The sequence below is a fragment of the Blennius ocellaris genome (genome assembly GCF_963422515.1).
Source record: "Blennius ocellaris genome assembly, chromosome: 4".
NCBI classification, from domain to species: Eukaryota; Metazoa; Chordata; class Actinopteri; order Blenniiformes; family Blenniidae; genus Blennius; species Blennius ocellaris.
The window spans coordinates 14575537-14647625 of NC_137653.1; the positions used below are offsets into that span (position 1 = coordinate 14575537).

General features: G+C 41.9%; 3 protein-coding genes across 4 annotated transcripts; 1 reads left to right on the top strand and 2 right to left on the bottom strand.

Annotated features, from left to right (window-relative positions):
• The first annotated feature begins 8891 nt into the window (after nt 1-8891).
• LOC308129334 (RNA-binding motif, single-stranded-interacting protein 2-like) lies at nt 8892-35747 on the top strand. 2 transcript variants are annotated; one of them, XM_080495257.1, is made up of 14 exons: nt 8892-9006; nt 22570-22736; nt 27140-27198; nt 28133-28224; nt 31585-31742; nt 31910-31989; nt 32117-32226; nt 32426-32469; nt 32681-32774; nt 32986-33036; nt 33380-33490; nt 33576-33656; nt 34779-34866; nt 35442-35747. In XM_080495257.1, exons 1-13 carry the CDS (start codon nt 8935-8937, stop codon nt 34857-34859), a joined length of 1200 nt encoding a protein of 399 aa, XP_080351383.1. In that variant the 5' UTR covers nt 8892-8934; the 3' UTR covers nt 34860-34866; nt 35442-35747. The 2 variants fall into 2 exon arrangements, with proteins under 2 accessions (XP_080351383.1, XP_080351384.1); XM_080495258.1 differs by having other exon boundaries at nt 8906-9006; nt 22573-22736.
• Nucleotides 35748-41100: 5353 nt separating this feature from the next.
• On the bottom strand, nt 41101-45266 carry faim2b (Fas apoptotic inhibitory molecule 2b; the record flags this gene model as incomplete). The annotated part of the gene is made up of 12 exons (XM_080494614.1): nt 41101-41250; nt 41376-41429; nt 41699-41794; nt 41922-42009; nt 42650-42687; nt 42867-42906; nt 43030-43080; nt 43172-43225; nt 43313-43377; nt 43469-43536; nt 44217-44265; nt 45252-45266. 12 exons carry the CDS (start codon nt 45264-45266, stop codon nt 41101-41103), a joined length of 768 nt encoding a protein of 255 aa, XP_080350740.1.
• A 3845-nt stretch (nt 45267-49111) lies between these two features.
• LOC308128803 (nuclear receptor subfamily 1 group D member 2-like) lies at nt 49112-60136 on the bottom strand. The gene is made up of 8 exons (XM_080494474.1): nt 59618-60136; nt 53563-53874; nt 53372-53460; nt 53114-53258; nt 51060-51655; nt 50775-50960; nt 50463-50673; nt 49112-50345 (listed from the first exon to the last, which is right to left on the bottom strand). Exons 1-8 carry the CDS (start codon nt 59634-59636, stop codon nt 50149-50151), a joined length of 1755 nt encoding a protein of 584 aa, XP_080350600.1. The 5' UTR covers nt 59637-60136; the 3' UTR covers nt 49112-50148.
• Nucleotides 60137-72089: the final 11953 nt, after the last annotated feature.

Here is a 72089-nt window from a genome sequence, read left to right on the forward strand (position 1 = left end):
TTCACAACACTTTCATTTGATGCTTTACTTTTATTTCTTCAGAACAACGTGTTCACCTGATCATATCCTTGCTTGGTAATTCTCTTCAGGTCAGAAGTTGTAAGAGTAAAACCCGTGATACAGTTTGACTCTGTACCCATTAAAAAGTGACCAATATATTTCTGCCTACTGACATTTATCGCAACATGAATACATCATGTTGTTGTAGTTACAACTGTTTGCCATTTTCATTTCCCATTTAGTGATGTACTTTTCTTTTTTGTTTAGCACTAGACCCACATTAGATTGTCCTCCCATTCACCATCTCTCATCTCAGTTTAGATCGAGGGAGAAAGGCAGTGTACAGTCCACACAGGGCAAACACAGAGAGACACAGAAACACACTCATGACAAATTTAGCAAGATTGATTTGGATAACACACTTTTGATTGTGGGAGGAAACCAGTCCTTCCAAAGACAACCAATATACACAAGGGGAGAACATGGAAACTCCACACACATGTTCCCCCAAACCCAGAATCAAACCACCAATAATAATGTCAGTTTTTGTCAGTTTCATATGGTAAATATTAAACAAGTACTTAGTCCAATACCAACACTCAACAAAGTATCAGTAAGTGAGCTTAAATACATTTAATCTCTATAACCTGAAATATTAATAGCACTATGTAACAGTGGAGTATCTTCTTCACCTCCTCTGATGGGAAAACTGACTGAGTCATTCGTCTCCTGAAGAGATTGATTTTTTGGGGGTTTTTTTTAACGTCATTGTGTAGAAAACCATTGGATCTTGACTATAACAGACCCGCTGGTTATTACTCTCCTGCTAAAGGATCTCTCTCTCTACTCTGCTGGTGAGTTTCTTTCCAGGGCAATTTTATTGTTGGAGTAAGTGAAAACACCATTCATCTGGACTGTGTCACGACTGGAGCAAGTATTTCATGCGTCATTCTTTCATCCACAAGCTACGGCCCACGATGCACCTCCGCCCAGTTTACTGCAGCTGTGATGGAAGCCAGGTTGAAGCCCAAAGCGGAGAAAGAGGTCAATGCTAGTTCTCACACTGTGGTACACATACATGACTTTTTCCTTTTTCTTTTTTTTTTTGATATAGCAACTCTGAAATGATTAAAGACTCAATGGCGTTATCTGGTATTTTCACACAACCACAACTTGAAAACTTTCCTTCATGCAACCATAGGTGTCTGCACACACACATCAATCTCTGAAACACATCATGGTGAGGGCCTACATCATCACTCATCTTCTACTCACCCCTTCTTCCTCCCCTCGCTGGTGCTCTCACACTTCCCTCCCTTGCTTCAGAGCCAGATGAATTACCTCATCAATCAAAGTTTCCTAGAATCAAGTTCTGTGTGTGTTAGTGTGTGTGTGTGTGTGTGTGTGTGTGTGTGTGTGTGTGTGTGTGTGTGTGTGTGTGTGTGTGTGTGTGTGTGTGTGTGTGTGTGTGTGTGTGTGTGTGTGTGTGTGTGTGTGTGTGTGTGTGTGTGTGAGAGAGAGAGAGAGAGAGAGAGAGAGAGAGAGAGAGAGAGAGAGAGACCAAAGAGCAGTCTATCCCTCCAGCATGAAAAAAACAAAAAAACAGTAGATGGTAGTCTACTTGCTTGGGCCATTTAATGGGGGTAAACAAATAAAGATATTTCAGGTAATTCTTTGATCAGTCACCTCAAGTAATCTGCCATCTCACTTTGCAAAACAGTTTTAAATATAAAACCTTAATCTAAATGTCAAAAATGTGTGTGGGTGGTCTTGTTTGGAAAGCGGTGAAACATGATTGTATACAAACAGCTTTCAGATCTACAAACAAATAGTTAAAAAAAAAAAATGTCACCTCACTTAGCAAAATCACAAGACATGAAGTTAAACACACATTATAAAGACTTGTGGCTTGTGCCGATAAAGCCTCAATATTTATTTTTTTTTCTACCAGCCTTGCAAGCCTGTTCTAACAATAGTAAAGTCACAAATGTCACGCATTAGATTTTAAAGATCTCGACCCGCCGTTTGTGTTCTCTAACCGAGGAGAGGAAACTTTACAATGCTGTACGCTCTTTGTATTTTGCTCCCCTCCTCAAAAGGAACAATTATGGAGCGGGCAATGCTGATAACACCTCAGGAATTTGCGGCATGCACAAACAGCCCTTCCCCCATCCGCTTGGCGCTCTCACTCCCCTTCCCCCCTATCCTCACCCCTTTCTGTACTTTCCTCCCACTCCATCGCCAGGTTTTCTTTCTCCCGCTTTATTTCAAAATCTACTGCTGAGACGACTTTCAGCCATAGGGTGCATAATTCCCTCCCCGCAAAAAAAGCTTTTAACTCATTATTCAAAAAGTGGGAGGAATAAAAGTTTCCCCACAAGGTTCAGGTGAACTTGAGAGAAGCTGTTGCTCTTTTGTGCCAAAAGATGTATTGCAGACGGTTAATTGTCTGCTAGCATGGTAAGTAGATCCTTATCCATACTTATCAGACTTCATAAAAACTTTACTGGGCCCATTCACTTCTCAGATACTTTAATGATTATAGCATTCGTTTATAAAATTGAAAACTTATATTGTTCATGTGTATCTCAGAAGAAGCAAAGCCAAATCCAAAACAAATGAAAAAAAATTAGCATACTTAATTATGGTGTTTTTTTTATTATGTTGGCTACCATATTCATTCATTTGAAAGCAAAACAGTATCATAATGCAATATTTGTCCATAAAATAAATTACAATTACCCAGACAAGTATGTCTACTGTTGCCAGTATTACCATCACCACCGTCATTACTTAAATACAGAAGCAATGAACACTTAAGAGGAAACAAAGTGGTTCAACTTTGGTTTTTAATCTAAGGATTACACCCATGTCTTGCATGCACGCACGTGTGTGTTTACACTCACACTCACACAAGCATGCGTGTCTGTTTTGTGTATTTACATTTTCCAATGAAAATAATAGAGACACGCTCTCTGTGCACACCGGCTCCTGACATTTATTTGTTTTTTTGTCAGCCAGTCGCCTCGAGCCTCTCCCGACAAAACTTCCTCTTTCACACTCTCCTTCCAAAACACATTCCAACCACAGGGAATGCCTGACTGATTGTCTGATGAGTGCAAGGGTGTGTGTGCGTGTGTGTGTGTGCGTGTGTGCGTGCATGTGTGTGTGTGTGGTCTCTCCAGCAGGCGCGTTAAATAACTATTGTCACGTGAAGCGTTTGCTTGTCGGTGCCTCGGAGAATAGCTCACTTTATTGCTTTTTATTTAGTGCAACACAAATGTGTTTTTCCCTGTCGAGAAGAAACCAGATTTCAAGTGGACATATGTAATTCATTACACTAAGAGTCCAATTAAACCTGGGGCTAACAGTAAATGCCGAGCTACGTTTTTTATGAGTTCACTATATGACATTTTATTGTGCACTATGTGTTGATTATGTCAAAAAAAAAAATCGTTTTATAGAATTCATTATTTCTGACAATAACCAGCTCGGAAAATGCAAACTAATGCCATTGTTGCCGAATGGTTGGTGAATGAAAACTAACATGGATAAACATATATTGAAGTTAGTTTAATTTGAACTAGGCATTGGGTGAGATTACTTTTACAGACCGTGCACAGTTCACTTTATTTGATGGAAAACATGTGTCATGTTCCAAGCAGGTTCAGTAAAAAAAACAGATTTAGATTTAAAAAAAAGTAAGTGCAATTTCACTTAAAAAGGTGTGTTTTTTTTCCACCTTTAATGACCACGTTCGTCCTTTTCCACACAGTTTTTTGACTGGAGCCTTTCCTCTTTTTGTCCGGGTCTAGGTGTTCAAACATGATTTGCTGACGTCCCCCCCCCCCAGATAGCCATTTTGACCTTGAACCCCGACACCAAACCGGGAGTCACAATGGCCGAGACCCTCACCACTCGCACATGAACTCCCTGAACCTTTCCACACCATTCATATCCACTCTCTTCTCTCCCCTTCCTCCTAAACAACAGCCAACTCTTTGATGACAAAGGTTAACCCCCACTCCATTGATGCCATTAGTGTGTGTGTGTGTGTGTGTGTGTGTGTGTGTGTGTGTGTGTGTGTGTGTGTGTGTGTGTGTGTGTGTGTGTGTGTGTGTGTGTGTGTGTGTGTGTGTGTGTGTGTGTGTGTGTGTGGGGCTCGTGAATGCAGGCAAAGGGTGGAATTTCCTCAACATGTGCCGTTGTCCTTGAATAGCTTGTATAGTGGTGGTCGCTGTTGCGATATTGCTGCATTTTAGGCTGACAATGCAAATACAAAGCTTGAAATCAATATAAACTGAGAAATACAAGTCACAAAAAGTGTACCGTTTCACACAGAACGGGACCAGATGGGGTTTTATGGAAAGACCTTTGACCTGTGTTTCGAAGCCTTTGAATGTGAGGGCGCTCTCCCACATCGAAGACTCAATAAATTACAACAACAACAAAAAATTGAATAATGCAAAATCACTTCATGTCTTACCTCATAGGCAAGACACCCTCCCCTACACACATATTACAAATGGATACACAACACCATATGAACACACAAACAAACTATATACCCGACATGTAACGAGTATGAATTCACAGGCTGGGGATGGGGTGTGTGTGTGTGTGTGTGTGTGTGTGTGTGTGTGTGTGTGGGGGGGGGGGGGGTAACTTAGCAACTAGCCTGTTGATGTCCAAACAATGTTCATGTTGTCAGTGTGGTGGGTTGTGCCAGACTGGGGTTCTGCTGAGTGCAACAATGTCACTGGTGTGGTCTTCAGACACTCGGCTGATTCTGATTCACGGTCGAGCCGGTCACAGATCTTGTCCACACAGAAGATATACAGTATACCAAGCTTGCTCAATGGGCAGCATGCAGACACTAAAGGGTCTTCTGTCGTCGAGAATGAATATAGACGTGCCAATTCAGCTCATTTGGCACTTTGAGCTTTATGACATATACCGGTTACAGTGTGTGTGTGATTAAACATGGACCGAGCTTTATATCTTTTCAAACAAACTATAAAGTAGAGTTTGCAAACGTTTAAAAACACACAAAAGGTGTGTTTACAAACCTAATTACTTGAAAGGAAACTGAAGTGTATAACTGCGTTCGCATTCAACAAAACTGCACAGCGAACTTGGACTTTTCAGCTCCGAGTACCTGCAAGGTCATACAAGTACAGCGCACTCATTTGAATAACAGACACACAATTTGGAGGGGAAATCAGGTCTGCCTACTCACAGTAGGAATATCAAAGCACACTCTGAGACTGGGTTTATTTATCTAACAGAAGGTTTTATGTTTCCTTATTATTTATATGGCATGTTTCGTGTTACCTTGGTAAATATGAAAAACAGTCATTTACGCTTTTCTCTTGTATGTATAAAATCCTTCAGATTCATTTAAAAAAAAAGAAGAAGAAAAAATTAGCTAAAGATCAAATATGACCTGTCGCATGACTTACAAGATTTGTAATCGCTACAGAATGAGAGTAAATGCAGCCGGGTGGCTTTGCAGTATCAATGAATCCCTGTCGCTTTGTAGTAACACTGATCGTTTTGAATGCCGCTGCATTTTAGGAATCAGGTTTCAGTTGCCATCTGTGTCGAGACACATCTCCCAGCCAATCGCTGGCAACCGGATAAAGTGAAAAGGTATTTAATTATAGCAGTAGTAGATAAGAAGCCAGAGTCTGTGACTTGGCAGTCACGGGTAAGGAATCAAAGGTAACATCGGGACAGCGCTCGTTCACACTCTGATGACAAATGTTTCAGCTTAGAATCCCACATGTGCATCTGCTGTTTAACTGCCTTCGTCTATGACCTTAAGAGGATACTTACAGGACAGGGTAATGTGGGCACCAGATGCACTTGATTCATTACACCAAACCAGACCACATATCTGGATTATGCAGATGTTTATTTCAGGGCATTTTCAGAGGGAATACGTTACTGTGGGACTGTGCTGTCGACTGGTGTTTCGGTTCGTCAGATTCTACGTGTCCTGTGTGAAATTGCCTCGAGTGATTTTGATCGTCAGGAGAGGCAAACTCTCAGGAAAGAAATGTGTGGATACCATGCAGTGTTGTACATGACACCAAGGAGATCAGCGCTTCATTTGTTTTCCTTTCAACACATGAAAACTGAAAATATAGACTGTTGTTACAGATGTGACTGATCTAAACATAACACATCCGTCTCAGCTCATTTCGCCAGAGGACTTGAATAAAATGTGAGCCGTATCATTTTCGCTGCTCCTCAATTTGCAACACACTCGGCTCAAATTGTGTTTTCAAGTTTCTGACCCTGTCTGAGGGCATTTTAAGGTTCTGAAAATAGGGACAAAAATGTCTCTTACCCTTTTTTTCCAACAGACACATCGATATTGAGAAAGCAGCAGCACACCAAGAAGGATATTTCTCGCTTTCACACATTCGCAGTCATTAAAGATGTATGCAAACAAGGACACATTGAATCTGTGATGCATACATCAGGCTTGTGAATTTAGCCTGAAAAAAAATGATGTCCCTCCTGGGGAAAAAAAATAAATCATACTCAATTGAGGAGAATTTGAAGCCTTACTAGACAAATGGAACAGATGAAACTGATAAAGATGATTTGAATATGCCAATCGAGGGCTGTGACTGTAAGGCCCTGTTTACACTACCACGTTTCACATGACAACACCCTATCCATTAAAAAAAAAAAAAAAGGAGTGCGTTTACACTGCAGCAGCGGACACGAGGACAACGATGTAGTTAGTATGCCGGGCCTTGGGACGGCGCTGTTGCTTGATTTTGTAATGAAACCACACAGACATGTGTGCAGAGAAGAATACGCTATTGACATGAAGAAAATGGAGAGCACCCGACACCCGCATGGACTGATGACGCATCGGATGCTATCAGGGGTGAGTCTAAACTATAAAACGACTGATACGGACGCTCAAACTAGAATACTGACCGCGAGTCGTACCACTGCGGGGCCGCCATGTTTGTTTACAAAGGATGGAATGGGAAGGGAGGCGAGAGTTGCGCACGCGCAGTAACAGGCTACATAGCCTCCAGCAGGTCTCTGCAGGAGGGATGAGCGGCAGTGAAAGAAACTTTCCACCTTGACAGCCGGATTTAAAACTTCGTGGATACAGTGCATCGTGTAAACGAACCCCCCTCAAAAGTGAAGAAAGTTTTGCGGAGAGACTCGTAATCGTTGTCATGTCAACAGGGCCTAAAACAGGAGAAAATACGCTCTGTAAATCTGCATATAGGAGAACTTTAGGGAATTGATTGAGATTCAAACTCTCAACTGGAAGATCTTTGAAGTTGGATGATTGGATGTGTTTGTATTCCAAGCGTATTAAACAAAGTTTAAAGTACTTTGCAATCAATAGAAACAAACAGAACTGGTTACACAAGCATGGACGGCGGCAAAAACAAAGAGGGCACACACGCACACAGGCAAACTTAATATCTGGGGCGTCGCAGATTTTACAAGCTTAAATGCTGCTATCAGTTATTACATTTAACACTTTATAGGCATGCAATTCAATGCTTAAAAAAAAAAGAGAGAAATTTGGATGAGCCATACACATCTTAAAGCTCTTTGATTCATGTACTGCTTCATGCACTACCCAAAACACCACTACTTATTTTCTGTAGTCATGTTTTGAGAAGTGTTTGAAATATACTACTATACTCTGTAAGTTATGGGGGGGGGGGGTATACATACAAACAAATTGTTACTCAAAACATTAAAAATCATAAATTTAAGTTTACATACAAGATATGCTGCCATCCATGTTCTACCTGTGCCTGCAAGCGTTTTCGCTACTGTATATGCAGTAGATCTGCGTCCACCCAGAATCCAAACACACGCTACAATCATTTCATAAATCATAGAGTGTAAACCTCTGCATTAAAGAAATGGGGGGAAAAAATAAACTGTAAGCAACTACAACTCTAGCTCAGACAAATAAAGGACATTTCTTTGTAAAAAAAAAAAAAAAAAAAAACCCTCTAGTAATTGGTTTTCACTCCCCAGATGTTTAATCCTGTTACAAGAAGAAATGGTGAACATGACCCTCTTCCCACTGTGCACCTTTCATTTAATTAAAATGAGCTGGTGATTTTCTTTAACTGGGTTAGTTTCGAAATCTTATATGTTGGATTCCAGGCTTGGGAGCTTCTTCTTTTTTGTGTTTTGACTTTACATGTTTTCCCCAAGGGTTTAAGAGTTTTCTCAGGACAGACCAGTTTCTTCTCAGGCCAAAGACGTGTGTGGGTCAACTGTGTCTTATTGGGCAGTGTCTGGAATTGTCTGTTTCTCTGTATGTATGTAGGTGTATGCAGATTCAGAAGCGGCAGCAGCTTCGGTTCATACAGCAGCAGCTTCAGTTTCAGCAACTTCAGTTGTACAGTTTAAGTTTTTTACAGCAGCAGCAGGAACAGCTTCAGTTTCAGCAGCAGCAACATCGGCTTCTACAGCAGTTATTGCAGCAGCAACGTTTCACTTGCTTCCGTTTCAGCACGTTCAGTCTTACAGCAGCAACAGCTTCAGTTTTAGCAGATTCGGTTACAGCAGCTTCAGTTTCAGCAGCTTCAATTTCAGCCGCTTCAGTCTGTAGAGCAGCTTCAGTCTCTACAGCAGCAGCTTCGGTTTTAGCAGCTTCAGTTTCAGCAGCTTCAGTCTGTAGAGCAGCTGCAGTCTCTACAGCAGCAGTTTCAGTTTCAGCAGCAGCAGCTTCAGTCTGTAGAGCAGCTTCAGTCTCTCCAGCAGCTTCAGTTTCAGCAGCAGCAGCTTCAGTCTCTCCAGCAGCAGCAGCAGCAGCAGCACCACTCGCAGTCAAGCGGCGGGACTCCAGGCTCTCACTTCCCCAGCTGCTGACGTCAGCTGGCAGCCTGGGCTGAGCTCGCCGCTCCGGACATAGCGCCGAGAAAAATGCTGCTCTCCGTACCGCCAAGGGCAGGAATCAACCCATACAACGGCTATACCAGCAGAAACAGCAAAAAGGTAAAGGCTTTCGGGGTACCCGGTCCCCCCCTACCCCACCCCCCCACCCCTCCGCCTCTATTCTCGCCTTGTTCGCCCTGCAGGGCAACGCGCCCGCGTCTGTCGCGACATTAAAAAGAGGGGGGCTTGTGACAGTGAGCTGCAGTGTCCTTGAGAAGCTGAACGGACTGAATTTAACTTCACTCTTCGGGGGGTGATCGTGCAGCGAGCGGGTCGGCCGGGGCTCCGCGCCGCGTCCGGCTGGGTGGTGGTGGTGGTGGAGGAAGAGGAGGAGGAGGGGGGGTCTGGAGCCGCGACCTCTCGGTCCTGTCACGCTGGACGTTTTATTCAGTAGTACTGGTACGTGTGTGTGTGGGAGCTTCAGTGGGGATGTCGATACGACTCTGTTCACTCATTTGAAAAAAAAGAAGAAGAGAAGAAAAAAAAAAAGTCAATGGTGGAGAGAACTTTTGTGGGTGACCGTGCCGCGCCGGGATAGCGCGTCCCAGTCTGGATGTGTGGGAGCGGGGAAGTGGAAAGGGGGGGGTTGGAGGGGGGTGTGGGGGGGGGACACACGGTCCTGAACCTCTCCTGCATCTCGCGCCACGGAGCTGCGGACACTCGTATATCCCTGTTAAATCAGCTCTTTATGGTCTCCACTGCCGCCCAAGTTCGCAAAGTTTTTTTCTTTTCTCTCTCTTTTTTTTTTTTTCTTCCTCATTTCCCATCTGAAAGCGGAATATGCCCCACCCCTCGAAAAATCCCACCAGACCATGATGACTACATTCCCAGAATTATGAATCGCGCTCTCCTGGCTGCTTTCTCTGTTGACACGGTCACTTTACTGACACGAATAAGCGCCTCTGCTTTTCCACAGGACAAAGATGCGATTGTTTAATTTAAGAGGAGTTCAAATAAACCGAGTAATAGACGCTTGTTTGAGAATCAAATTCCCAGGTTTTTTTTTGTTGTTTTTTTTTCGTGAACGTAATTTCCTTTAAAATAGAAAATTAAGTATTTAGTCTTTAAGTCACGATATTGTATTGAATACATCCACGGCATTGATCTTTTTTTTTTTTTGTAGGCAATAATTTCATTCTTTGAACAAATAAAATATACTTCATTAATGCAATTGCATATGTTTGAAAAGCATTTTCAAATAAATAAATGCCTTCAAACATCAGCAATTTTTCCTGTAATTGATCACAATTCAAGGCTTGTAAACAGCAGTTGTGCTCTTCCCACCTGTGTGGACCAGCTGATGGTTAAAAGCTCTTTTAATGGCAGTTTTAATGTTGCGGCTGGCCTTTGAATGGATTCACAGAAGTGAGCTGGTTTCCTCCTTCTCCGTCTGCTGTTGTCTGACTTGTGTCAGCGAGAGCTCTTGAACTCTGAATGGCATTTTGTGTATAGACATTTTGTTTCTCTTTGTGATCCTGGGCACCGGCTGGCTGCTTGTCCTGCTCCAAGTTTATTATCGTGCTCAGCACTGTCTTTGAACTGTGTGCTTTATGCTCACTTAGCTCCAATTTGCTGTTTTATTTATATATATGTATATATATATATATATATATATATATATATATATATATTTTTTTTTTTTTTTTTCATACAACAAAATTGAATAACATCTTTGACGGGTACTTTGATGTAATTTTGGACTGTTTTGGTCCAGTTTCTCACAGTTTCTTCCCAAATCAAGGCTTAAAGTCATAGTTTAAAGTAAAGTAAAGAGTGTGTTGGTTCATAATTTATTATCGTTTTAGGAATTGTGTTAATTTCCACAATGGTAATAACTATTCTTCCTGGAGTCTGTAAAAGTCATCCATTACAAACACTGCATGAGATCTCAAAACACACATTTCTAACAACACTCATTTATAATTATACCGATAAGGAGACTTTAACACAAGAATCAACCTAAACTGGCACAACGCTGTATTCGTAGTCCCAATAAGCATCTATGTCCTCACATCTTTGTTTAATTTAACAGTTCATCCAGCGTGCTACTGTCAGAACTTTAGATTTGTCACGTTTTGTCTCTTCTTTCAAACTGCTTCAAATTAAAGTCAAGTTGCAACTTCACTAAATTCTACTTTCACGTTTATAACTGTTGTTTTGCTTCTTTCAAGTAAAAAACTTCCTTGGTTGAACCTCCTACCATTTCCGTATGTATTCCAGTAATATACCATAGTGGATAAATAGACGGACGCATACAAATAAAACCAAGAGGATTATATTTTTTTTTCTGGGGTGCGGGTGGCATCAAAAACTAAGAAGTCCCTCTCGAATAAGAATATCATATCAGGTATTGTGCAAAATTTTATGAAGAAATCTATAAACGTTCATAATCTTCTATTTCTTATTTGTTCTGGCAGTGTTTTGTATAAGATATTATTGTCTTTTCAATTGAAAATCACAACAAAATTTTGAAGAAGCAGCTGAGAGATTTTCAGAATAATGAGTATATATGGGAACTCTCCAGTGCCTAGAAGATTATTTGCCTATACGGGGAAATTTTTTTACAATTCAGTTGTTTTCACACCCATAACATTGAAATGTAAACTATCATGCTATTTGAAAAACAACAGGTTACATGTTGCATTTGTTTTATTCAATTACAAACAGAAAATCGTCTAATATCGTGAAATATTTTAATATTTTAGGTCAATATTTATGACTGGTAAGCTGAAAGGATAAAACACTCAAGCTTGAGTGTTTGATGATCTGGGTTTGAATCTGGATTGGAAATGGAAAATCATTCAGTGTGGAAAACAGTTGCACTGACGTGTTGTGGCGACCACTGTAAAATTGCAGCTGGATTGACAATGCTATAAGTTTGAACGATTTACAATGAAGCAAAAATGCTTGAAAAATGTCCCTTTCTGTGTATATTTTTTCTGAACTATGTGGAAGATTCGCTGCTTGAATTAATCATGGTGGAAATTCACCATTGTATTGTAATTCTTTATGGATGTGCCTGTACAGACTCTGCTTTCCCTTCATTTATTTCTCGAGGATCAGCCTGTAGTTCTGGCCTGCGGGACTGCAGCGCCTTCATCTTCAGCAGTGTTGTTTATTATGATGGAGTTTTTCAAATTGATATTACACATACTAATTAGCTTATATAAAGTGATGATTTATGCCAGTAATACAGCTGTATTTAGGCTGATGAGGCGAAGCCCGTCCTCAGATCGATAATGGAAAACAAATCATGCAAGTATTCAGATGCTGAAGGTGGAAAAGAGACTTGAAGGTGTCAGAACAAGTTGCTTTACGGTGCCAGTTTTGACTTTTGCGAAGTTGAAGTTCACACTGAGGTCAAGTTCCTGTGCTGTGATTCTTCATATCTCTTCCTCCCACATCCCTCTCATTCTCTCTGTCTTTCCCTGCTCACATTGTGCCATACCTGAGCTTCAGATATACTCAAAGCACAAAGTCTGAGTGCAAAAATGAATCCATCAAGGGGCTGAGAGTGTGTGAAGCGATTACCCAGACTTGACGAATAAGCGGCATTTGGTTTCTGTTGTGCTTAAAGCCGGCTGCTCCTCCCCTGACTCAGCACCTCATTTCCTGTCTCAAATAAACAGAATTAATGTTCTCAAATCGAATTTGGTCGGTTTCCGTGTAAAGCTTCCTGGGTGGAAAAATAACAGGAGGCGGCTCGTGGCTCCTTAAGGTATCGCCGGGCTCAGTCGGGGCTTCATCCAATGGCTTGTTTTGTGCTTGTCATTGGGTTTTTGTTCTCTCCTCGGTGGGAGTCCTTTTGAAGAAATGTCAACTTTCTGCTGCGATTTAAAGCTGTGGGTGCCTCGACACAGACTCTGCAGAGTCAAAGCAGAACTATATATGAAAAGAAATGAAAGAAGCACATTGACTGGAGCATTAACTTGTCACGCTGAAGTAAAGGGCTGCACTTAAAAGGCCATTCATAGGAGAAATAGAAATGAAGCCTCCCAGTGGCTTTAAAAATCTGTGATTTCACCCTTTCGCTTTCAACGGCTCAAGCTCTCACATGTCACCATTTCTGAATTCTTAAATGAACCCATGCTCACTTTTAACCATATTTTGACAACTGTCAGAGTTTGTCTGCTGTACACAGTCAAAGTTGTACCTGTTTAGAATTTGGAGTATCACTTTCAGTCAACGTGAAGCCCTCCGTGGTTGTCCTAGTTTGAATTGACTGTTATTTTATAACTTGCTAGTTAAACAATTTGAAGAAGAAAAAAGGTAAAAAAAAAAAATGTTGCATTCAATAAATGGCCATAAAACCATCCAAGATTACCTTGGATTTGTTAAACATTGACAAAATGTTAAAGATGTTCCACCTACTTATTCATCTCTTGCTTTGTCTGATGACAGTTAACCTAAACCAAACCCACCAGTCAACCTAGCGTCACCTTGTGGCGAGAGGAGAATATGCAAACTTTACATAGACAAGCTTGAAGTCAGATTTACCGTTTCTTATAGCTGTGACGTGATAGAGCTCACCACTACACACTTAGGATTATGGACGCAAGTTGCATTGACATGAAACAATAACATCTAATTAGATATCTATATAACAATTATAAGTAAAACTGAATTCTACAAAATAATGAAACTCTGTTTTTCAGAATTAATGAGATAGTGGTCGTCTCAAAAAAATATAAACTCGGCTGTTTTTCTGAATTATAGCTATAATAAAAAAAAAATTAACAATTGATGTAATGAGTCAACTCAAAATGAATTAACCAGATCATTATCCCCTAATTATGGGGAAAAAAATGTTTTTATCAGGTTGTTTTCTTTATATGTTTAGCCACACATTAAAATAACCATTATCTCATTAATTCAGAAAATCAGCCAGTTTTTTCTATTTTATTATCTTGACAAGGTTGCATGTAGGCTTGTCAGAAAATTTGACCAGCAGCTGCTGGTTGTGGCGCTCTCTAACCACGCTCTGGCCAGTTTGCCATTGTTCAATCAGCTCCACTCTTATCTCACTTACATCTTCCACAGTGCTGCGTGGGGGGGGGGGGGGGGGAGTGCCTCAAGCTTCAGCAGCATTTAATATCTGAAATAATTATAAATGGAGTCGCCTAATGCATACCATGTTTCCTTGAACATTTTTGAAATGACCAATATTGAATTTAGCAAACGTTTGACATGTGTTTGAGTGTTAACCAACAGCCCAACATGATCAGGACCATCTGTTTGCTGGCGTCACCCCAGAGCAGTGAGTAGGTTTAACTAAAATACGTCCATCCATCCATCCATCCATGCATCTCCAGGTCCCTCTGGCCAAAGAAACTTGGCGTGGCTGTGCCAACCATCCAGGCTCAAGTATTCCAGCTCACTAATGACTGTATCAATCATATTTTAATCCAGTTTAGCATGTAGCCTCACTATTGTATGAGCCCTCCAGCTCATTAATACGTCGGAGGGCGGATTTACGTGATGCACCTGAACGCGTCACTAAAAGCTGTCAGGTCCTGCCGTTAAAACCGGACCAACATGTCGGTTCGGACACAAACGTTTTGTTTTATTAATGAAACATTTTAAGGAAATGTATTTCTGAAAACATTGGAAGGGATAAATAAGCTGTGCAGTTGAACAGTTATAACGTCGCTAAGTGTGCCTGCTGTGAGGGGGCGTGGCCTACAAGTCCAACAGTTTCTTCTCGGGGTATGTATAAAAAAGCTTTTTCAGCAGCTGGCTCACATCACGGCCGAACTTTTCTTCTTGTCCTTATGGGTTTTCGGAGTATGCAGGGGCTTTTCCACTTTCAAATAATAATAGGATAATTAACACAACTACTTACTGAAACCAAATCAGGTACAACATTGAGAATTTGTGTTTTGCAGAAAAAACAATGCTTGAAGCACCACTCAGGTAAAACTGTTGAGTGTTTATTTGGTGTAAATAATTAATTTCTGCCTCCCACATCGAATGCTTCACACGGAATTTTCAATTAAAACCTTATTTCATTCAATTGACTTTGGTGCGGGGATCAGAGATTGAGAGCAAGTTCTTTTTGAATTTCAGAACTACAGAGAAATGTCAATAACAATACAGCTCTGTTGACACATACAATATGGATTACTTATATTCAGAAGAAACAAACTCCATTGTAGAAAAAGTTTGTGGAGGTAATAGTAGCTTTAATTTTGCAGGCTCGCTGTCTAAATCTGACTTTGTTAAGCCCTGCAACAGCTGTGTCATTTTGGCCAGAAACTGAATGTTCACTGTGATTCATTGCTACAGTACCTACAGTATACGTCAAACATGATTCAAGTCTGTGCAAGCACATTTTCCCCTCCTGCTGACAGGAACTGAAACCAGCCGATAAGAAGGAAGCAGACAATCAAAGTTATGTTTGTAAAACGTTTTCATGTCTTGTTAAACTGTCAGTCGTAATGTATATTACTATTTGCTCTAAATGTGCAAAACTGGAAAAACCACCCGTTGTTTTTTATTTGCGAACCAGAAAGCATGCCTCTGGAACTAAGATATGTTGTTTTCTAACGACAAAAGGAGCAATATGCCAACACATGGTGATTAAAATAAGATCTTAAATATTAGACACGACTTTTATCATCATGACTTTCTCTGTAAATGCAAAGTTTGGGTGGATGTTCGGGGAATGAATGAGGTTTTGATCATCATCATCGATATATATGTTTTAAGATCACATGACGGCGTTAAGTGAAATGTGTTTAATTGATAATCTCTTGTGTTTAAAGTATATTTTTTGAGAGAGGAAGAGCTTTGCAGGAGGGGACCCGCCACACATGTTTTTTTTTGTAGCTGAGTCTCGCTCCTCTTATTAATCCTATTTCCAGCAGGCAGCTGTTTAAAGCAAACAATCTGTCATAAACCTACAATACACAACCTGCCCAGCCCCAAACAGCACAGAGAGACAAAGATTAAAGTACATATTAGAAGGAATTAGGGAAGTCACGATACCTATTACCACCTTTTTAAGTCCACAATTTCTGACAACAAATCTCATGATGGCAACAATATTCATTCCATTAACTATTGGGGATGAATAAAGTACGTCTACTTCTACTACTTCTAAACATAGGGTAAACAAACATGAGTCTTTGTGATTAAGGTGTGTAGAGGTGATGCAGTTTTAAAATATCAGCAATGAAATTCCAAGATACAATTGCGATGACTCGTTCTCCATTGAGCAATTGAAACCTGTTTACTTGGATCCAAACGCCATCTGTGTCCAAATCCAGATGTGCGTCTTTGATTGTCTCAAGTCAGGATGATGTGTTTCATTTCCATTTCCATTTTCATTGCTTGGTGATTTCCAAACTGGCTTCTGGTTGACTTTTCCCAGATTACCTGACTCAAACACAAAATGTCACGAGAAACACAAATCTTATTATTCCCACACATTGGAGGTATTACTGACCCTGAATCTGCCATGTCCAAGCCACGTTGTTGTCCAGGGCCTTGAGTGCTATTGTCATCTTCCTTACCTGCGGTTCCATGGAAACACTTGTGTTATTGTGTTTTGTTTTTCCTCCCTTTTTCAGAAATGTTCCACGCTATACAAAGTGCTCTGAGATTGGAAAGAGAGTCACATGAATCAGGTCTAGTCCCCCCCCCCCCCCCGATACTGATTTCGCAACTTGGCAGAACTGTATAAATAACAACTCAGATTTCATCACTTTGAAATCAACAAGAGGCCAGGTTGATAAACTAACTGTAACTCACAGTGAAAACACAATTGTGAAGGGATGTTGACTATTTAGAATTGTTTGTCATCGAATTGGTCTTGTTATTCATGACTGCGGTCTATTTGCATGCAGGCGATGTTCATTTTTTTTTTTTTTTTTTTTGAAACTTGGCTACCAGAGTGGCTCAATCTGAAAATGCTTGTTCAAGCATCTTCTTGGCTTCATTTGACCAAAACACCGAAATGCTTATGTCATAGCCCCGCCTCTCGCTTAACCCGCATGTGCCAACCCTGCCAACCAACAACACAACTATGGCAGATTACAGGGTTGTGTTCATGCTGCAGAAGCGACGGAGCTCGCCATGGCCTTTTAACAGTCAAATCTTCGGCTGCTCCTCCGTCATCGTGCGCAACAAGAGGAAATTGATTATCTTGAGCTTCATGGTCTCGTCTCTGTTTTTAGTGTATTTCTGGAAATCCAGTGGTGGTGTTACAGTGCCAATCAAGGCCAAGTATAAATAATGCAGCATTTTGGCTGGTTTAGTGTGGACGGAGTTTTCGTCTCTGGGTGAAAGTGGTCCTAATTAATAAATTATACAGCAGAATGTTGTTTGAAAGCACTCTAAACACCAAAATCTATATTGTTTTCAATCACTTGAATTGTGCTGTTCTCAGACCTGCATTAAATATATTATTATCGTTCTCCATGCCCGGAGATAATTGATGACATTCAAAATTCACTTCAATACCGTATCTAAAATGCATATAAACGCTCGTGTGTAAGAGCGCCACGGTAGAGAATCAATTATACATACGCCGTCTGCTGTGCTACTTTTGCATTTGAGTATTTAAAAAAAAAAAACTGTGCCTCTGAGCCGGGCGAACGCTTCTGTATAACCCACCTTTGTCCTTCCAGTCCTTTCGCAGGTTTATGTGTATTTGTCTATGTTTGCTTTGCCGTGATATTTTGAATTTGTCCCCCGGTTTGAGGGCCAACTGCATGAACCGGCCAAGGTGAACAGGTAGAGAGGGAAATGGAGTCCTTGGAGAAAGCACAGCTGTCAGAAACCCGACGCCGAGCACTGCAGTGATGTTAGGTCTCTCGCTGAGCTCGGGGCCAGTGTTTGTACGTATCGCTTTTCAAGCTGTCCGGGACTCGCTACCTGAACTGACTTGAAAGCCGTGCATGCATGGGCATTTTGCAGTGCGTGCGTGTGTGTGTGTGTGTGTGTGCCAGGGTGTGATGTGCCACATAAAGAGACGCACAACGTGCAGATTGATCTGTGACTATGAAGAGACCAAAAAAAAAAAAAAAGGAGGGTTGGAGGCAGACAGGATGGAGGATTCAGGAGCGAGTCTGGACGTGAGTCTGGTGTCGCTGTCACCTGGTTGGAATGCAGAGCCGCACATTGAAATGGCTGTGTGATAAGATCATGAGCAGAGACGGAGGATTTCCTGCCTGCCGCCATACTGTGCTCACTCCTCCACTCATACCGGCCCGACTTACCCTTCAGCCAACACCAAAATACTCCTTTACACATATACAAATGCCTTCCAGCATGCTTTTACTATTATTAGCATGTTAGTTCCTGTTATTACTGCTCGTCTTAGTTGTGGTATAACATACCATTTCAGTATTTTTTATTTTTTTGATAATCACATGAGGTGGTTACTCAATACTTTCTTCAGTGTGCACAGTAAAACCTCATATTTCAAGATTTCAGGAATTGAATTACCGTGACTCGTTTCCCTTGTCGGTCACAGAGTGGATGCAAAGCAGCAGCTCAGCGGTGTAATTCTATACAAGCCGGACGCTGTGTCCTCATTCAGCCCGACGATAAATCTGTGCATTAGCATGTCAGTCGGTCAGCTGGGGCAGACGGGCTTTTTCCTTCCTGAGGGGAGGGACAGGTGCTTTATTTAGGAGCAGGTAGGAGGGAGCTGCAGAGGCGGACAGGAGCCCCCCCCCCCCCACCAGTAGTCAGGAAATCCCTGGAATTTTGCCGGTCAAACTGGGGTCAGTAGGAAAAGTCTTACCAGGAAAGAACAATATAGAACTTCGATTCCAAAGAGGTGTGGAAGCTCTAGTAAGTGATACAAGTCAATTTAACTTCCCCATTTTTCATTCCCAATAAAGCTTTGACACTATAACAGTTGTTGAATATTAAAATATCAACTCCTTTAGAATTTGATGGCGGCTCTCAGAATTCATTGACATTTTGTTTTTATTTTGCCTCAAGCCATTTTAAATGAGCTTTAGCTAAGAAAACATGGCAGCATTGCTGGATTGTGTTCATGAGTCCTGCAGTGAGACGTCTAGTACAAAGCCTTGCTTGTTTTTTAATGCAGGGTTGCTGCTTGATAATAATATACATTGTAAAGGATGAGATCATCAATATCTTCATAATGTAACCCAGAGGAACAATCTTCTGGTATTATTCCACATTTTTATGAAATGCCGTGCTTCTCTGAAATGCTTCTCTTACACCTCCAGTCATTTCTTTCTTTTAATTTGTGCTAATCACTCTTCCAGCCTGTCATCTCAATCCATGGGAATCGTATATGGACTTATGAGATTTCAAAATCCTCACGTTATGTCTCTACTCCCTCCTGTTTGCTATTGGAGTGGTGCAGGTGGCCGTGGTTGGAAACCGGAAGCGGGTGCGAGAGAGTGGAGAGTGTTTCTGACGCCATCCATCAGACATGCGGTTCAGCTTGTTGCTTGCTTTAACCACAGCAGTTTGAACTCCAGTTTCTAGTAATGCATGAATCATCACTTCCCGGGGTTTATCAGTGACACACATGAAAAGTAGGTAACACACGCCTTTAAGTCCCAACAGGAAACGTCCCGGCAGCCTGAGAGTCTGTGCGTGATGGAACGTCATGAGACGATAATAGAAATGATTTTATTAATAGAGGTGTCTTCTGTTCTTGATTTTTATCTTTAGTTTGGTGCCAAAAATATATTCGAGACATATTTCCAGTCCGGCTGACAGGGAGAAATGTCGCATCAAACTAGAAATGTAAAAATAGCATGAAAGACAACTGACAACCTGCAGGGCATCGAGTGATGTTTCACTTTTTTTTTTTTTTTTTTTTTTTTGTGGTACATCTAATTTTATTGGATTGAGGTTTGTAATTTTAGTAAGCAGTTCACATATTTGTTTGAGGGTCATTGACAGTTGATGAAGTGAGCCCTCAATGGCTCTGAATGTAAAGTTTAAACATTTGGAGTTGCTGTGACGAGGGTACTTCAGGATGAGTGAGTCTGTCAGACTCCTGCAATCACTGGCTGATCAACCCACTGACTTCTAATCTGTAAACAATTCAGACTATCATTTGCTCCCTTTGTTCAAGGTTCGTCAAACGACAAATGGTTAAGGTTTCTTTCACGATGAACGGAACACATTTACATAGGTGCTTGTAAAGGTTTTTGAGGAGTTTCACTCTTGGGGGACGAAAGTCATATGCTGACTGCAGTTTGACTCTCCGGTTCACATCGTATGAATGAGATCAAAGTTCTCAGTCGTTAAAAAAAAAATGAACTGCTTCCTAAAATGTTTTACTCGTGAATTACTCTGTATTTGCCTCGCGAGAAGTGTGTATTCCACTGTCGATGCAATTGCGTTGCAGAATCCAGACGACTGGATAAAATAAAGACGTGCGTCTTGGATGTGTTGTCTCTTTGGACAGGGACATTTGTGTTTTTTATTGGCGAGTTTATGACACTTTTGTAGCTTTACTTTCGGGATACAGGTTACTCAACACTGGCACAAGTGACATGGATGAAAAAAACTGTTATTATTTGGAAAACAGGCGGGAAGTTTTTTTTTTTTCTATGCAACAATAGAGTCTTTGTATTTATTGACATTTGAACAGTTGGACAATGGAACGAAGACAAACAAAATAGCTTTAGCCCTAATGGATTGTTCTTAAGTCTGTTTGTTTTTTTTGCATTTCACTATACATTGACATGACAAAAATGCACCTATTTGTGTCAGCGTTCAGTAGTTTTTAGAACGTGTGTATATCCCATTATTTGTGTTGTACCACACACTCACACGTCGATGGCTTGAATCTTATAAAAACGTATAAAAACAAACACCTCATTTCTTTTTTGAGCTCATCCATCTACCATAAAATACACATACATAAGCTGTCTGAAGCCGTGATGTAGAGGATCATCCTCGAAGGAATGAGTCTTGTCTTTGTTGAAGCTGAAGCCAAACTGGAGTTCAGAAGGGGCGTCGGGGGGGGGCTCCACGCCTCCACGCCTCATGGAAGGGGGTCTAATTAGCAAGATTGGTTGGTATAGTTGGTGGTCCTTGTACGACTGTGTGTCTTCCTGCTGGGCTTTTCCTAAACACCACCAGGCTGACCAGTGACCCATTCGTCTCCGATGAAGTGAACCTATTGTCCCGCTGTCGCTTCTCTCCCGCCGGCCTCTTCAATGAGACCCTCCAGCCTCACGGCAGCACTCGAACCGCTCTCACTCGCAAAGAATGTTCGTCACAGTCGCTTCAAAAACGCGACTGAATTGAATAAGTGAAGGTGTAAATTTAAAGCGATTGAAGTTATTTTCTCACAGCGAACAGACGCAACATTTGCCTGTCCTGATGCGCCCAATCTGTCCTGACACGCTGCTATTTATTGCCTCAGTCTTATTTGGAAAGCAGCCATGGGATCTATTCCTGGAAAGAGCTGTCTTTTGCTTTTTTGGAGTCCTTGTCAAGCAAAGCAAATTAAAAAAAGAAGAAGTATTTGTATGGTTACACAATCCATTCCTTGACATTCTCATCTAAGAGGCACAATCCCAGACTGGGATGAGAGTAAGCGCTTGCACTCACGAAGTATCGTTGTACTCCCGATGGTGAGTCATCTCGATGACCGCTGTCGTTTACAACTAGTATTTGCTGGAATTTCATCCTCGGCAGTCTGAAGCAACTATGTAACGTGTGACCCGGGGAGAAGAGTAGGGATGGTTGGGGTGGCTATCACAACACTGAAAGGTTTAAAAGCTGTTTAAGTTGTTGACATATTGACTCCCTCCCACCTCACAGAGCTTTAACCGCCCCCACGCCGAGTCTCGCGTCACATAGTAACTTTGGGTTGAATTGTCATCACTTATTTTATTACAAGACATCCTAATACTGTTAATAACAGCAGCCTACACTTTAAAAACCCACCCTCATAAAGTAATAAACTCACAGCTCTGTGGTTTTCTTTAAATTCCTCTGGTTGTGTTTTTATAATGTGGATGAAGAGGAACCCCTTTTTTGCATCTTGGGATTTGAGATGTTTTTTAGCTGCTCGCCTTTGACATCAACAGAGAAATGGCAGATCATGGTGTGAAGCGGGGGCTTTCTACATGTTTAAGTTGGTACGAATGAGTCAGTTTCGGCAGTAATAAACTGAGTAACAGAGTTTCACTATAAGGCCGACATTGTTCGGATCCACTTTATTATGAAACTTTGCGTCACGAGGCCGAATAGATGTCGGTCTGTGATCTTTAAAACCTTTCGAACCACATCATTTTCTGGTGGGTGTCGGAAGTAAAAGAAGTCACCCAATATTGTGAAGCGCGAGAGGCCCTTTTTCCAACGTAGAGAAGGCGGCCAGGAGGCCCCACATTCCCCTCAGCAAGCAGTATTGGTGAGTGTTGACATGAGGGCTGTATGATATCATTTTTCACGGCTCCCACATAATCATCTGCTTCACCGAGGATTACTTTCCATCTCTCCACAGTTCTAAACACCCCTTTGAGTTTTTCACACTCTGAATGAAAACACAAGTGCACTTGTTCAGTGTTCGCCCGTCTTGAAGAATATCGAGTCTTTGTGCAATTATTGCCGTTTCTGTTTGGTGCTCATGGCGGTTTGAGTAATTTGAATGTTTCTCTCTGCACACAGCAGGCTTATGTGTCCTCCGGCCACCTGATGGCGCCCCCCAGTCCCAACACCAACAGTAGTAGCAACAGCAGCGGAGGGGGAGGGGAGCAACTGAGTAAAACCAACCTGTATATCCGTGGCCTCCATCCAGGAACCACAGATCAAGACCTGGTCAAGCTCTGCCAACCGTGAGTGACTTTCAAACCTATTTTTCCCCCTGTTGTGACAACAAACAATATTCGTGTAAGTGCTTTTATGAAACCTTTAATCAGCCAACTTGGCAAAGTGTTGCCAAGCATCAAGTGACACACTTGTAAACGAGATTGTTAATCTCAGTGTGGTTCTCCTGACTGAATAAAGGCAAATGAAATGAATGAATGAAATGATACATTGGCGCTGCCTTCTCATTCGTGTGTAGAATATAAAGCTAGAGCCATTGAACATGAGTTAGGAGCTCAGCCGAAGAGAATTACAGCCCACAACTCTAATCTTTACTTAATAGCGTGTTGTTTATCACGCCTGTACACGTAGCACAAACAAGTAAAGAGTCAGTAAATTGACTTGGTGTTGGTACTTCTCTGCTGGGATCAGCGTCGGAAAGTGGAACTTCTTATGAATTGGTGTTCATATCTGTGTATCGGGCCGCACAGTGGTGCAGCGATTAGTGTGTTAAAGTGTTATTGAAGATGGATGGATGGATGGATGGATGGATATTTGTGTGCACGCATCAGAAGGCATATCAAGATGGAAGATTTGTCTCCTCCTCCTCCTGCTATGTAGAAATTACGTCTGACTATTCTGGACTGTTATATTGTCATTTGTTTTTCTGAATTCTATGACTATTTTTGTCATGAAAAACGTCTGCAATCATTATTTTACTGACTCAATGTAATAGTTTGAAAGTAATTCTGCTCCAATTAATGCATTTATCTATTGTAGGCATACATAAGTTATAAACCCCAATTCTTCTGTGTTTCAGACACAACTACATCAATTGTCTTCTGATCAATTCTAAAATGCATGTAAATTATTTCCAACGGCTCCTGAACAGGTGAAGACCTCTCTACTGCTGCTGTACTAAATGTAGGATAACGATCACCCTGAGCGTTGTATGTTTCTTATCATTCACCGACTGTGAAGTAAGGATTATATTGACATCCAATGTCCATTATTTGATCCACATTTATTATCAGTCTCTTCCTTGATAACAATACTTGCTGATACATCACAAACGAGCCATCGACGAAGTAGTTCCTTTACAGTAAAATGCAAAAAGAAGCCATCGATATGAGTGCTTGTGAGATTTAGGTTGAAGATGTGTTCAGATCAGGTTTCATATTGTTCTTGAAAAACGCTGGACTCTTGTTTGTTGTTTAACTCTTTCTCATGAATCGGACCACAGATTATTTTACATTCCAGCTTAAGTTAACTGGAACAAGTTTCCCTTTGATAGTAATCACTGGTGCTAAATTTGACAAAGAAGTGACGCAGGGATGAAATTCTCATGTGCAGATAATATCTGTGCCATCCGGACCTGGGCTCCTCATCTGTTGGACACATGAACTAAAATTGATTGAGGTCTTGAGTGCGTGTTCAGAACAAAAGGACGGGTTTGTGAGTAATTGTGCAGGATTACCGCGACAAAAGTCACTTCAGTTTCACAAGCAAACAAGAATCTTTAGAAACATGTTGGAGACTTAGAGGGAAGAAAAGTCACATTCAGAAAGTCAAGAAAACAACTCGGAGGTGAAAAAAAAGAAGAGAAGGGGCCAGAGAAGGTGCAACATGTTGCCTCCTTATGTCCCGAGTTGACCTTCTGAGACAGAATTAACTGAAACATGGTAAAGTGGGATTTGCTCCTCTCTTGGCAAATAGCCTCTGCAGTTGGCCTTAAAAGCACACACGCCGATGAAAGCCGGCAATAAAGCACCCAAACTGGTTCTGGCTGCTGCGGGTCACAGGCCTGCACTGTCTACGTCGCTGAAAGGATTTGTGATCTTTACTCAGACGTACGTCATTTCGAGGCTCCGTTCACAGCGACTCCGCGCTGCTTTGAAAGAGCAGAGGCCATTCCCTTTCAAAAGCCGCCTGATCGTGACCTTAGCGCCGCCTCTCTTCCTGCTTTCGATAGCAATGTTTTACTCTCCATTAACTGTTCCACGAAAGTCTACTACACTTCAAACCCACAGAGCACTTTGCATTGTGGGGGGGGGTAAAAAAAAAAAGTGTTATGAAAGCAGGAACGAACAAAGAAATGTTCAAATGTGCAGTTGGAGTGTGAAAAACAGGATGTGTAAGAAGTGTAAAAAGCTAACGGTTTACAGAGGACTCATTGTGGAGTGGCAGAGGGCTGCGGCTGCAGAGGTGGGTGGGAGGGCTCACTGGTGTGGGGGTGAGGACTCAAATGAGTGGGGGGGGGGGGGGAATAGTGGGAAAGAATGTCAGGCGGCCATATATGGGTTTGGGCTGTCTTTTAAGCTTCTGTAGCTCGGCGGGCTTGGCGTTCTGCCGCAGAGGCGCTGAGGTAAGCGAAGGGTCACACAGTCACTGCACATTGACCTTTAAACTCCACTGACATCTCTGTAGGGGAATAAAAACAAGGGGAGAAAGAAAAACGTAATCATTTTTAAAAGGAACAAATATAGGACTTCGATTTTGCATCGAGTCATAAAGTGTGATGTGAAACCAAACAAATATACGGTTTATCTTCAAGCTATACCGCAAAAAAGTGTGTCCAGATATTGAAGAATCTTCTTTCCCGGGCAAGACGTCCACATTAAATTATAATCCATCGTGTGAGTGTCTGTACTCTGCAGCGCCTCCTGTGTCTCTGTGTATTTCCAGTTCAGTACCGTTTCATCCAGTTTTCAACACAATGTACTTACTTCTTGGAGTACATTGTATACACAGAATTACACAATTCTATGTACCATTTTGCTTTGTTCCCACTCTGTTTGTAACTTTCCACAGTATCTTCTGGTCAGGGGAAACCCACACTGAAGCTTTCTAATGTCATTATTTTTTTAAAGAAAGATACGATTACAGTCATGCTGAATGAAGCCCATGATGTATATTGTGATATTAAATTTCATCTGGACGAGCAAGTATGGTTATATTAAGCTTGTGTCATGTTTAATGACGGCTTTGCAGTTGGTGGGTACCAGTGGGAAACTGTAAACATTGCCTGTGCAAAGTTCATCTGGTTATTTAGAACTGGAGGATGCAAATATTGATGGTTTGCAATGTGGAACTTTTCATTTTTAATAAGCACCTTTTCTGTGAAAGCAAGTGATCAATAGAATTTTTCTAATCATCATAATTAGTCATAATTGAAATGAGGTCGTTTATACAAGGAGGTAAATTGTGACATTGTAAGATAAAGCGATAATATCCACATGCAGTGTGTCTTACCATGGTAGCGGCTGACCTGGGGACATCGACCTTTACCCCTCTTTCTAAAATCTATAACTCTCTAAACTCTGCATGCGTGCACGATAGTAAAATGTAGACATAAATGTGCAGGATTTCAGCACCCGCTTCCAACTCAGACGTGACTCTGCTCTCTGCTGCGACCGTCTAGTCAGGTCTGAGTCATCTGGTTAAATGTCCACCGGAAAGATGTGGGAGCGTAGGACCCAGCGGCGCAATGCGCCGGGAGGATGGAAAAACAGAGCGAGAGAGCGAGAGAGCGCAGGACGTGGTGGGAAGGAAGGCGAAGTAGAGGGGTGAAGCGTCAGGTTACAGTGTACATTCCACCCAGACGCCATGTCGCCCAAACAGAGGAACACCAGCCTCCCTCACTGGCTTAATTCACCCAGACAAGGGCAGGTCTATTATACTGTAGTGCTGATGCGGGGTCTTATAACACTGCATTCCATTAGTCTGTAGATCTTGCATAACGCTGCTCATTTACTGCTTTTAAGCCTTGTTTTTAAATACGATGAATATTTATGAGAGTACGTTTAATCGATTGTTCTGTACCGATGAGCCTTTCGCTTCAGTTTTTCTTGAAATTGACCACCGTGCGTTACACTCACTTTGGGACACTTCATGTTTTGCTTTGCGTTGTAGATCGGGGCTTTCATAAAAGTGAATTACTCCGCGAGACATTTAAAGCTTTATTTAAGCTAATAAAAAAAAAAGAAGAAAAAAAAAACTCTGAAAAGAGCTGTATTTAAGAGAGGTGTGGTTGTGTGTCAGTCTGTGTGCGTCTGCTAAAGACAGGCTGGGAACAACTCGTCTTTGGCCCGGGGGATGGGGTGTGGGGGTGGGGGGGGGGGGTTGTCGTCTCCTGACTGTTGGGAAAACAACATGAGGGTACAAAGTTACTGTACAACAGCCTCCAGTCGAAGCCAGAGGAGGGGAAGCGAACACAGTTTTCTGTGACACTAGAGATCAAATTAAAAGAGACACAACTGCTGTTAACAAAGCGTATGTTGTTTGCGTTTACACCTGTGGCGATGCGGCCCGAGGAAACGTGAAAGCGTCGGTGAGCTCGTGGTCGGTAGCAGATTTCCTCTTGCTGCTCCACAGTCCACTCATTCACGCACCTTTTTTTTTTTTCTCTTTGTCTCCCTGTCGTTCACTGCAGGTATGGCAAAATCGTGTCCACCAAGGCCATCTTGGACAAAACCACCAACAAATGTAAAGGTGAATTCTTTTTTCTTTTAAATTCAATTTTCTTATTTTCCCCCCAACACCTGCGTGTGGGATTGTTCGTCGGCTGCACATAGGACGTAAAGATGAGCTTTACAAAAGTAGAGCGCGCGTTTCCCCCTGTTTGTGTTGTCTTCGACCCTTTCATATCCACATAAGAAATACAACTCCCGCAATTTAGTGCTGCTGCGTTTTTGCATGAACCCTGAACATACAAGCCACAGTCTACCTTTAAAAAGAGGCTCTGCCTTTTGTTTTTTTCTACATTTCGTAGCCATCATGTTTCCTTTAAGATCACCTGGTCCAAATGTGTGACTATATATTGGCTATTTTCAGTGCTTCAACACACCTTAATCTAGTGAATGTATCAACACTAAGGGCTGTATATAATCTGATAATGAAACAGTCAATAGAGCCGGACTATTGAAGCCAGAAAACACACGGAAGACATTATTTGGCTACAATCGACAGCCTCATTGCTACCAGAGTTGGTATCATTGGGATCATGTGGGTATCATTGATGGGGTGGATGGACAATACAACAGCGACAACATTCTCTGAAGTTCAGAGTTCATAAGCGTGTGTTATCTCGCTTCGTTCTGGGTATGGAGAGTTCTGCGTGGTTTAGATGCCCGTGACCACGGTGTCATCGATCAAAATCACTCAAGCTCAGCAGACGTCTGACAACACGCCTACGCAACACGAACTGGTGTCATAACAAAGCCAAAAACGAGGAGTTTCATAACATTTCATGATGTTATACATCTGGTTGCATCACCTAGCTCATCTGACATTTACAAAATCTCTGTACGTTCAACATCTTGTTTCACGTTTGTTATGCAGATACGAGTGGTATTTGTCTTTCTCCATCGTTCTCGGGGAGAAAAGCTCTTTCTTGTGTGATAAAACACGAACTTTTGTTTTGCAGGGTATGGCTTCGTTGACTTTGACAGTCCTGCCGCGGCACAGAAAGCTGTTACAGCTCTAAAATCCAGTGGGGTCCAGGCTCAGATGGCCAAAGTAAGACTTATCTCACTCTTCATCAGCACAATTATACAACTCCCCCCTGTTTTCACTCCTCAGCCCTGATGCGGTTTTACCCCATATCACGTCTGATTCTGAGCTCCCCTGAGCCGTCAGCTAAACTTTGCAGGCCGTTCTGCTCACAGACACACTCGGTATCGTGGTAAACTGCAACACACTGTGCGCTGAGAATGGTGCAAAATGTGTTCTTGTTTTGGCGTTTAAACGCTGCACTGTTTAAACCTGTACTATTAATTAACAATGTGTCAGTTCGTCTGCCCTGTCAGTCCAATCTGCGATTTCTTTCACCCGTGTTTCATTTTGTTCTTTCACCAATATCCTCTTGGCCACCTTCTCTCTCCTTCCCCTTCACGCCCTCGTCTCTTTGCTGTGTGTGTTGCTAACCCTCTGCTGTTGTAGAGCTTGTTCTGAGCTCATTGTCCAAGTGTCTTCAGTCAAAGCAACTCTTGTCGGCCCATTAAGCTGATCCCTCTGGCTCTTGGGCTCCCCATTGAGGGAACCCAGGGGAGGGTGCCACTACACCCGCTGTCAATGGAACATGCACAATGAATTGGCATTGTCCATCGTCTGGGCCCAGGCCTGGGGCTGACACCAGCACTTAATACACTCCACCCCTGTGTCCCCGCTCACTCCCCACTGCCCTGCACCCAAACAGACTCGCTGCAATGCAACACCAGGGTCTCCCTCAGCCCGGCCTTGGAGAACTGTAACAGATCCACAGTGCCAGCTGACCCAAACCAGTCCGGTGCAACTCAAGCCTGAGTCTAAGTTCACCGCGCCACTCAATCCTGCGTGTCTCAATACTTAACAAGTGCAACCAGATACCAAAAGTTGACTCACACAGACAACATGTGCTCAATGAGAGGCGTCCATAACCACCATATAAACTATATATACACAGCTGCTCGCGAGTCACTGGGTTGATTAAGGTCAGATTGTCTCCGCTCCGTTTCGTATCAATAACAGGTGCAAATGGCTCTTGTTATTTTCACCACGGCTGCCGCAGGATTGTTCACAAACACAGCGAGCCACACCTTGCACTTGCCGTCCTTTGAGTATGCTCCGTCCCTGACTGGGCCACCAGGCTGCGAGCCCAGAGGAGCTGCATGTGTAGGGGCAGGGGAACAATGGCGAGTTAAAAATAGATCCTGTCTTACTTCTTCAGCACCTCTCTGTCCAAATGCAGGCGTCAGCTCACATACACTGTGAGACACACACACACACACACACACACACACACAGGCATGCAAATTTGCCAACACAGACACACCTTAACAAGCATGGCTCACCTCGAGGGCCTGGAACAGAAACACACACAATGACACTTCAGCAAGTCCCATTCATGCGCTTGGACCGGTGACATTTTTGCAGCGAGAACAGAATGACTTCTTGTTTGAATATGAATAGTTCCATAGTTTACTACGTGTACTTGTATGAAGAGAAGGGTAAAGGCCTCAGGATTACGTTGCATAATGGGCCTGTTGCTCAGAATATGAGTTATCTTTTTTGCCAGGTGGTTCATGACTGAGAACACCGGCTCTCACTGTCAGCAGTAAATTTCCAGTTACGATCACCGTTGACACTCTCAAATGCCATAAATACTCCATTGAATTCTTCAATGGCTGATCAACCCCCTGTCAAATGCATCTGAAACGCTAAGTTAACTTGTGACAGTATGTGATCGCTGGTTTTTTTATTCTTTAGGTCTGTCCTATTTAAATTTTCCTTTATGGAATGAACCCATTCCACAATGACTTTGCGTACAGCGTACGGACTTTGAACAAAAAAGACACAAACATAAATACTGTTTTTAATTCATTCCCTAGGGATCGCACCGTGTTCACACCAGAGAGCAGTGACGTGGCAGACAGAGCGAGCACTGCTAGAATAGTAACATTGGTGTCAACGCCATAGTGTCAAACTTGCATGAAGGGGCCAGACAAGCAACAGGCGTTTGCCTCCATTAGTCTGAGGAGAAACACTGGGGCAAATACGATTTAAAAGATTTCAGCAGAAAGATAAATGACGACACGCAAAGTCATTTGATGTATTTCTAAATGTAAAACAATTCAAATTGAAAGCATGGATCACAAATCAAGTGCATGTTTCGTGACGTTGAAATTCTTATTTTCCTTTAAAAAATAACTGGTTTAATTAGAAGTGAACTTTTTCTTTGTACTGGAATTAATGTTTTTGTACAGGTTTTTTTTTTTTGTTATAGCGTACTAATAGATCCTGACAGAATATATGACCTTTGCCTCAGTGCCTTCCTTGCACAATAGGAAGTGAATAGGAATTTGAAGGCGTTTCTTTCAGGAACACCAAGGACCCTATCAAGAAAAAAATGCAAGCAAATAAAAATTTATATTTTGAAATGACAAATGCAGCAGAATATGAGCAGTGAGCTTGAGCGGGTGGGATCCAGTGTCGGTAATGTCAGGAGGTGGTCTGACCCGGCTAAATGCCAAAAAAAAAAAAAAAAAAGTCTGGCTGCTCTGTAACTTCACGGAGAAATGATAAAGTGATGAGAGGGAAAGAGCCTGTTAATCTTGTATTTTCTGCTGTTGTTGCACCAAACATCCTCTCCTGCCTGCTCTCTTGGGCTTCCTCGCTCAGTCGGCCTTTTTAGCTTTGTAATTTCTCTCTCTCTCTCTCTCTCTCTCTCGTCCTCTATCCTCTTCCTTCATGCTCTGTCTTCCCTTCCCCTCCTTTTAGCCCAGCCTCTTTTTCCTGGTTGCCAGGCTCCCGTTGCTCTGTGAACTCTTTAACTTCATGCAGAGCTTCCTGTCTGCTTCTGCAGTCATACAAGGTTTCACTTTCAGGCTGGAGCCGCAGTGGGTTCCTTTCTTAATTAGGAGAGACTCTGTCCTTGTACCGAAATATAAAGGCGCACATGTATCTGGAGGGTACTTAATGGAGGTTATAGAACAGAGAAGTACAGATGTTTGTTTCGGGTGCTTTTTATTGCTCCGGCACAACTTGCTGAAAAAACACGTCATCCTTCATTGGGTCTCACGGAATAATGTTTGACATGTATCACGGACACGATGAGTTATTAACGTGCTCTGGCAGGAGTTGATAGAAAGACGGGCCACGCTGCTGCTGCCGACACAGACATTTCTGCCGTGTGGAGAAAAAAAAGGATAGTGAAAGTGACAAGAATGTTTTCTCATATAAATGCATGAAATATGTGTGCATGCTAATGTCTGTGAAAGTAAAATGCTCCATTGACACTGAGTTCCTGTGAGGGCGGAGACCTACAGAGACGCTTGTGCAGAGCTGCTGATGAAAATGAGATAAAGGTATTCAAAAAAAAAAAACAAATGTTCTTCACAGCAACAAGAGCAGGACCCCACCAACCTCTACATCTCCAACCTGCCAGTGTCCATGGATGAGCAAGAGCTAGAAAGCATGCTCAAGTCCTTTGGGCAGGTCATTTCCACACGCATCCTCAGAGACGCCAACGGGACCAGCCGTGGAGTCGGATTCGCCAGGTCAGATTGCGGCGCCCTCGCACTGCGTCAAATGCAAATAAAACTGCAGCGAATTATTAAGAAAAAAGAAAAAAGAAGAAAAAAAAAAGCCGCTCCTGCGCCGCTGTTGTAAACAGTAAACAGCACTCCTCAAAGGGGATTAGGTGTAACTTTGACTGTCTTTTCAGGATGGAGTCCACAGAGAAGTGCGAGGCCATAATTCAACATTTCAATGGCAAATTCATCAAGACTCCACCGGGAGTGCCTGGTGCGTGGACTGTTTGTTTTGTATTGTAGAAACCTGATACGGCTGTTGCTAGTGCCAGACCGGAGTGTTTTTGTTCTCCCCTGTGATCCTCGAATTCACTCTCTTGTTTGATCTGTTGCTTTCTCAGTGCCCACAGAGCCCTTATTATGCAAGTTTGCAGACGGGGGTCAGAAGAAGAGGCAGAACCAGGGAAAGTATCTCCAGAATGGGCGGCCCTGGACGAGAGACGGCGACACGGTAACCCGGCCAGTTCTGACTGTTTGGACTTAATTCTTGGGGAAACAGTTTTTGTTGTTGTTGTTGTTGGGGTTTTTTTCTCCCTAAGCAGGAGCATGTTGAAGTTTAGAAAGTGACGCTGTTTGCGTGCCGAACGCTCATACTGCTCCAGTGTTTGCATGACCTCACCGGTTCTGAATCCTGTGTATTGATTTCCCAGGGAGGAATGACGCTGGCGTATGACCCCACAGCCTTACAAAATGGGTGAGTGGTATGCGAGGTCTGACTGAAAACAGTCCCAGCCCTCCAGGAAAATAAACACACGACGTGCACTGCGGTGCGAGCCCGCCCTCTGCTGGCGACCGCAGGAGCACAGCCAGAGCGAATCTTTGATGCCCGGAGACACGCCGGAGATTGTCGATGGCGTGCGTCTGTCTTCGTCTTGTCTTCTCACTTGGCTCTGTGTGTTTGGCAGCTTCTACTCCTCACCTTACAGTCTGGCTCCAAACCGAATGATCGCTCAGACTCCCCTCTCGCCCTACATGCATTCTCCTGTCTCTTCCTACCAGGTGAGGCTTTTCACTGTATCAAACTTCAAATAAATCTCTTGCTTAATCTACATAGATGCCTGTGTTGAACTCCTCCATTTTTTTTTTTACCCCCACATTATGTGAATTAGCAAGCACACAGGACAGATAAACTTCCTGTATTTGAGGCTGTGGGGAGGTTTGTGAAGAGCGACAGACATGAAGGAGTGTGTCTGTGTTCTCTGATCTGCAGGTACACAGCCCGTCCTGGATGCACCATCAGTCATACCTCATGCAGCCAGCTGTGAGTGTCCCTCTTTCATCAGTCGACGTTACCCCCACTCCTACCGCCACAGCTTGTCGTCACGACGTTGCTCAAATAGCTTTCCGAGGGCCAAAGAGCCGAGTTTTGTTCAAATCGACATCCTCGCCAAGGCGTAATGGAAAAATCCCAACAAAAGTAACAGGAAGAACTCAGATTTATTGATGATGAGAATTTTTTTTTTTTACTTTTTACTGGCTGGTTAATTTGTTACTTCCGTATCTGAGACACAACACACACACAAACATACTGGACCGTTCAACCTGTTGCTTTAACATTTGGGACGTCATATAGAGTTTGTCAGTGACTTTGTGTGTATTTCCAGGGTACAGTTCTTACCCCAACAATGGATCACGCCATGTCCATCCAGCCCACGTCCATGATGGGACATCTCACCCAGCAACTAAGCCACCTGTCTCTGGGCAGCACCGGCACAGTCAGTAACAAAGAGCAAATAGCCCCCCCAACGCTGATTGTCCATAAACACACCAACCGTGTTTTCCTCTTTGCCTTGCCTGCAGTATATTCCGGCCAACACATCTATGCAGGGGACCTACATCCCCCAGTACACCCCAGTGCCTCCCTCCAGTGTCCCAGTAGAGGTACGACATTTACCTTGATCTCAGCTGCTTCCATTTTATGCTCCCACTAAGAATTCACAAATAAATAAAGGTTGAGTTGATAAAAAAAAAAATGTCTTTCTACAGGTTTCAATAAGATTAAAATGAATCAATTAATATGTAAATCGACTATTTTACTGAGCAAGACCAGTCGAGTTTTATTTTTATTTTTTTAAAATAAAAGACAGATGCAAGCAGATGTTTTGAATCATTGATTTAATGTTAAGTTGCATAAAAAACAATTATTTTCTTTATTAATTTGTCTGCCAATTATTGTTCTGATTCATGAGGTCTGCTTTGTCTGTTGAATGTTGAATAATGTTGGTAAAATAGCCTGAGAAGTTGCTGTATGTAGTTGGAGATTAGTTATATATTTTATAACTTACAGATCAGGCAACTGACCTTTAACTCTCGACCTTTAACATTTTGGACATCTGAGCTCTGTGATCTGCTCGTGTGGACATCAGGCCCTTCGCGTCTTAGTTTTCTGGGCGTTTTTTGACCTTGTATACCTTTGAAAAAAAATTGTAGAAGGGATCAATGTATATATATATAAAATAATAATAATATTTGTTTTGTGGAATTGCTCAGTCACCATGTGTTGCTCAAACGTGACATTTATTTATATTCAAGCTCCATTATTCAGCTGGAGGAGCCGTTCCAATTGTTTTTCTTGGGGACCTTGGGTACAGACTCCAGAGACTCTGCTGAAGTACTTGTGTGCCTGTGGGGGTCCTGAGTCATTTGCTGAGAGGCGGAGCTCAGTGATTATGGTGGAAGCCTGTGGGGACGAGCAACACAGGGAGCGAGAGAGAAGAATGCTTATGAGCGTGAAGATGCACAGTCGTTGAGCCACAAATTCAGACGGAGTTGGAATGAGAAGAGAGGCCCGTGGCGAGCCGGGGCCGTTTAGATTATCCAAATGATCATCTTCGCCGTGCGATTTAATGAGGCAAAGCTGCTCTCTTAAGTAGAAATAGATGGATCGAAATCAATAGAAACCTCACTTTTACTTGTTGGCCTTGTTGCGATAAATAATTGAGTTGTGCCGCCTGTTAATTGTCTTTGTTTTTTTTGTGTTTTTTTTTTTTTTTATGTTTTCAGGAGAACGGTGGTCAGCAGCAACAAGTTGCCATGGAGACCCCTGCAGAACACACAAACTACTCGTACCAACACACCAAGTGAGACTGAGGTAGGACGGCCGAGGTGGTGAAGCATTTCAACGACAGGACAGGGACGTGCAGGCTTGACATGAACGATAATCAATAATGATAATCAATCATTTGAGTGGGGAGTTTGCACGTTCTCCCTCGACATTCCTCCACCCCGCCCAAAAGCATACATGTGAGGTGAAGTTGTGGCTCTGAATTTGGCCTGTGATGCACGACCGACCTGCTCTGAGAGGCCGCCGTTTTCATAAGTGGATTTTGAAGATGGATGAAAAACCAAAAAAAAAAGTCTGACAGAGAGATTAGTATTTGATTCGTGATTTGTTAAAAAGAGTTACTTTGTTCTTTTACTTGTTTCAGGATCGGTTCTCTGAAGCATTGTAAAATTAGTTGAGCAGAAATCTTACCTGCTTGTTCCACATCTAAACGTAGTTTCAAAATATTCAGGTGCCTAAGATGACAATTAAACGTCAAAAGATGCCGGTTTTATCGCTTTCTCTGTTCAGCTCACGAGTAAACAATCCTTTTTATTTGTTGTTTCAACAGCATTTTAAAGGGATTTAATGTTTTAATTCAGAGTTTTGTGTTTTCTGACCAGCGTGGAGTCGAGGGAACAAAGCGAATCCCACCAGGGGATTCAACTGAACAAGATCTGTGCTCTAAACCGTCACCAGGAGCCCGGGCTTGGATATGGATAATAAAAAGGAACGTGTGTGTGCGTGTGAGTGTGTGTGTGTGTGTGTGTGTGTGTCTGTGTGTGTGTGTGTGTGTGTGTGTGTGTGTGTGTGTGTGTGTGTGTGGGTGTGTGAGTGTGTGTGCGTGCGCGTTTATGTCTTCTTCATTTTTTTATTTTTTTATTTTTAAAAGAAAAAGGACATTTGACGTCATTGGACTTTACTGCTCACATCCTCAAGAGTTGATCAACCAAAGGTGGGAATGAATCTTCTTCAGAGAAGTTTTGATCTATTTTGATAACAGAAGATAACAAAAGAGGCAACAAAAAAAGAAAGAAAGAAAAAAAGCAAAGGGTGAAAGGACAGTACATTATTTTTGTGCACGTAATATAACAAATTCTTATTTTTAACAAAGCATTCTGGACGTTTCAGAGTGATTCAAGGAAGAGTTGTTCTCTTTTTTTAATTGTTTTTTTTTTGTTTGTTTTTTTGGTAAAATATGCAAACTTTTATTTTTATTTCCTGACGTCTGTTGTTTGACATTCTACTCGCAGCAGCGGAGGACGAACAATTTGTACAGATTCCAAACCTTACAAACACTTTGCTGGTCTGATGTGTGGAGTCACGTGTGAGGCAAACCGTTTAAAGCTACTTCCTGTTACTGCTGCAGAGATTTCTATTCACGCACAGATGATATTAACATTGACTGTTTATAGTTTAGTCAAATCAGTTTTGTTTTTAACTTTAAAGCTCTCTTCTTTTTTTTGTTTTTTTTCCACACGTGAACAAAAGACAATCAATTATTTATATTTATATTTGAATTATAGTTCTATTTTTTAGAGTTTTTAGAAAAGAGGTTATTTAATACTGCAGTCTGCAAAGGCTACATGAAAAGGACTTTAAGATCTTTACCCCCTCATGTTATCAAGCCTCAAGATTAAGCTCATAAAAATTATTTTTAATTTCCCCCCCCCTGATGGTTGGATGACTAAAAAATCCACTTCGAGTCCCATTTTCATCTCCATTGAAAGAAACATAACTCAAAAGACCTGCTTGTTGAAATTTGCCCCCAATTTTGTTGTTTCCCGTCTCCATGTGAGGTCGCCGTCGATCAGAAGTGGTTTTAAGCGTTTTTTTTAAATTGTTGTTGTTGTTGTTGTGGCGAACCGCCGGGCATCTTTGGAATTCGTCCCGTCACAGCGATGAAGCCGACGTGGCTTCACCGAGAGTTTGTGTGTTCAAAGAACGATGCAGTCACTAAATTAAGATGTACTATAGCAAAACGCAATAAGGGAAATCAAATCAAAGACTGAAGCGAATCCCTGAGTGAGTTGTTTGACAGAGAGGGAGCTGTAAGTCTTTATTCAATGCTGCTGTCACCTGAGTTTTCTGTCAGTGATTTTGTTTAATTTTTTTTTTTAAGTCTCGAGAAACATGTCTTTTTCTTTTCTTTTCTTTTTTTTTGTCTGTCACTTGAAACTTTTTTTTTTTTTTTACCCTAATTTGCCTTATTTTTAATACATTAATCTTAGAAGTAGATTAGAATTTAGCTGTAGATTTTAGGTTTTTTTTCAAGAGTAGTTGTTAGGTTGTTTTTTCTTGCGTTCAAGATTGATGCTGTTTTTTGTTGTGTTTTTTTTTACATTGTTTTTGTGCACATTGAGATTTTTTTTTTTTTTCTCCCTCTCTCCCTCTTTCTCTTTCTCTCTCTCGTTTTTCACATGAATTTCCGTTCCAATCCTCGTGTGATCTGTCCTGATAATTGTGTCTGGCCTGTTTGTGGGAAGCCTTTCTGACCAGAACGCTGCACCAAAACAATACCTTTATTCGATGCTGGTCCAAAAGACTGATGCTGCATCCAGACAGAAGCCTGCGTACGTTTCAGTCTGTCACCTCGGCACACGTCACCACCTCCATCCAGATGTGTGTGTGTGTGGACTTTTAACTTATACAGACATCCGGGAAAAAGAAAAAAAAACTGTAGATATGTAGATAATAGAAATAATGGTTTTACAAAAAGGACTGCTCGCTAGACCATGGAAGTGCCATTAATGACAATTCTTACAGCCTTTAGTGAGACAGCAGGTCTGAATGAATTTGTAAAGTGACCCGGAATTTGAGCAAAAACAACTTATAGCTAAGCCTTAATGTCTTTTCCTCGGGATGAACTGCCTCACTTCTCAGAGGATCGATCCACGTTGAGCTGTACATACTAAAGAGACGGCAGCGAGCGAGTGGTCTTGTCGGTGAGGAGCTCTCCTCCTCATGCTCCTCCACCCTTCACTTTTCAATCTGGTGACACACGTCGTCTTTCTCCTGGCTCACTGTTTAATGACTGTGTGTGTGCGTGCGTGTGTGTGTGTGTGTGTGTGCGTGCGCGAGTGTGTCTTAATGATGTTGGCATTTTTTTTTTTTTTTTCTGTTTCTGTTGTACATTTCTGCAACCAAAGATGTTGTGGCCATGCACCACCACCACCACCACCCCTCCCCCTGTGAGCTCTCTGTCTCAGACCAACTGCTCCCCTTCACAACACTGCATCCACCTTCTTCTGACCAACAGACAAAGAGACGCGGCAGTAACGGTGCTGAAAGAACTACTGGAAATCAGTAGTCCAAAATAGTTACTTCTTTAAAAAGTAGTAGAGTTCCCTCCATAAATCACTTGACTGGCCACAGTTATTTCGTAGCCGAAGTTACATCAGTCACTTGGAATCTGATTCACTCGTGCAGTTTTGGGTCCATTTGAGTAAATCACTAGTTGTTATTAAAGTCTGAGCACAACACGGGTCCCCCCAGTGAAACGACTGATGAACGAGGAGGACTGAGATAAGCAGGGAGTCGACATGCTGACGGCTCTTTTAAGGAAATCTGTTCACGTCTTATCGACTTCGCTGATACGTCGTCACACTAATAATGGAGGCCGGCTGACGTTAACTCGCCCCCGGAGCAGAGAGAGGCAGCGGCTCTCGTGTAGATGAGCCGTCATTGGGTGAACCTGCCTTATTATTTTAATTCTAAATGATCACAGGCAGTCGTGGCTTCCCCAACCCTCAGGAGTGCAAGTTTGTTTTTCGCTGCCCCGTTTCTCGGCAAAGGATCAAAAAAGGTTCCTGTTGGTTTGGTTGTTGTGACACAAACACTTGATCTTCATCGACCTCAGCAGTCTGATGGAGAGAGTTGTCTGACATGAGAGCTCATCATTTGTAAATAGCTCCCCCCCGTCCCCACACCACCCTTTTAATTTGTTCTTTTCACACTTTTCTTTTCTTTTTCTTTTTTTTCCCATCGTGTGTTTTCTTGATCATTTTTTTTGTTCATGCTTCATAACCTGTCCGGATAACACCGTAACGAGCGAGTTTTCAGATTCAGTGCACCATGAAGGAAAAATGTTCCATCACTTTTAATACAAAAAAAACACAGTTTTGGAACTATGAAACGACCACGCGTCAGAGACGATTTATTTATTGTTTCTATTGCAGCGGAAAGAAAATTCACCGATTGATCCGCCGTTTTAAATCTCATCATACTTCTAGGAATCGTCAGAGTGGTGGTGTACTCAGTCAGTGGTACACACCATTGGAAAAAAAAAGAAAAACGACAACAACAAAAAAATCCTTGCACTTATTTTTTTGGTTCTCACCAATTCGCAAAAGCTCTTTCTCCTCCAGCTTAATGTCGGATCTGATGGCTTGTTTCATAGTTTCAGAATATTTTGCTGCTAAAACAGGATTTCCAAACAGGAGGTAAGATGTCGTCCAGTTCGGATTTTTCAAAATGTCCCGTGATTTGGTTGGTATAGTGCTGAACTCGTTTGGTTTTAGGAGGTCAAAATAGCTACATGTTGAATTGATCTTGACTTAGAAATGTTGTCTCAATGTGACATTTCTGAAGAGGAAACAAACAAAAACGACTCAAACTTGTTCTCCGTGCTGAACACTGTATGAACCAAGTCGGTGGGAATAACAAGCGTTTTGAAGATTCCCAGAGCACATCTCACTGCCTGCTTGGGAGTGGTTTTCTTATTTATACAACAACTCGTTTTTGTACAGTTTTGTTAGAGGAAAGAGGTTTTGATATTTTTTTTTTTTTTTGCAAATGCCACTTGGCTACTTTTGTCTTCCTGTGCCAGAGTTGCTAAATTGTCTGTAATTTGTGTTTTTTTTTTTTTTTTGATTGAGATAAGATTTGATTTCTTCTTTGGTTATTTTTCTCTTTGAATTTAAATATGTCAGTTTTTTTTTTAATAAAAAAAAACTTGGTTTCAATCTTTGTGTTAACTGTCTTTATTGCCCAGAACTGTAAGAGATGTATCTCCATATTTACACAGGTAGAAATGTTGAATATCATTTTTACTACACTCAAAAGAAAACTGTTCAATTATTTGTCTTGCTTTATTTGCGTTTAATATGGTCTTATGTAGTATTCTAATATTTTAAGCTACTGTATCTTAGATTTTCATGACTTACTAATATGAATTTTGGTTGGTGTGTAATTACTCTAAATATGTGATTTACTGTTTGAGTTCAATTATTAGAAATGTCTGTTCCAACATTTTTTAAACACACCTAAAGTATATTTGAAATGAAAAACAATTCGTTTCAAATTAATAGCAAATTGCCATAAATTCATTCAATGCATCAGGTTTATGTTCAAAAATTGAATTAAATTATTTTTGAAATAAGGCTGCCATTTAAAAAGTGTTAAAAGTGAAGTGCTATGAAAACTGGTGGTCATACATGAATGGCGTCTTTGCACTTTGCATTATAGTTTGCAATGAAACACCATTTCAACGTGACTGAAGGGTCCCTGCGTTAGCGTGCATTACAATAAAAAAAATTTCCATTATGCAAAACATGATCCATTTCATAGATCAGTTTAATTGTAAAGTCAGAATGAAATGTACATATCTCAATGTAGAAAAGAAACCAGCAACCAGATTGACTGCACAAAACGTTTTTCAACACGTCTGCTCCTGTCGTCAGCTTTTTACCTCTCGACTGTTCTCACTAACACACCTGAAAGGCCACATTAAATCCACAGGGTGACTAAAAGGACTGAAGCTATGCACATTTTCCCTTTGTGGTTCGATTCTTACAAGCTTTCGATGCCTCTTTGTGATCAAGTTTACACTTTTGGTATTGATCCCTAAAAGCTGTACACTCGCCCTCAGCCGTCACAATCTACTACAGTACAAATATGCAAAAAACATCGAACTTCTCATCTATTTTGACTTGATTAGTAGAAAAGTGTATCTGCAGTTTGCTTGCAAAATGGGTTGTTAAATTCATCTCAACCTTGCTGAGGTCAAAAGTGCAGATTCCCAGAATCCTTTGATGTTGAAACAGTGACAGTCGACCTCTGAATCAGTTTCTAAGCATCTGAAACTGCTACAGTCTGTAATCGGGTACATCGGATGACAGAAAACAGAATCAGCAGTGGGATTGGACAGATTGGATTATGTAACTCAAAACAAAAAAAATTGCTCCTGTTATCATTTTTTGCTTTAGATGGATTAAAATTCAAGTGGATGTGTTCTTGTGGTGCTGCTGAGAAGTGCACGCTCAGCATTTAAGGAAGAGTGCATCACTCTCGACCTCCTCCTACAATCTGCAGCAGGAAGCTGAACAGGTAGATGATGTCCAGGTACAGGCTGAGAGTGGCGAAAACGTACTCCTCTGGACTGATCGTGTAGCGCTTGTTCCCCAGGAGCAACTGGGTGTCAAACGCCAAGAACTGTGGCAGAAGTTTAAAAAAAAAAAAGACGAAAAGTTTAATTAGTGGGGGTTTTTTGTTTTTGTTTGGGTTTTTTTTTTTTTTTTTTATAATATTGTGGTTTGGTTGAAGTGTCTGGTTCTCACCAGTGTGAAGACGATGGCTCCGAGCACAGCGTAGATGCCGTGTAACCAGGGGACCTGCGGCGCAAAATCAAAAGCATTACAAAACACCGTTAAGAAGGATAGCGGCGTGCTAATTTAAGCGAGACTCCCAACGCTGCAAGATTATCTGTGAGGTTAATCCCCTTTTCCATTCCCGCACACACCCAAATACACCCGCCGGCACCTCGAGCGAATGCAATGCACTCGTTTGACTCATGTCAAATCTCAAGCTAATTTGGACGCCGTCTTCGCGAAAGCAGCGCGTGGAAAATGGGTCACCGAAGGAGAGTGAGAGGCAGACTTACGTATCCGAAAGGGACGGCGATGGACAGAGTGATGGCACAGAGAAGCATGGCTATGCACAGAGAAAACAGGACACCCTGACAGGACGTCACGTCAACCTTCGACATGAGAGAGAGAGAGAGAGAGAGAGAGAGAGAGAGAGAGAGAGAAATACAAGGCGGATTTACTTCAGTTCCTCAGATTTGGTTATTTGCCTGTTTGAAAGCCACGGGCGGTATCGCTCACTTTGCTTTGGAAGCTGAAGATGGTGACGGAGAGACACACCACAGCTGTGATTCCCAAACACAGCATCACGGACTTGGTGTTGTAAAAGCTGGAGGATGTGCAGAAACACAAGGACACACACATGAGCGCCAGGGATTTCACTCTTTTCCACACTGGGGGAAAAAAAAACAACTGCTTTTGGAAAGCAGCCTCATGCATCACAGATTATGTGGTTCTGATTCTTTCCTCTAGAGAACCTGATACCAATCTGTATTTACATGTTCTCCCTGTGCCTTCGTGTTGTTTCTCAGGGTACTTTCTGATTAGAATACAATAAACCGACCATCAAAAATATATTATATGACAACATAAGTGTTGAACATTTTATACTTGTTTAAACTCCCTCATCCTCCTTTTTATTGCATTTGTTTTGTTTCATCCTCGTCTTTTGTCACTCCCTTTGTGGGCCTGTTGCTTGTACTGTTTTTAGTGATTCACATGTTTGGGAATAAGGAATGAAAAAACTGTCAGCATGATCCTGAACTGGGAAAAAAATGGAGGATAGTTTCGCTATTCCTTTCTCCTTGTTGTCCGTCCCTTACCCCCCAATCCTTCCTCCGCACCTCCCCGGCTAACAAAGAGTGGCTTTGCTCAATAAAATGTGATAAATACGTAACGGACAAGAGCTCCGGAAGTTAGAAAGACATCTCGTCAAACTGCAACACGAACACAATAACACGTTGACTCACCTCGACACAAATCCCATCATGAAGGCCATGCTCACAGTCTGATGAGACAAATGACAACATGTATTATTGACATGTAGGCTATTATATATAGTAATTACCCCATCCTCCTGATCTGCACCACAATTTTAGGGGAGAAACATCCAGGAGGAGCCATCCTTTGTCTCTAATGTTCCCTTCAGAGAAACACTGATTTAAAGTTTCTAAGTTTTTTACTCACAAAGAGAACGAGAAGAATGATGTTCCAGGGGAACTGACGTCTGTTTAGGTAGGAAAAAGAATACATTTGTTATTGACACATATCTGTCAACACAGCACGCTTTTTTCTTTTCTTTTTTTTTACATATATGTGATTTTTATTTATTTTTCTTTTTTTAGTTTACCTGAGTTCTCCACAGCATGACAGTGCAATGTAAGTGGCAAAAAACATGAGGCTGAAAGTGAAAAAAAACATGCAACTTCATGTAAGTTGTAAACTGGAGATTGGAAGTGAGGAATGACGAGATGAGGTGTGTTGTCACTTACTAAGACGCCATGTAGAGGCCAGGATGAGTCTGAATGTAAAACCTCACTGGGGCGCTGCGCAAAATAACACCCGTTCAGTGAGTAATCCATGTGAGACAACTGAAACGTCTTCTGGAGGACAAAAAAAACACAACAACTTACCAAAAGGTGAAGAGACAAATGATTCCCACAGTCACCAGCAGCTGAACTGAGAGGATGGCGTAGACCTGCAGGGGGACAAAACGGCGTGTCAAGTGCAATGGAAGTGAAGTGGAGCGTGTTCTCCCATTGCTTCCTCCTTTCCACTGTTTTCAACACCTTTCTGATGAACGTCCGCCTGATGACCTTGTCGTCCCACGCAAACTGGGCCTCCATCTCACCATAGCCTGAGCAAGAGAGGCAGGAAGAAGACTGTAAATAATCACAATAACTGTAACCATACCGACCCCTTTGGGTCAAAGGTCACTCGTTTTGACATTTGACAGCAGTGCAACTAAAAACACCACCTTGAATTTATAGCTTTGAGTTTTTCTCGTAATCACTTTTTAATAAGCATTTTCATTTTCTCTATATTTGTAAAGCTACAATGGGGCTGTGCCAAGTCACATTTCATATGTATCTGTTGCAATGGACATTAAATCCACCAGTGAACTCAAGTAGAATGCAGTAGTAAAGTAATTATAATAACCAAATGTTTGTTTATTTGTTAATGACTTAACAAAAACAGGACATGTGATTGTGAGGTAATAGGTGTTTTTCTTCAGAAGAAAGTGTTGTAATATGTAAAAATAACAGTCTCGAAAAGTTGTATTAAGCATTCATTTATTCATATTAGATATGCTTCGTGTGCGATCTAAATATAGTTTGTACTATGGAGGATTTCTATGATACAACTGTCCTCGACCATATAGTCAAAATATGAAATATTAACACAATGTCAGGGGTCAAAATATTTTTTCACTATGCATTGATATGAATTTAAGGCTGTGGAATCAACTTTTTTTTTTTTTTTTTAACATTATAACAAACCAGAGAGTGTATTTTTCTTCTTCTTTTCTTTTCTTACCTGCTGTTGCCTCCTGATAAGTCGGAGGCTCATTGTCAGTGTCGACCTGCTGGGATACAATTATAGTTGGTAAAGTGGTAAAAACTCAACACAGTGTAACAAAAACAAACCAGCAAATCCTACTAATTTTGCTTCAGCCAAACACTGTGATATATACATACATACATACATACATACATACATACATACATACAGTCTGTATAAATAAAAGAAAAAAAATATGCAGCATAAAACATATTTCTCTGTGACAAATATTATTTTCAGGAGAGTCCAGCTAATGTTTCAGTCAAACTGACAATCTCACTGAAATGCTCAAACATCAGAACACAATCCTGTTTTACTGGGAATGGTTCCTTCACTGTTGATAACCAGTGCAGCAATACAGAGCAAAATACTCACATTCAGGGTTCGAATTACAACGTGGCTTTCGGGGGAGCCCTATTTTCCGATCAGACCTCTCAAGTTTGTAGAATAGGTATGCGCCAGTGTTTTTAGAGCTCCCCCTAAATTTTTCAAATTAGGCTTTCAGGGGAGCTCAGGTCCCTTTCAGGGGAGCCCAGCTCCCCTTAGCTCCCCCGTAATTCGAACTCTGCTCACATTACTTTAGCAGTTGCCTTCAGGGCACGTTTAAAATACTTTTATGATCAGAACCCGTTTTGTTGTAACTAGTAAGTTTATTATCTGTAGACACAATGTCTGCTTTAAATCTGCATGTGTTCATAACAAACTGAAATGGTGCCATTGTCTTTTAAATATCCTTAAATGTAGATATTCTATAAAGACGACATATGATCATATGCCTGCTTTTTCAAATACTATTGAATGCAATAAATAAATACATTGAACTGTTACTTGTAACAAACGTGATTTCACTTGTAACTAAATACAATGTAGACAGTGTGACAGTAGTTTACTTTTTCACCTCTGTCATTGAGTCATTTTTGGAGTCACAATTCAAATAACAAATTCAAGTAATCACATTACAAGCGGATATAAAGAAATTATCATAATGTACTGCTGTAGAATAAAACATACCTTTCCCTTTTTCATGATTGTTCCCCTTTTTGCTCCCGTACGTTTTCTGATGAAGAGTCCTAAAAAATATTTTATCTCATGAAGCTGTTTTAAATCCAAATTAAAAATAAATAAATAAATAAATACTTGTTTTGTGCGGCTCCAGTGAGATCGTGAATATAGTTGTTGATCTGAATTTGGCTGCGTTGTGCGGATTACACCGAAGCTTTTATAGGCCTCCGTGCCGATAATCTCTCTCTAACCCTGATCCCGGGACTCCCCGATGATCCGCCCGATGGGTCCGTCCAGGACGAGCCGGCTGCTCCGAGAAACACTGAGCTGGCGTCGGACCGTACCACTGTCGTAGTGAAAGAGGGGGCGTCGTTTCTGTCGATCTTTGTCGGCACAGAGCTTCTTAACGGCGTTTCAGGACAGTTAATCATCCTAGAACTCGCCAGAAACACTCAAGTTACATATCTGCGTTACACAGAAATTACATAACGGCTTCCATTCCCTTTTAGGCCAATAAGAGGAGCAGACAAAGAGAGGCCCGACTGATGAGCAGCGTCTATCTATCTATCTATCTATCTATCTATCTATCTATCTATCTATCTATCTATCTATCTATCTATCTATCTATCTATCTATCTATCTATCTATCTATCTATCTATCTATCTATCTATCTACTACAACCAAAATATATGTAGATGGCATTGTCTTTATTTCTAGCAAACAGGTCGAGTATGACATCATGTTTTAGTTTATGTAAGACACCAGTTTAGTAACAGTCACAATGGACTAATGAGTTAAGACCGTTATGGAGAACATACAAGAGGATTTACCAGTAAGGGCTCATCTATGTTCACCCTTACTCAGATGAGATTTGATGCTGTCAACTTTGAACCACAAGTCAAACCAACAGGATGACCAGTTTAGAACATGATCTTTATTGATTTTCCTCTTGTATTATATATTTGGACATTTAATAGGTTATTCACCGAAGACACAGTAAATCTTACTACTATTGATTCCTGCATAGCAGCAAAGTTAACACTGACTATACTACTGTATATCAGGCATAGAACATTTGACGGCCAGGGCTATTCCAATAATATAATCGAACTGCACTGGTATCACCAAGCAGCACATGCACATATTTTGGTTAATAACGCTTTCAGTTGTCAACTGTGTGAAAGGGTTTTTAAAAAAGGTGGTTTACCTTATCATTAATGCAAGAGATAGAGAGAAAGTCAAACCACAATGTGGCTCTGCTCCTCTGCTGTCCTGTATATCCTGACTGCCAGCTCCTTTTAAAGCTTTTTTTTACACTTCTGTCTCCCAGTGCTGTCTTATATCATCTGATGAATTCTTATTGGTGGACATACAACTTTTGTATAATTCACCAATGATGCTTTTTGAGGCCTTTAGATTCATAGGTGTCCACAAATATTTGAATTATACCAGCATTTTTATTAACTTCAAAACTCTTAATTTCTTTCATGATAAAGTTAAACATCTGTAAATATTGATACATGTATTCTTCACCAAAGTAATATGTCTGACACAAACTCTCAAACCTCATTAGGGCTCCATTTTAATTTTTTTAATTATGTTACAAAATGATGTGATTCCTGATTTGGTCCAGGCCTTGTATTTATGTTCCTGTAAAGCTGGGAGAAAGTGTGGATGTAACACAGGAACAAATCTACACTTGTGTTTCTCTTTGGAGCAGATATTTCCGGACCAGATAACATTTTCAGAGAGGGATGCGAGGGATTCGACCAGTCATCTGTGCAGGATGTTCCCCTTGTATGTTTGATATATTGAAAGCAATTAAAATTTGTAAAATTAACGTACTAAGTACTGTTGATAAAGTTCGGTATAAATAGCAGTCAGTGGCTGTCTTATTTTACTTTTTTCATCAACGCAACATGAATTACTACTTCTGAACATGAAATGTCACTTAAAATGTTTAGAAAAATTGTATATACCAACCTCAATACAAGACACATGATAAATGTTAAGAATATGTTCTCGATTTAGAGATGCAATGTGTTTGAGGCACAGTGGCTTGATTTTTCAACCTCCAAACTTTTCTTTTTATGGATGGATGATGGATGGATGGATGGATGGATGGATGAATGGATGGAACTGTTCTTATCAAAGATATGGGAACAACCGTTCATGTTCAGAATCTTTACTTTCTAACAACCACTAGATGGCGTCAAAACACATTAAAAACCTTGTTCATGCTGCAGCCAAGAGCTGCGTCAAATAACCCCAAATAAATTTCAGTGTTGTAACCACATTTATACAATGACTTTTTTTTTTCATGATTAGCTTTATAGTGAGACACTTAAGACAATAGTGCTACATCTGTTCAATTTTGGGGGGGAAATAGATAATAGTACTGCATGATCTTGTATTGAGTAGGTTTAGCATTGTTAGAAACATTATAAAGATTTAAATTAAGAGTTAAATGTACTAATAGTTGGTTTTGGGTTTTTTTTCCAGAGAACTTGATCCTTGACAATCGTACGATTGGAAAGAAAGACAGCACCGAAAATAAATTGGAGAAGTGAATTTGTAAAAATAAATAAATAAATAAATTGGTGGTGCTTTTTGAATAAAACTGAAACTTAATGGGGCCTCAGTTTGGATTCACGGACAAAAATAAAGCTGAATGCTGACCCATAAAAACATGCAACAAAAAAAACCAGAGCAGGGTGATTTTCCAGAGTATGAACCAGCTCTGCCAGTGTCGGGTTTGATATTTTAATGTCCACTAGATGGCAAACTAAGCCCGAGAAAAGTGATGGTGTCAGAGCTCTTTCTGGAACTTCACTCTCAGTGGGAGACTTTTGTTCTTTCTTTTATCTATGAAAGAAGCAGTGAGAATGAAGGTACGGCCTTTTTTTTATTATTATTATTATTTTATTTTAAGCTGCTTTTGATCGATGCTATTTTTTCCTCATTCCCTTGCACCCGGACAGACACATGCTTTAGATCAAACTTCTGTTTTACAAACTCACCTGATGTGGAGACTTTATTGATTTATTTTATTGGTGCTCCTAGGCTGCTGAAGAACCGACAGATCAATAACTCCGTCTACACATATGAAGCCTTTAACAGACGATATGAATGTTTGAATGTCACAGATGTACTACACATATAAAGATGTGCTATTATTCTTTCGAGTGCAGTCCTATATTTCTTCCTTTCACACATTGTACCATCTGTGTGAGAGCCCCCCCCCCCCGGCCCCTCCCATTATAAAGACGTATTAAGAGCAAAAAACTGCAGAAACTGTTCCTAAATATTTACAATAATCTGACATTTCGAAGCTATCTTGTAGACTGTAGAGATAACACTGATGAGTGTATATGACCTTGTGCGGTCTGGCACCTTGATCATACACTTTCAGGGTGTTTTTTTTTGCAGATGTCCCCATTCAATGGGGAGGATGTCTCATCAGTGTCGTATTTGCATAGACTGCTCCACCGCATCCATCTGCAGCTGACCTGTTCCTTTACTTCCAAAGTCACTGAGTGTTCCAAAGACACTTCATATCTAATGAGAAACAATCTTTGAAATTACATTTATTCAATATCCCACACTCAAAAACCAAGTGATGTTTTCTATCCCCCCCCTTTCTTTCTGGTAATAAAGCCCCTAATGACTTTCAGAGCTGAAGCACTATTGGCTGATTGCTTCTGTTGCTAGGCAACGGATCCACGGTATGCTACTGCATCGCATCAAGGAAGGAAATTATCATTAAAAAGAAAAGATGAACTCAAGGTGAGATGCTATATAACAGTATTTAATCATGGTACTCTATGGTGTAACCATAAACATTTACAAAATATTCACAAGTCAATGCTGTCAGGTGACAATACATTTATTTTCATTATATATCTTCAAATATAAAGTTTATACTCAGAGCACATAGTTCAAATGGTGCCTTCTCTTTGCAGTCAGTAGAGCAATCTATAATATATGACGTCATACAATATTTCAATACTAAATTCATTTACACATCCAAGATTCTGCAAACTAACAAGGAACTAAGAATGGTCATGTACAAAATTTACAACAGAACACCATAACATACAAGTCATCAGACGTGGTCTAAAATGACCAATAATTTCTCCCTGATTACCATATACAAATACAATGCAATGTAGTCTCATTTCTTTAAAAAAAAAATGTTATACATTTCTCAATCACAAATGGGTGATTTCCAAAAAAGATTTTTCCACATGGTAGCATGTTGTGAAAATAGCTTATGTCATTTCAACAGGGCAAACCGTTCCCCTAGCTGTGTGTTAGACTTTGCTATTGCTATATTATATATTGATTTTTATTTTTTTTTTTAGGTTTCTGAATGCATGAAAAGTGCCTTTACACTTGTACCAGAAAATCCAGTAATAGTTTTGTCCATTTTTTTTTCTTTTTTTCCCGTGGGTGAGAGGATACGCTTCTCTCTTGTTAGCTTTGTGAGTTGGGGGGGGGGGACACAAGGTCTGTAGAGAAACAATAAGGTCTCTCTTCTTTTTGGTCTTTAGAGCTTGTTCGCCTCTGGCAAACTCCGGGAGGGAAAGGTGATGGTGGGTTGATGTTGACTGAAAAATGAGAGGAAGAACACAGTCTAGTAGTTTTGTTGTTGGTTTTTTTTAAGCAGTTTGACTGGAAGCGACTGAAAGAGAGATTGGGCTCGAGTTCAGGAGCTCCTGCCTCCTGCTGTGCCCATGTTCTTCACGGTTTCCCCAGTCGTCTCTGACTTGGCACAACTCCCCACCTTTGTCCATCATGCAGAGGCCAGTGTACTGATTGCAGCAAGGTAGGCTTGCATGCAGGGAGCAAGAAAGTCCCCAAAAAGTAAATGACCCACTCGTCGGAATTCAAGCTGCCATGAATTCAAGGGTCTATGCGGAAAGCTAATAGCTTGTCAGAGTGCTGGTTGTTCAAGGTGCGCAGGTCCGGCAGACGTAGCAGCAGCTTTGGGAAGAGTGTGCTGTCGTCTGGGCGGCGACTGGTGATGAGCGAACGTAGTGCTTTTATTAAGTTCTCCTGAAGCTGCTCCACTGCTCCCACTTCTACAATGCCAGAGCGGTCTAAGGGGGGAGACAAAAAAGGAGACGGTGTCAAATATGTAAACAAACAAACAAAACAAAAAAACAACAAACACTTGTATGGAAAAACTTATGAGCTTAGCACACTCTGAGTCTTACCTGCAGAAACCAGCACAACGGCCATGAAAAGTGCCATCTCATCAGGCTCCAGGCCCAAAGATCCAAGCTTTTCACTGAAGTCAAACATGGAGTCCAGTAAAGAGCCCATTCCCAGAGCTCTCAGTGATGCCAGAGAGTACGTCTGTCCATTGAGGAAGGTCACCGTCCGCTCCTTGGGGTCAAACAGTGAGCAGAACCTCACCATGAGAACCTGTTGACAGAACAAAACCAGATTAGCACTGGAAAATACCCCAGAGGAAAAAAAGAAACCTTCAATATCTTACTAAAGATCTCAGATTAGACGGAACGTACCTGGAAGGTTCCAGATTTGAGCAGCATCACTTGATCGTGCTGGCTGAGAGTCTGGAAGCCCGGGATGCTTTTTGCAAACTCCACCACCTCTTTGACGGCGGGGGTGAAACACTGGGAGAAGGACTCCCACACCTCCTGGCTGGAGCGACTGGCCGGAGCCACGGGGCACGAATTAAGAGGGCAGGCCTGCAGGAGGAGGAAGAAAAGCATTAAGGACCTCTTATTGGCATTAATCTAATAGATTTTAACCGACCGAGAAGGCATGGGGGGGAAAAAACAACTCACCAGCACTTTGGCTCCTCCGTTCAGCTTCCACGGGCAGGAGTTCTGGTTTGACGAGCCGCTCGCTGGGAAACTATTCTGATTGGATGTGTAGGACTGAGATGACTGGTGACCAGTGACGGGGCACTGATTGTGATTGGAGGAGTAATTGTACTTGGCATTGTCCATGTTCGTGTGAGTGGAGCCCTCATTGTTGGCGTTTGTGATGTGGAAGTTTGTGGGGCCCTGGTAGCTTGTCGTCCGGCTCCCGTGCTCCACGTGACCGCCGTGTTGCGTCTGGGTCGCTGCGGCCGTCATGACGGGTTCCTGGACCGTGGCGGTCTGGGGCAAGGAAGTGCTGTGGTGGTGGTGGTGGTGGTGGTTGTTGTTGTTGTTGTTGTGGCCGGCGGCCATCTTGGGAGGCTTCTCGTCAACGCAGTAAGACTGTAACATGGAGCCAGCTCCGTCGTTCGTCTGGTTCTGCGGACTGTACGGGGCGTTGAGGGGAGGTGACACCTCAACCTCCATGGAGGCCGATTCGTTCAGACTGTTCATGTAGCTCTGCATCTCGTCCAGTAGTCTCTGCTTCTCCCGCTTGGGAATACGTCCAAAACGCACAGCTGAGGAGGAGAGCGTCCGTTTGTTAACATTAACCGACATCAAAGGAACTACATCAGTACCAATTTTCCCCCGCTGGCAACATGTTCTTGATACATTAAACTGAAGCACTCGGGCAGGTAAATTGCTAGTATTGGAAATAATAATATGTTGTTCTGGTGGGTACCCTGCAGCTTTAAAAGTGTCATTTCTGTCTATGTTACTAATCTTTAAACCTCTCTTCTCCGACTACTCCATCTCTGCCCCAGACTGTTACTCTGGACACTAAAGCCTTCATGCTAGCCGCCTGCCTCATCTTCCTCTCCAGATTTTAAATCCCCCCCCCCCTCCCCATTTTTCAATTCTGCACCTCTGCCGACAGTCCTATTTATAGTAAGTATGCTGTATGCTACACCACATCCCTCTGCGCTTTCTCCCTCTTTCTGCCTCTCAATTGAGCTCTCGCTCTCTCTTCTTCTGTGGAAGTAGGTCACTGGGTCGCTAAGCACTGAACATGAATTAGTGAAGTGACAGGAGGACTGACTGGTGGAAAGGTCAGAGTCGACAGGAGGGGCAGGTGTGGGAGGTGAGGACGCAAAGCAGAAGAAGGCAGAAGAAAGAAGTGGGTGATCGAATACGGAGTCGGTCAAACTGTTGTCGATTGTCCGTGACATTAAAATTCTTAAAATGAAGATCTGACTTAACAATGCATTTGAGTATGTAGTCTTATTTCGTATTTGCCTGCTTGTTCAGAGAATGAAGACACGATTTCCTCACTGTAATCCTTCAAATTAGCTTACGATTTTTCACTCTGACTTTTTTGGGTCACCTAAAAATGTTTGCTCCAGATTTTAACACACAAAAAAAAAAAAAAATGAATCACCTAGTTTAGCTGTACCCTAAGAGACCGGACTCCTGTGGATATGATCATGCAGAGGAGCAAATTAACTCGAGAGTTTCCTTCCGGTAAAGGCAATTTAGGTTTTCGTGATTAATGGTACAGAATAACATCACATCTCGAAAGATTGTTTGAAAGTCTGGTAGCTGGAACATCATGAACACCACCAGGGGTAATCAAACACACTGTGCCCTGATTTCCTAAAATAAACTGGATTTTTCACGCTTTCTACATGACTGATGACTAGTGGGACTCGAGCTCCTTTCGCCATAAATCAGATGGCAGTGCAAAGACGGAGGGAGGGAGGGTAGGAGGGTGGGAGGAACAAGAGACAAGAAAAGGAGAATGGAAAGACATATGAAGAGGAAATTCAATTTGTCTAATAATGAGCAAAACGGGGAGATTCTGTCAAAGCTTCAATTGTGCCTTTGTTGAAGGCAATGACATGACTTTAAAATATACTTTAGGATTCTCTGAGAAACCAAATATTACATAAATGAATAAAATACTGCTATCCAGGGTTTAAATAGTTTTTAAATTCTTTTTTTTTTTTTTTAAGAACAAAATCAAACTGGGTCCTCACCATCTCTGGACATGCCCACAGAAAGACACTTCTTGAAACGGCAGTGCTGACACCGGTTTCGGTTCATGCGCATGATGAGGCAGTTTTCGTTCTTCACGCACATCTTGTAGTGAATATTCTGCTGGATGCTTCGCCTGAAGAAACCCTGGTGAAAGCACACAAAAAGAAATGACGGCTGTAAATAGGGCTCCTTTCGGTGATGCATCTTCACACGTAATGCATTCAAAAAGATGGCGTAACACGAGTGTTGTGTCTCACCTTGCAGCCTTCGCAGGCGTGCACGCCATAATGGAATCCAGAAGCGATGTCCCCACACACCTTGCACAGAAGCACCATGCCTCCGGTCTCTATGAAAGACATAACCGCCCATTAGTCCACGCCAGCACATTAGCAAATAAGCACATAGACAAATAGGCGGCCAGGAAGGAGGACAATTGGCAGACACTCACTTGTGAATGTTCCAGTGAAGCCACAAGGCCTCTTGGCCACCGTGGGATGCCCGTAGGTCGCCGACGACACTGTCGTGAATTGGGCAACTGGAGCGTTGTTCACTTCTGGAAACTGAAAGACCATTTTGGGGGAAACGGATCCCCCTCTTTGTTCGCCCCTCTGCTTCAGGACTCCGATCTCCTGAAAGGAGCCACCCTCTGGGGACGAGGGCTGAGAGTGGGAGGAAGGCGACTGGGTCTGGTATCCACTTGAAGGGCTGCCAGGACTTGGACTGGCACTGCCAGACGAGCCGGCATACAAGATAACGCCACCTGGAAGGACAGAATGGAGGTGAAGAGTTAGTTCCCTGATCTTCATCCGAGTCCGTGTTCACATGCGCGTGTAGGCGAGAAAGAACACGGTGAGCACTACGTACTCCATTTTTGAAGCCGTGAGCCCAGTTGGCAGGCATTCACAAGCACATGTGAAACCTTGACTGTGTTAATACAATAGATATTTGATGTGACGAAGGATTTTTGAAAAAATAAAAAAAAAGAAAGAACGTCACGCCCAGTGCGAGAGCAACAACAAGTCTGACCTGGATATCTGTGTTGCAGAGTCTATTCGGTCTCTTATCAGATAATCAAGAATAATGGAAAATAAATGCTGCGTCGTATTAACTCAAGGGAACAAGCAGCTGTGTGTTGTTTTTGCTGATTGGTATCTTGGCATCGAGGAAGCCTGTTGGTGTGTCATGTGGACGAACGAAGCGGAACACAGCAAACAGCCTTATCGTCTGGCTGAGCCGACGCACGTTGACTATATGTAGTCACATCACGTTACTCACTTAAATAAGATTGTCTCATAATTGTTAGGTTGGATTTTTTTTTTTTTTTTTTTTGAAAGAAGAAAAAACAAACAAACAGGCATTTCTCTTAAAAATGGCTTAAAATGTATCACACCTCTTTACGTATAATGACTATATCTATTATACTGTGGCTGGATCACTATATGATTACAATGAGTACCATTGACAGGCCAAGAACAGGTCTTTGTTTAGGGATGTCACATCGCATCGGAAATGCCCTATTACCCCGAAACACCCCCCCCCACCTCCCTTGTTTTCCAGACAGCGTTCTTCCCCCGCAAGATGAAAGACTGCCCCTCACGTGCAGGCTGTGCCAGCCAGCTCCCTGCTTTGCTCGCTTTCAGCCGAGTCCTTTCTACTCTCGCCTCTTCTTTCCCCCTCCCTCCTCCTCTATCCTCCTCCCCTTCTACCTCCTGCTCCCTCCCTCACTCCGCACATTGGCTCCGGGCCTGCAGACCCATCTATTCGCCAGCCACCTGACCAGGAGCTCACATGGACTCTTGACACAGTTCCCGCCCGGCTCACAAGGCTCTTTGCGCAGTCCCGTGTAGACAACAGCAGCAGCACCATAACAAGCGCGAGGGCAGATCACGTTTGGAATAGAGGAGGCTTTAATGCTGTGACTACAGAGGGAGGGAAAAGCGAGTGTGGGGCACAGCAGCCATAAGCTGATGCATTCCTTAGAGTCACTAGAAACTGTACAAAGGGTAACAGTCACATTGTAGCCTGCCGTGGTTGGTTTTTAAATGATTTCCTCTGCGAACGCTGATTATATTTTTGTTCCTTTATGAGGAAAGCACAAGAGCAATGCTACCACACCCAAAAATTAACCATTTTCTTAGCTTCCATGATTATTATAAATTATGGTTTTGTTGAAGTCAAAGTCATGAGATATAAAAATGTCCCACTGTAAACATTAATTTTAGGAATTGCTAGCTTTTTGTGGCTTCTACTTGTGTTTGGGTTTTAGACGATAATTCATAATTTCCTCACTTTGTCCTACCAGTGTCTGCAATACCTGCACAGCAGGCCTGCCAGCTGGATCATTATCCATATGCTGGAAATGTACACTCCATTATCTTCATTCCGAATCTGCGTCACTGATCTCACGTCATGATGTCTATACCATATGGGTGACTATCAAAGACTGACACTATCCAACCTGTTTAAACAGGTCAGTAATGCAAAATGTATCGGATATCAGCCCGACTCTGCCTAACATGTTTCTGCACGAAGGCAAGTTTAACACGACCTGGTCAGGGTTATCTGGAGTACTACCATCCTTGAATTATCTACACTGTAATTCTCGGCACATTTCCTCTAAGGGACCTTGAGTCATCTGAATCTCTCTAGTCTCCCGTGCTTTCTCTCCTTGAGGAAACACGTGCTGCATTTCCGTTTAGCCCTAAGTGCCTCCTTAATTCCACAGCTCACACGTGTCATCGCTGAATGAGAGCTACTTGATGACTCGTGTGTGGCTCCAGTGTCAGGCAGGGCCGTTTACCAATGACGCTTGTGTGGTCTTTCCTGCGCGTTGTTGTGGAAAAAGATAAAACTTTGCAGACATGTGCAACACCTGCAGTGAACAGTCACACCCAGTGTCCACACGAGCTTCCCTCCCACCGCCTTCAGTCACCGCCATGTAACCCCGCCCCTCTAGTGTAAAAACATTCCATATTCAGGCAGCCCCATAAACATTTCCTGGAATCTGACCCGGCTGGGTATCTGAATGAGGTCTGGGAAAATCATCCCAGCAGCTCTGAGGCACAGGTTACGACATGTGACCTGTGGATACACACACACACACACACATCCAGCAACAAACTAAACAATACTCTCCCCGGCCCCTCCCTCTGCCCATCCTCCCCGACTTCCCCCGCTCATGTGTTCCCACCCCCTCAGCATGCACGCATGGTATGCGAACTGTACAGACATCACGCTCATGACATGTACGAGACGAGGATAGACGCCCCCTCTTAACCTCAACTTGCTTGACTGCTCTCATGTGAACATTTACAACTGTGCATGGGCACTAAACCTCCCTCCACGTGAAACAGCTGGCCTCATGTCATGTGTTTATCACTAACGTGTTTTCAAACTGGTTCGGTCTTTCACAGCAACAGCCGGGATATAGATTCTCTGCATTGCATGAACTTCCGTGCAGATTTAATGCCTGGTTTTCATTTCACTTGAACGTTTCACCAATTTCAAAAGTTTACATAGTTGGGCCAAATGTATAAAGAAACATGCAATAACATTCCAGCCAAGGAGAGAAATACTATTAAATACTCTGGCAGGCCTTTTATTTTTCAGTTAGCAAACTATGTCAAGCTGACAATGACCAAGAATCTAGTTTCACATCTGCTTCACAGTTGAACTGCAACCCTATTGTTCCGGCAAGCCCTACTGACACGTGACACATTTACCTACTTGAGCATGTTAAAAGTTGTGAACACGTATAATCTTTGTTTGTTTTTTTGCTGCGTTCTCAAAGATGACAGTTTTGTGAGTCACGTTTTGCTCTTGCTCAAGTATATTTTGTCTATTCATGCTCTATTCACACACTCCTCAAAGTGACTATTCACTTTAATCGTCAGCCAATGAAAAGAAAACCTAATGGATGTCAACTTTATAGCCTGTTCATGGTGATGACTGCATTTACTGATAATTCCATGATGCCTGTTGAAAAACTGAACATCCAGTCACTTAAACTGTATACACACTTAAAGTATTCCACATGATTAAAAGAATGATTTGGTTTTAAGTACATACATTTCTGGTGACTCCCAGTAGTCAAATGTAAAAAACTGCATCAATGACAGAAAGCCATTAAATTGAATTAAAAGAAACTTCAATTTGATGTAAAAAACTAAACAAAAACAAGCATGAACTTCCCATTTTAATTTGTTTTTGTAAATCTACTGGTTACCTTGCCATCATGTCACAAGTTACTATTTGTGTTACTAATATAGGAATGTAGAGTCGGGCTACAAAACCTCAATGTTTTTAAATAATACAAAATCTAAATGAAAAGTTGATTAAATCTTGAAAACATTATTTGGTATATAGCTAAATAATATATTGGAATACATATTTAGAAAGACATAATCCACAGCAGCAAGGCACAACCTTTTAAGTATTTGGCCCATTTTAGTCTTATCAAAACCAAACACTACCCCACTAATAAAAGGTGTCCTTTTTTTCTTCCTCATGTCTCCCACCATGGTTAATGGCCTGTGTGATGGGGGTTTAATTCGAGCTTTTATAATTCTGTTAAAACGGAAGTGGTTGGCCGTGTCACCCAAAAACCAGGCTGAAAACAACCAAATGTAGGTTAATATGTCCTTTCAGACGCCGCCCACGCCAACATCCCACCTTGTGTAAAATACCATTCACTGAATTCACTACCAACCCACATGCAATGATTCATTCCCTCTATACAGCTTCAGCAAAATTATAAGTATATAAACATTGTTATCTTGTTTTATTAACATTAACCCAAAAATAAACACCTCAAAAGTATTCATGTCTCATTCATCAAGGAAATACAGCCATTTTGGATTAGTCGCATATTGGAACGCATAGGCACGTAGTAATATTAATTTCTTAAGGTTAAATATAGTTTGTGGCACGAAGTGATTTTTATTTCAGGTAGAAAGTGTGCAAAATTTTTTATTTCAGTTATAAAGCTATTAAACCTGTGAGCTAATATATCAAATCAACTTTATTAACAAAGCGAGAGAAAGACTGGCTGCTGAAGCCCTCTGACCCACTGACCAATCTGTCAGAATAATGGAGGAATCCCCGTGCGAGCTGAGGAGGAGGAGGAGGAGGAGAAGGAGGAGGACTGGAAATCATGCGCAGCACGTGGATGCTGAGGCTGAGGACACGTGCTGGCAGCTCGAGGCGGGGTGGCTGCGTATTAAAAAAAAATCAGGCGCGTGATTCGCCGCATCACGGTCGCGTCTACCCAGGGTGCACCGGGCGGGGAGCGGAAGAAAGAAGAGCCAAAATGGCTGTCCGCAGTTCAAGGACTTTATAATGTCGATCTGCTGGAAGGACAGTTTTCTCTCAGATTCTTTTAATCACCCCCCCCCCCCATTTTTTTTTATCTTCAAATCCAGTGGTGCTGATAATTTCATGGTGGCTCTCACAGTTTTCCACACATATCATGTTAATACCGCTTTATTGTAATAATTATCGAGCAGCAGAATAATCAGGAAACCGTTTGAAACCAACATTAATAGCATCCGCTCATTCATAATCATCGCCAGTCCCGGCCACGTTCAGACCCGTGGTTCCGGTTCTGGCAGAACTTGGCGTTCATTCCAGACAACCGTCATCAAGTCCAGCCCAGCACGGAGGGAAAACGTTTGCTCTACATGTTTTGACCCAGTGGGCGTGACTGCGCCTTGACACATCTTCCCTCACGTGTGTCTGAGGGAGGAGAGCCACGCTACAGTCAAACATACCAGGGCAGGGAAAAAAAAAAAAAAAGTATCACAAAGTGAAGTGGCACATTTCCAACTTCCCGTGAACGCGCCGAGCGGTTCTAACAGGAAGTCGGGAGTGAAAGTGTCACGGCAGCATGAGCGCGCGCCGCTCCTGCCATTACCCGATAAATTAAAACTATGAAGATAAGATCATGGAGTGAAAAGATAAGCAGGGTGGGACAGCGGACGAAGAAACGTGCCCGTTCAGGGGGCGTTTTGGGTCGCGCTTCACGTGAGTTTGTTTACATGTGAGGGATCGGAAGTCCGAGAGGACTTCCCTCAGTGCGCGCGGCTCATTCACGCTCAGTCAAACCTTCGACTGTCTGGAACACACGCGCACCTGTCCACAAGCCACACGCTGCACAAGTGAAATAGAGCTTAACCCTAACCCATGAAAATCACAAACCAACCCCAGTCTACTTTCATTCATATTATTCTAAGAAACTGACACACCGTCGCCTGCCTCCAATGAGACTTTTCATCACGTGCAGTAAAGACATCGCACAAACAGGAACATTTCAAGAAATTATAAGCCTAACACAAAACATCATCCCAAACAATCATTAATGACTTTTTATTTTAAATACATACTTTATAAATCAGCTTGAATGCTGATTAAAATGCCATCTACTTTCGCCAACTACCAACATCACTGAAGTCATCTTTACATGTGTTTCGAGCAGAAATCTAGTACAGTGGATAGATCTTACTTACCACCAGGGCTGTTGTCCATGTTTGAGTTGATCGGTATTGTTGTGTTCTTTAGTTGTAGAGGTCTGAAGCTGAGCTCACTGCTGCTGCTGCTTGCCACTGAAGAGTTTGGTTGGCACAGGTGAAAGAGTCATGAACTACCAAGGCATAGAGAGTGTATCCCAAAGCTCAGACCAATAGGAGTGAAGCATTGAGGAGGGGGTTGTCTTTGAAAAAACAAAAAACCCAGTCAGCGAAGAAAATAAGAATGTTTGTTGAAAAAGATAAGAAGAGGTAATCAGATGTCTTATTGATCCGAATATCGTCCCGATGTTCAGACAGCTCAGGTCTGCGCCTATAATGCCAGACTGTGAATGCGGGGCTTCTCTGAAATACTGAGGTCCTTCCGCGTTCAGCTACTCGCCATGTACAGTCACCATCAAAACATGACCGGAGTGGAAGTAGTTTAAACACACCCCGCTCATCAATAAGCAACACGCGTCCTAAAATAACCGGCACGTTTTCAGGTGCCTGAGAAATGTGACCAGTTTTTTTCTCTCTCCCTCCCTCTCTCGCTCTCTCTCTCTCTCTCTCTTTGTGTGTCCCTCCAAACGCCTGTTTGTTGATGTGTATCAGGGGTCTCTCTCTCTTTCTCTCTCTCTCTCTCTCTGTCACGCACTCTGAAAACATTTCGCCCCCCTCCCTCCCTCCCTCCTCCGCCCCCACTCTTTTTTACTCTTCCCCGGGCTCCCATTGGCTGAGAGCCTCGAGTGGAGACGGCACATTGGGCTAGTTCCACATCGGAATGCTGGTTAAAGCTCTGCAGCATGTGCGCATGGCATGTGAGCTCCAGCTGCCCTACTGACACACATTTTATGCTAATGAGCTGCTCGCGCTCGGCGATAAGCGGCAGAAGCGCGGGGGAAGAGCGCGAGAGCTCTCACTCCTGCAGCGGGAGGAAGGACTGACAACCGATCCGCCAAACCGCCGCAACAGAAACCATCTTGTATGGCGGCTTTTTAAGCCGATTCTATTGTATTTGGCACCGCGACGTCGTTAAAGCAAGACGAACGAGTAGAAATGTAACGGTGTGGGCATTTTGTGTCTCAGAAAATCTGGATATTTTCTCGATAAAAGCTACTGATGCACACCACTGATACATTTAACCCACAAACCTGCATTTATCATACATCCATTGTTATTCTAAGAAGCACAAGTGTAAGATCCCATACAATGCTCTCTTTTACATGTTTTATGTTATTCTGGGATACAAACATCAATTTTTGTTTTAACTTAGATGGCATCATAATAAATGCTTTTTAAAATATACATATATAAATTAGCAGTAATCCTCAAACAAGGATTCTGTCTCACAACTTCCCTTCAAACAAAAATTGATGATGAACTATTCTAATATTTTTCACATGAGTTTTTTTAACATCAAGAAAACATGAAAACCTGTTTTTAGAAAACGTTGAGGTAGAAAAGGACTAAATCTAAAGACTGACAATCATCAACCCTAATTATAGCCATTTTCTAAGTGATTGTACAATATGTGCCAGAGCAATACACACTGGAGGGCAAGTGAGGACACTGCTGCAAAGCTGAGGGAGTGTCGATTTATCCAAGCATCCTCCCTTCTTCTCTTCCATACCAGGTTTGGGTTACAGCAGTTACCTCAGATGACGTTGTGTCAAAGGAACGGTATATGCCTGAGCAGATCGTCTGTTCCTTCCACGACTGACTTCAAGCTACATTTTCCTTTACATACATTAATTCATGATTCCAAATGTGATATTAGTGAACAAACATGTCTGTGATTTTACTGGGCAAGAAGGCTGAATATGAAGTTAAAAGTCAGATTTATGCCAGCCATTGCATGCACCTTTGAACTGCATAATAGTATAATAATAGTTTTCAGACTTACTGTATATTCCCTCCCTGAAGGAGTTATCGTGAAACATGTTTTGCAAAGAACAAATAGATTGTCATGCTGTATAAATGTGTGTGTGTGTGTATATATATATATATATGTAGTATAAGTTGACCAAAAGTATTGATATTAAAGTCTTTTGCTATATTTTGTGGCAACATTGTGAGAAAATCTGGTGCTCTAATATCACATCCATCCCTTTTAGACTATATGTGTCATCCTGTGATGTTAACAAAATAAGAACCTTTTCACAGACAAGATAAGCAATCCCTGTGCTATCCAATGGACTCTGATGATGAACAGTTTATAGACTGTTTTTTTAAAAGTATTTTTTAATACTGAGTATACCAGTAATGCATTGCAGTTGTACTTGTGACATACTGAAATGTGCAGTAGAATTACAAACTCTAAATAGGATATTTATAACTGTGGTTGGATCGAAACCAAAGATTGAAACCAAAGATTGATTTAAGCCAAAGATTGATTTAAGGTTTAGATTAAGGTTTTGGATTTAAGGTTTGGAACCATAACTTTGGCTTTCCTCAACATGTTCCAATAGCACATTGTTTTATCTGTTTATATGTTTTTAATTCAATGGTTCCCAGTGCTCTCTCTGTTGAAAAAACCCTTGTAATCTGTTTTAACCACAAAATCTTGTAATAAGTGTGGAAATGTGGCTTTTGATTTGAACATTCAACTGTTACGTGAATAACGATAAAAGATGATTGAATCGCGTTAAATGAAAATATTATTTTATTCCTTTGGAGACCTTTCAATTCTGTTGTATATTATTAAATGTCTTTATCTAGATTATCTACAATATCTACCAGTCCAATAGAACCGATCCTGCCACCCGGAGAGTGGGGTGCATCTTTATCTTTATTTATTTTTGCTATGCTTTTGTTTTGGCTTTTCTGGTTATAGTTTGACGACTTACTGAAATCACTCCCACATGGTGGCTTAGTGGTTCCCACTCCTGCCTCACACAGAAAGAATGTTGTGGGTATAAGTGATTTCTTTGTTGTGGCTGCACGGTGGTGTTGTGGCTCTCGCTCACCTCTCAGAAAGCAAATACCTGGTTTTGAGTGCAGGCTTATAGCTTTTCTGTGGCAATTGGTTGTTTGACTCTCTCAATCACAAGTTTGCAGGTTTAAATCCCATCAAGCCACCTGTTCACATGTTGAAGTAGCCACGAGGAAGACCTTGGACTCCCAACCATTTCCTGACTTAGTGAAGATTTCTATTTCAACCACGGGTCATCAGCAGGGGAAACCTAACCTGTCTCGTGACTTAATCCCAGCTCACGTTTCCTATTAGTGGGTAAACAATCCAAGCACTGTGACTGCTGCTTCACAATGATTGGATCAAAAAAAAAAAAAAAGCATTTGCCCTTCTTCTCTACTACCATTGGCGTATGAATGGGTAAAAGGTTGTGTTAACTTTCTCTTTATGCGTGGCTTTGCTTTTGGGGTACTCCGGTGTTTCCTGCAGCGCACAGTGCAAAAAAAAAGAAGAAAAAAAACCTGCAGTCTCGCGCACGCGTAAAACACGCAGTGCGCAGGAGCGCGTCTCGCTCCGGCAGGAGCGGCGGAGTGCTCCTTCCCTCGCACCAAACACACGATCTCTGGCTTGGAGGAGCTGGCACATGCGGACGGGGCGGTGCTCACCGTGACTCTCCCCCCGCCCCTCCTCCCCCTCCCCGTCACGTTTTCTTTCTCTCCGCAGATTGTGTTTGCCAAAAGCCCGGGTGTCGAAGGAGATTGGCTGGGGCTCAGCGAATGTAGGTCAGGAGCTGCTTGAGCAAACATGAGCATCATCAAAAGGCTCAAATGTGCCTAAAAGCGCCGCGTCCTTGCAGGGGAAAAAAAAAAAACTCTCGAAGGACCGCCTGTTGCTGGCAGGCACACTTTTGTGTTCAATTTAGGTCACGAAGCTCAACCTAGGAGGAGGGGGGGGGGGGGATTTGGTGGTGGGATATTTGTTCAAACCGTTTTCTTATTGCAGATAGGTGAGCTGGATCACCGAGTTGAACTTGTGGGGAATTAGGCTATGGGGTCACAACAGTGCCGGGTGTAAAAATAAGTCATCACCTGCTGGATATCAAAGCCATCTGCTTGTATCGCTTTCATTTACAGAGAACTGACTGCTGGTCAAACATTGGCTTTACATCAGTACTGTTTTTAAAGCGTTCTAAATATTTGCTGAGGTTACCCATGATCGGGTGTCACTGAACCCTTCATTGCCATTAAACTAATGAATGGGTAACCAGATATTTTAGTTTTCTCTCTCTCTCTCTATCTATCTCTCTATCTATCTATCTATATGTCTATCTCTCTGTCTATCTATCTATCTATCTATCTATCTGTTTTTAAGCCACACACGTGTTTACTCTACATAGTATAACAAGGCAATTACGTTTCGGATTTTCTTGGTAGTCTGGATTCAATGAATTCGTCACACAGGCAACATGTTATTCCTCTGGAAAACACGGATTTAAATCCAAACTACAGAAGACGTGTGTTCTCCCAGCCACGAGGAGTCACCTCTAACACATTGATTACTCTTGTACCACTCCCAGCAGCAACCCGGTGCTCATTACAGACTGGCACAAGGGACAATTACCATCTAGGGATTTTTTCCCCCCTCTCTCTGATTTAGTTTTTAAATGTGTAAACAGGACACCTGGTCAAACAACCACGTAAGCAAATGTATTCCAAAAACATTTGAACTGTCTCTGCGTCAGATTTGGAATTCAAGTTCTGATTATAGGTCAGTGGACAGTTTCCACAGCAGCCAACAAAACAATGACACAGCAACAAAGTTTTTCATGAAAACAACGAAGGCACACAGTGTGCCAGGAAGTGCGTGGACGGAAGTGGTGGCAGCATATCTCCAACAATCGATCAACTTTATTTGTAGAGCAACTTTTTATACAACAAGGTAATACAATGTGCTTAACGTGATTTAAGAACGGTGCAAAGATAAAATAGATAATCATGAAGCAAATTAACACACACACACACACACACACACACACACACACACACACACACACACACACACACACTAATGAAGATAAAGGGCCATATCTGGCCTGGTTTCATATAGAACCAACTCGCATCACTACGTTGTTGTACAGAAGCGGGTGATCGTCATGCACCTGCACTGGGTACAGTGAAGAGTGGTTAAACAGCGCCTCCCCGAGGTCAAACTGTGTTACTGTAGACAAGACTGTCGATAAATCATCCCCTTGGCATTGTCTTCAGCAGAATCAGGTCATCTGCACCTGAACAGCCATTTAAGAACCAACAGGGAGTGTTGAGTTAAATATGTTGACATTAATAACCTTGTATGTTTTGGAATACATTATGTTGCACTTTTCTTTCTTTCCTTTTTTTTATTTTTTATTTTTATTTAAGAATTCTATACGTCACATCCCAAGAGGCCACGCGCCCGCTGCCTTTAATTGCTCGTGGTAAAGCTCAGGTTTCTCTCGGTAGGACAACTATGGACGAAACTAACAGAAAGTAAGTGTCATTATTTCATTAAAGGTGGGCAAAGTTGTTCCATTTCACTTCCAAAGACGCTGGATGACCAGTGTTTTTGATATGTGGAGTTAAATGAGCATGTAGGATGATGTTAAACTATTTAATCCTTTAAAAATTCAATTTTTTTTAATTAAAAAAGGTGATGTTATGTCGAGTTACAACCCGTTAAAACAAGTGAAAAGAACTAAACATCTATCTGAAACTGCCAAATGAGTAAAACAGAAAACACACACTAGAAATTGCTCAAAAACAGTTTAAATCTAAAATGACAAAAGTAACACATTTTCTAAGTAGTTCTTTTTGTCCCCCACTTCATACGCAAATTTATTTTATTCCTGCATATTTTGGTGGCATTTATCTGCTTTTGATCTAATTGAACTGATTTTTGTTGACACGTGTTTTCCACCAGGTGGCAGTGTGACCATAGCTCTGCGAGTTGCTGAGCTTGCTTTTTGTACCAGGTCTTCTAAGGGCTCAGGAGTTATTCATTCAAGGCTGCTGGGCCTTGCGGAGCTCTGCCATCCCCACACTAAATACAGCAGAGGTGCGGATGAATCAGCAGAGCTGCAGGCTGCACTAAAATTGGCACTGCAGTACATTAGCATTCGTGCTCTAATTGGAGTTATAGAGAAAGGCCATAAAAGAAAGAGCACTAAAACCCTTCCCAGCTCTCTTTGTATTGCACACACACACACACACACACACACACACATTGCACTGAGGCCCTGTGTTGGAGGGTTGTCAAAACACACAGTGACTGAAAGCATTTACAAGATTTTTGAAGTGAATGGCTATGTTTTTAGTGCTACAGGTGACACCTGGGAGAATGAGTGCAGCTGTGCCTGAGGCCGCCATCTATCACTCACATATCCCTGCGTGACACAGTTCGCTCTGACTCTCGCTCTGCTCAGACAGATTGCCAAAAGTGTCACATTATATTAAAAAATGTAGCATTCAGTTACTTTTCCGCCGTCACGTTAAAGGTCTCAATCACAGGTCAGAAATGCAACATGAGAACTTTTGATTGTCGTTCTCGGTTTTGCACCTTTGGTTGAAGCCTTTTTCAACACGTCTTTCATGCTTTGTGCAGATTTATACTGGGATACTTACAATCACTGACTGTGCACATATTGGCCTTTTCACTAACCAGACTGAAGCTTTGCGTTTGTCCTTCATCACACACTAGTCTGTTACTAATACACATGTGAGACATATGCAACGATGTTGAAATAATGCAAAGCAAACTTACTATCAAATCAAACTGTTGTGCAGTTACTTGGCTAATCAGAATTTGTATTTTATTATTATTACTAAACTAAATGAAGAATCTTGTAAAAATTAAAATGTTCATGTTTGTTGACTTTCCCCCCAAAATGATCCCACTTCACTGTTGTTGTATGTTTTTATTTGCAGTTTCACTCGATAGCTATGGGTTCCTGTTTGTACGTGGCCTTGAATCCTTCTCTTGCAAAAAGCTGCACCCAAAATTTGCAGAAAATCGATCATATCAAAGCTGTAAACATAAAAGCTGTAGTTCCTCAAACTTGTAATTGATGTGATCATGTGTATGTGGGTTGTCTGAACCGGATGATGTTCATTATTATGATTTGGTGTATAATCCAATTAGATGTCAGCAGTCTGTTGGTTATAAAATCTTCACTTCATTGAAATTTCCTGAACGAATTATGCTGTGCTGCTTTTTGACAGTCGGGATCGGCCTTGGAATCAATGAAGAAGGCCAATCCACTGATTTGCTCCTTCTCCTATGAATTTTTAAAGGAATAAATTGTTTCAATTTGTTTACGAGAAAATACATTTTAGCAGAAGCCGTCGTGAATCCAAAAGCAATCTGTTATGAAACCAATGACAAGTAACGTAAAAACCATCAGTATTAACAAACATGCTTTTTTTTCGAGATGTTAAGACTTTTTGTTTCTTTCTCTTTCAGGCATCAATTCACTGATTGAAAGTTGAAATTTATGGGAAACACAGAGAACAGTTTCACTAATAAAAACATGCAAAACCCATTTACAAGTCATCATACACACAATAAACCCCCAAATTCCTTATCCAACTACTGGAACATGGAAACATCCAATAACCAATCAACTAAACATCTGGCAGACCAAATACAGCACGAAAAAAGAAAAAGCAATAATTGCACCAATAGTTAACTTTACAAGAAACATCACTCAGGAGCAATAAGAGATTAAAAATAATCTTTTATATTTCAAATGACCACAGTATATTCATCGGGTAATGAACCCAACCACTCAGAAATGTGACCCTGGTGGAAGCCAAACACAATCCCCGTTAACATCATGAACATAAACTATTTGGCTCGACCCAGAACTCCTAACTACACAATTTATTTTTGCAATCTGGGAAAGGAAAAGAATTCCTTTAAATCAACTATTTGAAAACAACCAGATCATGGAAAAGACCCATTTATTCAATAACCTGAGCAAACACGTTATTAGGATAACAAGCTCAAATCTCCAAACTGTATAAAATTTATTTCAAGCACACACACATACACACCCACACACACACACCTCATTAACACAAAGAACTATAAAATGGGCTGGAATAAACCAAAACGTGTTGCCGTCTCCCAAACCCAGCTTCTGTTTACAAATCAACAACAATGTTTTCTTTTCCATAAACAGCAACACATATTCACAATTGAATTAACAGATGAAATACTAAATACTTCACATCACCCAAAGTAAACAGTCACTTTAAAATGGGGCAGCTGTTTCCAGTGCACTGCAGCTCATCTTGTCTCGGCGCACTGAGCTGCTGCCACGTGATTGGCTGATTAGACAGTCGCGTGACGGAGTAGTTGAACAGGTGTCCCTAAAGTGTCAGCTAATTGTCTGCATGTGCTAAATGTAGTGGAAATATTCAACATACATCCAATGAGCAGACAGGGAGCAGCTGCTATGATGTTATACATGATGGCGCTTTTAGGACTTTGCGTGGCTGAAAACTGAAGCGTCAAAGTCGAAGGCTCAGCGTGGAGACACAGCTGGTGATATTACGACTCCAATATTCTGAAATCAGAACGCAGCATGTGGTGGCAGATTCAAATCAGCCATAAAACACCCATAAGTTCAGCCTGTTCTGTCTGAGGTGGCGTTCTGCAGTTATATGTGCAGCAAATGGCTCAAGTTCAGTAAAAATATACAGAATACTGCCTGAAGGGAAATTTCAAGGGGATTGTTGGGAACAGCTGCTTACAATAAAATAAGGGGAACAAATATATCTCCAAAAAAAAAAAAAAAAAAAAACCCTTATGAAACATCTCTGCCGGCTTCTTTCAGGCCTGCAGGTCATTAGGACGCAGTCAGGAACATCCAGAATCAGCATCGGTCTGATATCCAGCACGGGGAAAAACAAAGTTTAGTACTCCGACTGCAGTAACAGCTCTTGTCTGATACGTGTCCCTGTTTACCCTCCAAAGGGCATTTACATTTTCTGACAGGCAGACAGGCCTGCAGTAGGCAGCCAAGACCTGCCGAGGTCTGTTGTTATGCGCCCTTCCTTCTTGTGAAGAGATGCCAGATCATCCCGAGGGGGACAGCAGCTCCATCCCCGCTGTATCCAGGAAGTTTAATGTTTTTACTTTTGTTTTAGTGGAGTGAATGAAAAAAAAAAAAAAAAAAAAAAAAATATATATATATATATATATATATATATATATATTTGTGATGAGTTCACCAGTGTGGGGTGGAGATGGAGGAGTCTGTGAGGAGGACTCATTACGCATTGAGGCAAGACGCCTGAATGTGATGTCAGTGACGGGGAGCCCTGTAAGTGGACGAGATAAGAAACTTAATTAGTCGCAAAACCTAACACGAACAAAGACAAACAATCACAAGAAATACAAACAATGATAAAAAACTAGATTTTTTTTCTCGGTATTTCTAAATTTTCTATTTTTGTAAAGGTCTTTTCTTCCATTAGAGTAAATAATATGTGTTGTTTACCAGACCTGGTCATTGACAAGTCAACCTTTATTATGATTAGTCTACTTGGCTGCGCCGTGCTTGTATATAACATCGCTATTTATTAATCATCATTTTATCATTGCTGCTACCACTGGGAATTGAACCTGGATTTCCTACATTCAAGATCAATGCTCAACTATATGAACCACCAGGTGGGACAAGTCAAAGCGTATCGTCACTCTCTTTAACTCATCACGTGTCCATAAACAGGACGAACACAGAATATGTGACATTTTAAAATAACATTGCCTTGTGATGTCGGTTGAAATGAAACCATCTCAGTGTTGAAATAGGTCGTTGCTGCGGTGGTAGAACAAGATGTCCTGTAAGGTTAAGTGTGCTAGTGATTTCACTGAAGGTGCAGGATCATCAAGAGCTGCCTCAGGCGAGAATTCATTCAATGAGGTCATTAATTCAGGAAGGTGTCATTATTATACCAGAAGATAGCTATCAGGCCCTCAGTGGGGCGTCCATAGTAGTAGTAGTAGCCTTCTAGCTCTATGTTTATGCTGTATTATGGCATAGTTTCAGCACCGATTCAAGGATGATGGACTCTTGTGGCTGAATTCGATAAACAACAAGCTTGAGTCTGAGCGGGATGATGCAGGAGTCGCCGCGATAAGCTCTTCTCCGCCTCATCTGACCCATCCTAATTTCTCCCTCGTCCAATCATCTCGTTGTCAATGGCGCTGCGCCCTCCAATCACCATCTGTCCTGCAGGCAGTAACACTTATACATATGTGCTGTAATTAGACAATCACTTCCACATGTGGATCAAACTCTTTCAAACCAGTCAACCCCTACCTCACCCTCCCATCCGCCCACTGTCTCCTTTTTCCTCCCTCTGTTTTTCTTATTTCCCCGTCTCACACTCCGCTACCCTCCGTGTGCCCCTTTTCACTTTTTTCTCTCCCCCTCTTTCCCCTTTCTTTCTGATTGAATTACCATGAGTGCAGGACTTGGCCAAAATATGCCAGCTTGTTCTGATTAAAACTGTCCTTGTTATACTCGAGACTTTCCAAATGGCTGTGAGCTGTGTTTGTGTGTGTGCGTGTGTGTGCGTGTGTGTGCGTGTGTGTGTGTCTGGGAGTTGGGTTCAAATGGGGGGGGGTTTGCAGTTTGTGTTGAAAAGAAAAATATAGCCAGACAACAGAGTATGGCGAAAGATAAAGAGTGGGAGTCCAAGAACACGATGGGGACCAAGTGGAAAGAGATGGAGAGGTGGTGCCGTAAAGTAGGAACAGCAAGGGAATGAGACAGTAATGGTGGCTGACACTGAGTGGAGTTCACGACCGGTTCACGGTGACATCATGGTTGAATTTTGGGGAACATTTATATAGGAAAAAGTATTTGCTGCTCATTGGATGCATATGTACACCCTAGACCTGATCCGACCCCCCCTCTTTTGTCCCCGTTCTCTTTTCTTTCTTTTTCAACTTCACCACGATCCCATCATTTTGCAAATAACACGATAAATAGGCCGGTTTACTGGAGGTTTCCTTGTATTTTGAAATAATTCTCTGGTTGCGGGATGGTGGCTGTGTTTCATTGTGCACCTCTCGCGGTCTCGCCTTCATTTGTTAAAGACGTCTGTTGAACTATGAAAACCCCCCCCCCAAATTGACAACTACCCGGAGTGTCACTTCTTTCCCTTTTTCCTCCCTCCTTTTCCCCCCTTCGGTCCTTGTTTTCGCTCCTCCTTTGCTCCCATGTTTTTTGCCTGCAAGTCTAGCCAGCCCTCACCACTGGTACACTATGTTCTTTGTGTGTATAGGCATGTTTCGCAGTTTGAGAGACAGAAAAGACATAAAGGAGCCCTGGGACCCAAAGCGTGTTTATAGTGCATGTGTGGGTGTGATTATATTTGTGTCAGCTCTTTATCTTGCTTGAAGAAAATTAACAGCGGGGTGTCGTGGTGTATTAAAGGTTCTCTGTGCGTAAAGGAGGCATGTTGTCTGTACGAGCTGCGGTGCCAGTGTTTATTGGTTTGTGGGCATTCGCCAGCTGCGGCGTGTACGAGCGCGGCCCCGTCGTTGCCGTTCCGCGTAAGACGCTCGCATGTTTGTGCGCCCAGAGCGAGCCAGCAAGGCTGTCAAGCATGGCTGTCATCCTCCGCATGCTTCTCCGTGCACCACAGAGCCTCACATGACATCAATCTGAGAGCAGTGGGATAGTGATCTCATTACCAACAGCCTGTTGCTGATTAAAACCTGCCGTCTGCACCCTCCTCCTTGCCCCTTTCTTTTCTTCTTTCCCCTCCGCCGCTCTCTTCTGCTTCCTTGTCCTTTGCCTCGCCCCCCCCCCCCTGCTTCCTCCACCCCTCGACTCCAGAATCGCACCATTCTGCGGTTTCTCCGCTCGCTGCTGCCAAAAAGGGCCCCATTTCAAGCTCTGCAAAAAGTTATAAGCTCCCTCAGTTTTTTTTTTCTCTTCTCTTCAGTTTGTCTCCATTCCTTTGTTTGGTCTTTTTTTTTTTTTTGCTGTGTGTCTTAAAGCCGTCTTTATCGGAGGTTTAACTTCCAGATTTCTACCTGGAGGCCTCATTTTCTGAGTTCATCCTGAATGCCATTGGCACAAAACAACAACAAAAGTTGGAAAGAACAAAGGTGGATTCAGAGGTGTGGGCGCAAGAAAGGACTCCTGCGACCTTTTACATTTAAATCGATAAATATACAAATGTGTCTCTCACACTCAGCTGGATGTTATACACTCCCCTCCTCTTTGAGCAGAAACACAAACAGCAGTAACCTTTCACCTTTCACTCGCCGACACTATTACTGAAAAGTGTGGCAGTAACCCAGATGGTTGTAGCACTAATCCTGGGATTGAACGGTGTCTGCTGCATATTATGACTGAGAGGTAGAACAAAAAGAAATGTCATGAATAGACCCACAGTGGAATGTGCTGAAATTGATAGTGATTTAAAACAGGTATTAAATACTGAATTTGTTTATATCTAAAATTCGATAGTCATTCTTGTTCCTTTTAGAAATAACTTTGTT

Bases quoted from the DNA above. Each gene is read 5' to 3' on its own strand.
- LOC308128803 (XM_080494474.1), bottom strand. The intron at 51,656-53,113 runs GTGAGGACCCAG...TCTCCTCCTCAG, and splicing joins TGTGGGCATGTCCAGAGATG to CTGTGCGTTTTGGACGTATT. The intron at 50,346-50,462 runs GTAAGACTCAGA...CTCCCCCCTTAG, and splicing joins CGTTGTGCTGGTTTCTGCAG to ACCGCTCTGGCATTGTAGAA.
- LOC308129334 (XM_080495257.1), top strand. From the start codon at position 8,935: ATGCTGCTCTCCGTACCGCCAAGGGCAGGAATCAACCCATACAACGGC. The intron at 31,990-32,116 runs GTGCGTGGACTG...TTGCTTTCTCAG, and splicing joins GACTCCACCGGGAGTGCCTG to TGCCCACAGAGCCCTTATTA. The intron at 33,037-33,379 runs GTGAGTGTCCCT...GTGTATTTCCAG, and splicing joins CATACCTCATGCAGCCAGCT to GGTACAGTTCTTACCCCAAC.